General features: G+C 34.3%; 1 protein-coding gene and 1 pseudogene across 1 annotated transcript; both read left to right on the top strand.

Moving 5' to 3' along the window:
- Window positions 1–22,980: 22,980 nt before the first annotated feature.
- On the top strand, window positions 22,981–36,202 carry LOC134234718 (uncharacterized). The gene is made up of 2 exons (XM_062716771.1): window positions 22,981–24,619; window positions 34,718–36,202. The coding sequence occupies exons 1-2, from the start codon at window positions 22,981–22,983 to the stop codon at window positions 36,013–36,015; spliced, it is 2,937 nt and encodes a 978-aa protein (XP_062572755.1). The 3' UTR covers window positions 36,016–36,202.
- Window positions 36,203–45,263: 9,061 nt separating this feature from the next.
- On the top strand, window positions 45,264–46,799 carry LOC134234717 (uncharacterized; annotated as a pseudogene).
- Window positions 46,800–50,929: the final 4,130 nt, after the last annotated feature.

The raw sequence follows: 50,929 nt of genomic DNA, 5'->3' as shown, positions 1-50,929 counted from the left end.
TAATATAAAGTACATGTAGATCCAAATTTAAAAACTTCAAGGCATTGTTACGTCTCATCAATTAGGGAACATTAAAAAATATTAATACAAGTTGTAGTAATTTTTTTCAGAAACATCCAGTCATATTCTATATTATCTTTAATTGAAAAATCAATACTATTTCTGTTTTTACAAAAAATCATCTCCATTTTTACACTTGTTCTATGAAAAAACCCAGGGGGGGGGAGGGGGGGGGGGGGATGCTGTCACTTTAATGAAATTTTCAAAAAGGACTCCTGCAATATAGCATATGTCCAAAAAAAAACATGAAGTCAATATGCTTTTCGATTCTATAAATATAACTCAAGTCTTCATGCTGTTATATACTTAATCATGTGATCAAGTCAGAGAGCTTAGAATAAAAGGTGATATCACCTTTTCGTGCTAAATTGGTGCTATCACCTATTTAATAAGGGGTATACCTATTCAAAAAGGTGATATTACCTTTTTGTTTCTTACAACAGTCATTAATGAATATACCTATAATATATAGATTCCCAGGGAAAATTCGGACTACCCTTTTTCATGCGTTTTTAATATTCTTGTTGTTTACATGATATACAAGTGAAAAAAATTTAAATTTTGAAGCAAAAAAAGAAAACTACAGCTGTTCACGGGAAAAGGTGATATCACCCAATCAATTGGCGATATTACTAATTCGAATAAGTGATATCACCTTTTTGAATTGGTGATATCACAAATTCAAATTAAATAGGTGATATCACTATTGGAACAGGTGATATCACTTATTAAAATGGGGATATTACTTCTTCCAGTAACTACCAAAAGGGGGCCCTCATACCTATGAATTAAGTCACAGTAGTGTAAACCCAATCATAGATATGTGTTTTTATGCTGTTGAATTTTGAACCGGTTTCATGATCAAAATTCCACGACCCGGTTCAGTTTTAACGGATTAGGGTCTAAATTAACACCTTTTGGGCTCAGTATTCAACGTTGAAAAATGACCCCCGGGCAATTTTCAACCTGGGTCAAAATTAACGTTCACCCCCTACCCTCAGGTGTCATATTTTAAGAAACAAAATCTAAACTACCTGAGGATATTTCCCTATAAGTTTCATAATTCTTGGCACAGTTCTTGAGAAGAAGATTTTTAAAAAATCCCACCAAATTTGTCAATAATTCCCAATTATCTCCCCTTGAATGAGGGCGTGGCTCTTCTTGAAAAAAAATTGAATTCCCCCAAAAGGATGCTTTGTGGCAAGTTTGGTTTAAATTTCCCAGTGGTTCCTGGGAAAAAGATGAAAATGTGAAAATTTATGACGACGCTATGACAGAAGATGGACAAATTTTGATCAGAAAAACTCACTCGACCTTTGGCTCAGGGAGCTAAAAAATAAAAAATAAAATAAAATGAGATTCTTTTCTTTTATTTCTTTTTAAACCCTCTGATTCTTTTTAAAAATATGTTCCGTTTAAAAATTTTTTAAGCTGAAAAAACAAAAATTTCTGGAGTATGATAAGCTACCAAAAATGAAGATTCTTGCAAATTCGACGAAATTTTATTCGGTATTAACAAAGTACTGGCCAGGAAAAGATCACGATATTCTCATGCATATTTATAAAGGATTGACGTTTATCCTGGATCTGCGCATGTGCGCGGGAAAAGCATCGCGAGAATCATCAGGTCGAGGAAAATATATTTTGTGACGTCTATTCAGTGAGGGACACAAAAAGACCAATCAGCTCAATGAGTTGCATTTAATGCATTTACGGGTTACTACATAAAATACTACATGTGTTTTTCAAAAAGGCTAGTTTTTTAAATCGCTCTCAGAAAGACTTGTAGTCCGAAAAATCTGACGTTTTTCTGGCTTTTTTACGATTTTGATATTTTACATGCCAGTAAAACGTCAGAACCGGCGCCATTACGAAAACTGAGGAATCGCCGCCTCCAACCGGAGGCGGCATTCAGAGGTTGGTTTTCGATACTTGTAAACCGAATTAAATGCTGAATTCACATATTATCAATAGTACAAAACCTTTAGTACTCACCAACATCGTTTTTATGTTTCGTTTATGAAATAACATAATCCGCTGAACACATTTTATCTGACTGTCGAGATTTGTTTTCATTTCGTGCATTTTAAAATCGTGCAAGTTCTGAATCGGAATGTGGAGTGGTAATTTCTATTCATCGCTATTGGTGATTTCTAGTAGCATTGTGCCGTTGATAAATTGTGATTTCGGCATCTAATTCGGTTCCGAAGTATAGAAAATCAACTTCGGTTGAAGACGGTGAAATTCCCAGTTTTCATAATGGCGCCGGTTCACGTTTTCCTGGCATGTAAAATATAAAAATCGTAAAAAAGCCAGAAAAACGTAGTTTTCGGACTAAAAGACTTGATGTATTATGTACATTATTATCTACTAATCATATGCTCATATTTGCATACAAATGATTAACAATGATGAAAATTAAAGTTTCCCCCACTCCATTGTACAGGTCCGTTTGTTTAGAGTTTCCCGTGCTGCACTGCTAGTGGACATTTTCGGTTGGGTGAACATTTACGGATCTTCACTATGGAGCGCATTATGCGCAAAAAATATTTTATGTCAAGTACAATGTATGGAAAGTAATTTAAACTGCTATGTTTACACCCTGAATGGGATATCGTCAATTATCCCTTTTGGTTTTTTAATATGAACTACATAACATATGTAGATGAAACTTACATACCATACATCTTGCCTTCTTAGAAATATATGCCATTACTACAAGATTTTTTTTTTTTTTTAATTTACCTTATATCTATCATTTTTATTTAATTGTGTTTTCTTTTATCATTCTATGGTTTCTATGCTTTTGACACAGTGTGGTGATGCACTTCTCAATGTCAAACTTAATCACTAGTCATGTTACATTATCCTTAATAATACAATTTATTATGTTATCATTTTTGTATACTTGTTTATGTCCCGCGGGCCTTCTATTGGTGAATAAACATAATATAGTTGGGCTAATCAAATAAAATTGGTCAAGGAATTCCAGGCCTCTAAAAACTATTCCAGTTTGAGGGCACAACCAAGCATTTCGATTAACACCTTTAAAAAAAATAATTCAGGTCGGTAGCATCGGGTTTTTTTAGTGGGTGTGGGAATAGATTGATTGATTGATTGTTTAACGTCCCTCTCGAGAATTTTTTACTCATATTGAGACGCCACCATTTGCCGGTGGAGAGCTGCAAATTTTGTCCTATGCTTGGCACTCGCGGCCATTGAGCAGGGAGGGAGCTTTTTCGTGCCAGCACCTACTGCGACACGGGACCTCGGTTTATACGGTCTCATCCAAGGGGTGGGGGGATAGAACAGTTAGAATAAAAATCAACTAGCTCGAAGAAATCTGACAAGTAAAATAGGTTCCAATATCTTTCACTACTAAACATGACTAAATTTTATTCATTCACTACAATTTACTGCCAAACTTCAAATTTCACTTTCGAATTAGCCCGAACCAATGCTGATAACCTACTTGCAAGATTTTTTTATATTATTTTCATGGGGTCAGAAATACTGTGGTTCATATGTAAAGAATATATTTATATTATTTAGTAGTATTCTGGTTTTTGCATTCGGTATATTGTGCAGATTTTTACATGATATTCTGTGGAATACTTTTTGTTGTTTTGAACCATTAAGAAATGCAGAATCGAATGTATCTAATAACCATTTTGATTGATCAAATTATATCATTTGTTTGTATTAGTTATTTCATTTTGGCACAACATGGTTTCCACACTTCTTTATCCATAGTCGCTGACATCTGTAGAAGTTCACGCAACCGAAAATGTCCATTGAAAAGACAATTGCACGTGATTATTCCTCGGTACAAAAAGTAACCAACTCTGAGGTGCTCAATATTAACAATCCCTAACTCACGTGTTTGTAGTAATATCGTAGTAGACCATCATGCTTTTCGGTTCATTCACGAGATTGGACCATTGTTTGCTGTAAACATGCGAGACAACGTGATCATGAATATTTTAATAAAAGGCGGTTTTTTATCCTACACGGAGAGAAAGTAATTTTTACCAAATAATATTTCATAACTTTTAAAAGTGATAGAAGGGAATTGTCTTAATTATTTGCAAAAAGTATATAACTTATATAACTTGATGAGACACCACATATACGAGGGTCATTCAAAAAATACGTAGACAATGCTTCTCATCGTCATATGATTATTACAAGATTATAAATCAACACATTTTCGTAAACATAAACATTTATTTTGTCGATGTGTGAAGTTTCATTCCATTTGATTAAATAGAGCTCATGTTAGCCAAAATTTAAAGCAATATGTTTTGTTACCACGGAGCACGGTTAACCAATATTGTAACGTCAAAAACAACGCTGAAAAAGTCTGTCAAAAGTATACTCATTTTTTTAAAATTTCGAACACGGTTTGTAGGGTCTTCTCCATTCAAAACACATATCCACAACACTTAACACCTGGTTTGCTAACAATTGTATAAATAAAGCTTGAATTAGAATGTTATTGTTTTTAAATTCTTTGATTTACCATGCAACTTTATTATTTCTGCAACATTGAAGCACACATCACGTTCAATGACGTTCCTAACTCTTTTGCCAATATTTTTAACTTTAACCTGTTTCTTTGCAGACAATCCATCGTCCGATTCAAACTCGCTACCACTCAAAAAATGTATTTTCAACTTAATACAAATACACAGATTCTTTTTTCAGACAGATCCTGATTTATAAGGATTTTTTAAGCTTGTAGAAAAAGTTTCCCGAATATAAAGTCTAATTTTATCGCTACTTGCTGCTCCGTGACGTCCTCAAACGTCATGGTTTTTTGCCTTTTTTTAATCAAGTCCATATGTATTTAGAGGCTGATAATCTTTTATATGGAACAAAATATTACATAACCTGATTTCATTTTAATTAATACAGCAATACTTTATTTAAACATGTAAATTTTATATCGTTTCAGATTCTTTTATTAGAGGTATAGTTGTAAATACTATAAAGTGAAAATTAGAAAATTACTCAATTTTGAAGGTGCTCCGTGACCCCATTTTTGCTGTTCTAAATCCTTGGTAATTTTGATAAATATGAGGATACATTCCAATTTTTTTACAGAAATTATTTGAATCTGTTGTTAAAATATTTGTACCAAATTTGGATATAATATGACGTTTAATAAAAAAGTTAGGACAAAAGTCTACGAACTTTTTGAATGACCCTCGTATTTTTTACTTTTAAAATAAAACACTAGTACGGCATATATAGCTTTAACTTAATGATTACATGTAATTAAACTTTCTTAGAGGTTTCCATATGACTAATTCAAAATGTTATAATATACACTGACCTACTTGAACTAAGTGTGGGTGTAGGACTTGCCCACAGGCTTTTTGTCTTGCCCCGACTCTACGTCCCATATGGACACCTCATTATTTCCCTGGGTGGCCGAAATTAGCCAGGACTGCTCCTGGGGGTGCATGATCAACCTCCTTACTCGGCACCTGTCCATAGCAATATAATTATCAATATAAAACTTACCAATAACGAAGGGCACCTGTCCAGAGCAAAACAGTTATCAATATAAAAACTTACCAATAATGACGGGCAGTTTTTTATTATGAAAGACACATTGATACCTATTTGTAGGATGGACTATGGAGTTGACGGGAAGCTGGAATCTCACGTCCCAGCCCGTACGAAACAGTCCGGGCGGCTTGGACACGGATTCCGTCTCTAGAAACCCGTGCTTTAGCATTCCGTGCTCCTCTGTAAAGTATGTATGGAAAGCCGTGTCTACATGTAAAAGTGGTCGAGGCACGGACACGGCACGGGATATTGGACGAAATATTTAAATGAGATCACACGGTTTTACAAAACCCGTGTCAGAAAGCCGTGCTAGTTTCCATATATGGAGTCAAGGATTCTGTAAACCCGTGTCCGAAACCCGTGTCCTTTTTCATATATGGAGACACGGTTTTTTGGAAACCCGTGTCAAAAAAGCCGTGCCGTATACCATATAAGGAGTCACAGGATTTGTGCATTTGTTTAGATCTAGGTCATGGCCTTTAGAGAATCTCCTGATGTAACTGTGGATGCCAAAATGGTGACTCAGAATTTTAAACCAAACTTAAACTTCACATTGCTATACATTAATGCTTTAAGTTTTAGAATTTCAAACATTAAAAATCTTATATGAATGTGTCTACTTTCTGTTAAAGATCAACTTTATCAGTTACAATCCATGCTAGTTTTTAATTAAGATTTTATTGATAATGTACAATATTCAATTGTATTTAATCTAGTCGATAGCTAAGTTTGCACAATCTGAGATAGAATTAAGTTTAAATAAAACTTTCATTAGCACAGTGATATGTCACATAAAATATATACTATAAATAAAAGGATTAGTGAAAGTCCAACTAAAGTCATTCAAATAAACCTAAACTCTAAAGTCTTTCATCATGTTCATTGTCAACATCGCAATACAGAAAGATCATGAAAATTGAACATATTGACTAATTTATTCTAGATTACACTTACTGCATTTAGTTTAAAAGTGAAGAAATTATCCCAGACTGACATAAATACAATTCCAACTGACATCTATTAGTTAAATATCCTTTAAATAGAGCAAAAAGACACATTGACTTAGCTCATGACCATGAATCCCTCCAATTTAGTATTCAAATAAAGGAAGTTATGATAGAGCATGCTCAGTAAAAAGCCGTGAGATATAAATAAATGGTTTGAAGCAAAACCCGCCTGAGTTAAAAACCGTCTCCCTGGGACACGGATTCTGTGCCACCACACCGGTTTCAGTGAGTTCCTCACTTTCAGACACGGAAGCCGTGTCCGTCTCTTGGACAAGCTGAACCCGTGCGTCTTTTTAAAAACCCGTCCAGTCCGTGTCTTAGCCGTGCCTAAGCCGTGCTTATTCCGCCTCGAACTTTCGTACGGGAGCAGATAGTAGCCACTATCCTGTTAAAAAAAAGAAAATTATTCAATAAAAGAAACAATTCATTAATTTCTAACTCCAATATATAAAACACACTACTGACTTGTAACTGTTGATTGCCCCCCATGTCGGTGAATGTGGCCAGAGAGAAAGCAGATCCAGGAGCTTCACAGAAAACTAAACCGTTCACTTTCTCTCCTTGTCAAACAAAGCAAACAAAGTCTTTAGACTCAGCCGAGTACAACTCTCACTTCTTGTGGACAATGTTCCTCAGGACTATCTTATCGGGATATTTTGCTGTAATTCAAAACATTGGATATTTTTAAGGATTAAATATTTCAAATAGCAGTAATATTTTAGCATTGAAACACACAATACAATACATCTACATGAATATCACATGTTTATCAGCACAGTAAATTAAAATTTTCAAGTAAATAAGATACTTATACATGGAGGTTCTTACTGGTGGGTTTTTGTCGGTGCCTTATTCTCTGTCAGGGATCTAACTGACCCCTCAGATGACCCCTGACACTGTGACTGACCCCTCAGATGACCCCTGACTCTGTGACATCATTACAAAGCTTCCCGATGATGATGATGATGCCTGACTCAGGGTCTGTGTAGTGTTTAGCTTCCTCACCAGACTCTCATCAGTTTTCTGTAAATTGAACATATTTTATTGACAAAGTCAAAAGGATGGGACACAAGTTCAGAAACTTAGATAGTCCTCTCCTAATATAACATTTTGTGAAATTGCCAAAGTAAAACAAACATATATACATATGGTCTACTATATACATTGTATACATTGTAGCAATAGAAAGGAATAAATTCTTTAAATATACGAAAATAATTTAAGATGGTGAGAAAAAACTTATTATGAAAAACGACCACATTCATTTAAGAAACTTTGAATAGTCTTAAAAAGTTCAGCATTTTGTTGGAAAGTTAAAGAATCATCGCCCTATAGCATTAAATGTACATCTTTAATATGTGAATCAGTTTTCTGTATAGGGTCGACGTCCGGGCTTTTGAAGACAAACTATTGGAGGAGGAATCTGATTCAATTGGAACCAAACATACTCATCCACTCAGAGTTCTGAAATATCCATACAATATCATAAAATAATATTAAGTTATCACTAACATTAACATTAACTTTACATTATTTGTTTGGTCAATTAAAATGTAGGCATTTTTTGTTTTTAAATAACTTTATCTGTAACAAAAAATGTAGAGTAACACTATACAGCTACTCACCATGTTTAGCAGGATTGCAGGATTGGTCCTTTGGATTCGTCTTTTTACAAGAACGACTAGAAAACCAAAAAAAAAAAAAAAAATCTCTATTAACATCAATGAATATCAACATTTTCATTTTTTGGAAGCAAAATTTCTCCACGTATTGGGGTAAAAACTTATCTATCAGTAATTTTATGTAAACGTTTCGAATTAAATTGTAACCACCGTGCTTCAAATTTTAATGATCCAGCTGAATTTTGCACTACTATATTACTGTAAACCAACTTTTACTCGCGTAAAGTCTCTTTATCTATTAAAACAGTTCCAAAAAGGCTTGATCGCAAAAATAAATTGTCGCGAACTAGTTTACTCTCGGTTAATCGTGAAATAAAGTCGTTGCTTATAAAAGTTGGTTTACAGTATCTAACAACAGGAAAACCCTGTGTACAGTCAGTAGTATTTACAGTACACAAACCTGGAAGTACTAAGATCCACTCCCGGTTGTTTTGAATCTTTCTGTTTCAGTATTATTCAGCATGTCTCCTGGTAATTGCTTTTCCTGGGCCCACAATACAGAATCTACCATGGGAATACCCAACAGAATCTACCGTGGGAATACCCAACAGAATCTACAGTGGGAATACCCAACAGAATCTACCGTGGGAATACCCAACAGAATCTACCGTGGGAATACACATCAGAATCTACCGTGGAAATAACCAACAGAATCTACAGTGGGAATACCCAACAGAATCTACCGTGGGAATACACAACAGAATCTACCGTGGGAATACCCAACAGAATCTACCGTGGGAATACACAACAGAATCTACCGTGGAAATAACCAACAGAATCTACCGTGGGAATACACAACAGAATCTACCGTGGGAATACCCACAGAATCTACCGTGGGAATTAATACCTCTTGTTGAGTCTCCACAGACCTAATCAGAAAATTGGAAATTATCTATAAAAATCTAAACCAATATTGAAAGCTTCTCTGAATTTAGAATAGAGAAATAAACATGAACTTTGAGTTTATGAACCAATTTTAGTGTCAGAAATGAAGTTGAGAGCTAAATTGCTTACCCTCCAGTTCATTATGTAATCTTTCATGGCCTGAAAACAAATGCAGCTCAGCATCAGAAACTGATGGTGTCACTCTCAAGTCACTGAGATATTTAGAATATGAGCCTTAATATGTCATACATGTATGAAAGACAATAATTATAAATACATTGTACTTACAAGAAGTTTATCTTCATGTGATTCATGCATCCATACCAAAGGAAGACAACTTTTTAAAAACCTACAAAAGGATTTCCCTCCAGTAAAAAACTAAGACACATAAATCTTGATTAGGATGTGAGAGAAAATGTTATGCTTCTTTTATTTAAACCTAATTGTTAATTGACTGAATACTGAATCACCTAGGTCATTGGCTCACCTAGCTCGGGGTTGATGATGCGATGCCCCTGCTGGCTGATGGACCTAATATATACTGCTTCTCCCTCAGGATATCATACACTCGGTCCGGCTGACTGACCCGCAGGATGTAGTCAAAGACGTTCTGAAGGGCTGATTCAGCAGAAAAATCTGAAAGAAGCATAATGTGTAGTTATTTCATACTTGCAATTTTGCTGGTTAAAAAATGAAAAGGAAATATTAACCAGAAGTCTCTGTCGAGACTGTAGCTCTACTGGTTTGTACTCATATCAAAGGATGAGAAAAGAAGCCATTGCCATCAGACCAAAAACTGTAGAAGGAGTAACTTTTAGATGAATTTCACAGAAAATTCTATTTTTAGTAACCATGGCAACACCGTTCATCGAAATCTGAAACTGATGCACTTTTTTATGTATCTTACTGTAGTCTACTAGTGTGCCAAGTAATATTGAAATCAGACCAAAACTGTAGGAGAAGCGTTTTAAAGGATTTCACAGAAAATTCTATTTTTAGTAACCATGGCAACACCGTTCATGGAAATCAAAATCCAATGCACAGAATTATGTATCTTAGTGTAGTCTACTTGTGTGCCAAGTAAAATTGAAATCAGATCAAAACTGTAGGAGGAGTAACTTTTAGATGAATTTCACAGAAAATTCTTTTTTTAGTAACCATGGCAACAACTTTCATTCTAATCAAAAACCGATGCACTAAATCATGTATCTTAGTGTAGTCTACTTGTGTGCCAAGTAATATTGAAATCAGACTTAAACTGTTGAAGGAGTAGCATTTTAAAGCAATTTGACAGAAAATTCTATTTTTACAAATGTAGTAACCATCGAAATACAGTTCATTGAAATCAAAAACTGATGCACTATTTTATGTATCTTAGTGTAGTCTACTTGTGTGCCAAGTAATATTGAAATCAGACCAAAACTGTAGAAGGAGTAGCATTTTAAAGCAATTTCACAGAAAATTCTATTTTTAGTAACAATGGCAACACCGTTCATCGAAATCAAAAACCGATGCACTATTTTATGTATCTTAGTGTAGTTTACTTGTGTGCCAAATTATATTGAAATCAGATCAAAACTGTAGGATGAGTAGGGTTTTGAAAAATTGTTTACAGACAGACGGACAGCTAGACAGACAGACGGACGGACGGACGACGGACACCTTACTATCGCATAAGCTCTTCTGGTCTCTGACCAGTAGAGCTAAAAAATTAACCTTTTGACTTTCCCACCAATAATATCATGAATAATTAATATCTGGCACATTGCCTTGTGTATAATCACTTTCTGTTTCTACTTTACACATCTACTTGACAGATATAAAGACCTATGAGATGTAATGTCTCCTGTTCAAATAAAAAACCGACGTTTCCATTGACATTTCCAATAGTAAAGGTAATGTTGGGAAAAAAAGTGGGGGGGGGGGCCAGGCCTCCCCTGCCCCCGCTGTTGCTACGCCCCTGTGTTGAGAAGACTTAAAAAAATTATTTTTCAAATGTAATAAATGTTGTAAACATGTTAAGAATAAATATTATCATAAAATGGCGAATTCAAAAGGTTTTTTTTAATCACAAAAAGTTATTTCTTTCTTTTTTTTAATTATTTTATTTTCTTGGATTGGAAAAGGAGAGCAAAGAACATTCTTTCGACGGAGTAAAATTAAATAGAGGGAGGAACCTTAAAGGGCATAAAAAACAGGGGAAAGCCAGGAGCGGCCCTGTGAATGTGAATTTCATAGAAAATGGAGAAACTTTGAAAAAACAGGCCCTCTACCAGAGAAAAAAAAAACCCTTTTCAATAAAGTTGGTCGCGAAGCGAAGCGAGCTCAATAGACTAACGTGTATGAACAGAGGAAATTCAGATTGAGATCTGTACATACGTCAGCCAAATTTCTCTGTGCAACATTCCCAGAATTCCTGCACTACCCAATATCCTTTGCGCGAATAAATCAAAAATAGTAAAAAAAATTAAGGGAACATTGTTTCTTACCGAAATCTTAATGAAATGATTTTGCCTTACCTTAATAATTCAAAAAAATACCCCCATGCCACAACACCGGCCTTCACCTTGCCCATCGGAAATGATACAAATGATGTCACCGGAAACTTACGAATTTTGACGAAGTTATGTCGGTTGCTTCCATGAAACTCGGAAAACATGTTGTGGTGCATATATAGCAACATGGTGGCTAAAACATAGCAACAACTTACTTGAAAAGAACGATTTAATGCAATCTCTTTTCCATAAAACTAGCGTTTCATGAACTTTTTATCTGACGTCATACTTTCGTCACGTCAACGGTTCGGGTATTTCCGATTTTATCGGAAACTTCCGAGAAGTTTGAAAATCTCGATCCCGATGCTTGGGAAATGATTTCTTTTTTATTGCTTTGTTTTATTCTTTTTGCTTTCTTTTTCTTGAATGATAAGACAGTACATGTGTAGGTTAATGATATAGTAAATAAACTGCGCTCGCCCCAACGGTCACACCGTAAAACATGTTATATAAAGATTCACGATCAATAACTTTCAAAATCTATCACCTTCACTTTCATCTTCTGTAGTTTGCCTGTTGTCCATGTGTTCAACTATGCTGCGCAAATCTTTGTAAAACTTAATTAATATGGCTTTTTTCTCATTCTTAACCTCCTTCCACAGACGATTTTGTTGCAAACCTAAATAAATGCACAAAATATTTAATTTTAATTTGTATTTTGAAAAGATGTGATTTAAAATTTTGTAATTCAATATGAATTTTATTCATGTACAGTGTATGTTATTTATTCTGGACAGGATAAGTCGATGATTGTCAAACATTTGCACAAATAGACAATAAAGAAATGCTTTCAGATTTATAAATAGAATTAAAAAAGGGTAACTGAGATCGATTCTTCATTGTTTTGGCTTTTACATCTTTTTCTGTCCATCTTTACACAAAATTTTTTTCAAACACTTTGCTATCAAGATAACAAAATACATTATGAATATAGCTTACACTGTACCTACCTTTTTGTGTCACTGCTGTCAGTAGTGTTAGTCGAATGTTATGGGCACTACATTTTGTATCAAACCTCATCGTACAACTCTGAACTCTGTAGTTTTTTGATTTGACGCCATTGTGAAACTAATATTTTTCAATCTTGAACCCGATGCAAATTTGACATAAAAAGTGAATACAGTAGTCAACATATATCTCAATAATTTGATCATTGACCCCATATAATATTAATACCATGAGAATGAGGGTAACAAAAGTAACCAGAGGCTATAAATAATTTAGAGTTCTTCTCAGTCAGATTTTTTGCAATATTTGATTAAAAATGGGGAAAAATATAAATATGACAGAGGAAATTCGGACTATAATTATAATTATCACGCTTATGGCACAAACTCTACTTATTTCTTTATATGGAGAAACTATACCATTGCTATAATATTTCATTATTTAAAGAGTTTTGTTGCTTGTAATATTTTGTGAGTGAAGAAAAAAATGGTCCCCCCCACTTTTTTTCCCAACATATTACCTTAATTTACTATTGAAAATGTCCATTGAAAAGATGGTTCCCCCCCCCTCCCCCAGTTTTTACCACAGTATACATGTAGTTATAGCAAGGAAATACAGGGAAAAATTGGAAGTGAAAGGAAGTTGGCCTTGAAAAAAGTTGGCCACACTTTAGTCATCTGAGTAAAGGTATACCTTAAAACATGATAATGACTTTTAAAATGACACCTCCCCATCCCAGTAAAAGGGTCATTCTACGGATAGAGGTCCAAATGAATTTTCCAAAAGTCAGAATTCATATACCCTATTTTATTCAATTTTTCTGCTTTATTTACTAAATCTAACTTAGAAGAAAACAATTCAACATGCAATAGCAGCGCAAAGCGCTTTCTGTCAGCGTAAATCTACAGACCCTAAACCGTGCTATTACACCTCAGAAACGAACCGTACCGTTCCGTGCAGAAAGCGTACCGTACCGTGTACAAAGCGTACCGTACCGTCCAGAAAGCGAACCGTTCCGTGAACAAAGCGTATCGTTCCGTGCACAAAGCGAACCGTTCCGTGCACAAAGCGTACCGTACCGTTCTCAAAACGAACCGTTCCGTTCACAAAGCGTACCGTACCGTCCACAAAGCGTACCGTTCCGTGCAAGAAACGAACCGTACCGTTCTTTGCAATTGGTTAATTATGCAAACCATGCCCCCAATGATTTGCGAATTGTATAATGGCCAAATAAAGTCATTTTGGTTTATTTCTCGCTACGGCGCCTGTAAAAGGAGGACGGTGGTTGTCTGCCTGTTCGAAACACCATTATCAAGTATCAAACGTCTGGATCTTCAACTGTAAAAATAAGGAAACTACTCGAAGCAAACTACAACTGCAAAACAACTAGACAGAGTGTGAGACGATTCCTTATTTGCTATAAATAAAATCAACTGGTTGTGTTTGTGGTCAAAGGTACAGTACAGGCCACGAGTTTTTCCCAGAAAACACGTACGGGGCACAGTGGACCTCGAACAATGTCGGCGTCTTTGAAGTCTTTCATTTTAATTTCATACTACAAGTTTTAGCAAATTAAATCATTTTCCTTTTGAAATATTAGCTGTATTTAAATATTCGTAATTTAACAATACAGATATTTAAACTAATATTATAAGATGCCCCAAAATTCAATATAATTGTGCTCGTGCCCGGGAAAAAACCGCCTTAAATAGACTATAATACCACTAAGATGGAATACGCTTTCATGAATTAATTCCCTGGTTGTCTGTACTTTTGATTTATAATTCTGCTCATTTAAATTTTTAATTTTAATCTTATCGGATACAAGATCGTTTTTGTCGTAAGTATGCATTTATGTGTAGTACACATCAGATGCCTGATTTTACTAATGTATAAGTTTGTAAGAATTTTAAAACTGTCAAATTTAAAAAAGATCCGTATAAGACTCTCACATTAATTCTGTAAAGATTCTTACAATAGGCGAATCATTGGTGCAGTTATACTAGCACTGAGAATTTGTAATCATGTAAAATATGGATTAAAATATTAGATGCGGTAAACATGAATTCTACTAAACAGACAGAGATAATAATCTTACTAATAAAACTGTGATCAACTTTCACGCTGCATACAAAAATCTCCATCCGAATTTCTTGCAAATAAAAGTTGAAAACTGCAGTATAAATATTACTTCATTCTGAAATACATCTTATGAAAAATGAACTAGAGGTACTGTGAGCGATGAGCTCACTAAATGATACCCCCCGTCTCCCATATGGTTATAACTGGTGAAAAAGTCCATGTTTTTCTGTGGCCGGGAAACTCAAAATATGTGTCGGATGAAAAAGTAAAATAAGAGGTGCACAATGGCAATATGTTATAAAAATTCTGTGAAAGTTGCATTAAATTTCACCCTGTAGTATAAGAGAGTTGCGGATAAGAGATGGGTACCCCAAAGCGTAACAGACGGACGGACGGACGTTCAGACGGACGGAATTAACAATTACTATATACCCTCCCGCTTTTCAAGCGGGGGGTATAAAAAATGAAGATATTATAAGGTTTGTTACACTGGACCTCCATCCCCTTTCTAGAAAGCAATACGAATTAGCTGGTTAAAAGTTCTTTAAAAGTCTGCAAAATGGTAGGTTGTTGTAAATTAAAATTAATAATAATCTACAGGAAACATTTTTATAAGTGTCTGAAAAAAGATAATTTACTAAATAAAATGAAATAAAAAAATATATATATCAATCCTCTTTCAAGCCATATTATGTTTTTTACCCCTCCCCCCCCCCCCTAGAAGGCGATACTTATGCGAATTTATGTGGCTTTAAATTGTGATTTTGTAAAAAAAAAAAAAAAGAAAATTATAATTGAGGGATACATGCTTATTTATTTTTGTCTGGAAAGGGATAATTTAGGAAGTAAATTTGTAACCAGTGTTGTGGTGAAACCTGGAAGATGAGTTTGCTGGATATACATGTATGTTGAGTGATTTAATACACTTGATGTGGTCAGAACTAAATAATTTGAAAGGTGTGTTAAACATACGCTCCCCCCCCCCTCCCCCGTCTCTCCGGTTGTGACCCAATATTTATTTTAGACAGGTGTGAACTATGAACTGACCAAAAGAATGTTTCAATTCACAGGAGAAATTCTTCCTGCGTAAACAGACTTTCAGGGTCACCTAGCGTCATGCCATTTTGATTGACAGGTGATGCACGAGGATTTCATGCAGCAACATGCATGTACAGAGAACGGATTATTCATGGCACAATAGTTGTAAATGGGTTGATTAAATAGAATGATAGACTGATTAATCGTGACTTTGGCGATGTAAATAAAACGAAGAATGAGAATAAATACAATTATTTTTTTTTTACAGATTATGTACATGTATTAAGGCTTTGCATCTCTCTCTATCCTCTCTCTCTCTCACTCACGACATTGTTTTTACCGACTAATAACAAGAATAGAATAACTTAATAAAATAAAGAAAAACTTCTAAAAATAATTACTTAATACACTGAAAGGATTATTGAAAACATAAATACTTGTCTGTGAAAAGAATGTTTTTTGTTAGGAGAAAGCGCTCGGAAGTTATTGTATTAATTTCGTGTGTCTGCTGTTGATTTTTGTATTTACGCCTATTTTGTTTAATGATATTTCTCTTCTGAAGCAAATGTTTAAGCGATAGATCTACAATTAAAAAAAAAAAAACAATTTACATATCTAATTACTAGGAATAAAAATGAAGCAGGAATAGTCATATTTATTTCTATAGATCAATCAATTAAAAAAAAATCATATATGTGCAAAGCGTTATATGTATAGAACAAGTATATACCCGGATTATACTACATGTAATTCCTTTTAATTATGTTACAACTTTATTTTAAAGTGAAAAAATATTTCATTTATTTTTTTTCCTTTCTCAAATGAAGGGTCAGCATACGTAAAAATTAAATACGGAAATATTTACGAATTCTATTATATATATTAATACATATCTATACATTATGCCAAAGACATCGGTGGGATGATGTTTTTTTCTTCCTTTCATTTTTTTTTTTTCATTTTTCCTTCATCGCCGCTGTAGTGTAAAATGTTTAAATTGAAACCGAGAAATTAATTTGTTCATAGCTGAAATATAATTATATACATGCATTAAGTACTTCAAAAGTAATTTAAAATGAATAAATTTTTAGCAGCCAATCAAGAATTAAAGCTAACAGGCTCCGCCCACTTCATTTGCATACCGTTTCTCAAAGCGTACCGTTCTCAAAACGAACCGTTCCGTGCAAGAAACGAAACGTACCGTCCACAAAGCGTACCGTTCCGTTCACAAATCGAACCGTTCCGTGCACAAAGCGTACCGTTCCGTGCACAAAGCGAACCGTTCAGTGCACAAAGCGTACCGTACCGTTCTCAAAACGAACCGTTCCGTTCACAAAGCGTACCGTTCCGTGGTGTATCGAACCGTACCGTTCAAGTGGTGTAGTAGCACGGTTTAGGGTCTGTACATCCGTTCTGGATCCAGCGCCACTATGAGCAAGTTAGATAACTCCACTTATTATTCTAAGATTATGCAACTGGAAATCCCTGACTCTCTTTTTGCTATTAAGGATGTTCCACAGTTAAAAGATAAGAGCAGTTCTTATCATGCTCTTCTCTATACATTGTAGTTCATTTAAGTCATGTCGACACACATTAATTTGGTACCACGTACAAAAAAATAGTAGCTTACAATAATAGCTGCCTCTGTGGCGCAATTACTTAATTATAAAACCAGTATATTATTTATTATGTACATGCAATATAGTGATTAAATATTCAATACGTACCCGGTACATGATTTAAAACTCAGATGGGATTTTGATAATTTTTTAAATCTCAAACTGGAAGTGAGTTATTCAATAAAAAAAAAATCACCTAAAATTGATTAACAATGTACTACCATCTTCGCTAGCCAAGAGTTTCTGATACGCTACTCTCCTCATAAACCCTTGGCCTACGGTGTTCATAAAAATTGAGATTTTTTTCCAGAGTTCTGATTGGATTTCAGAACACACCTGTCGACCAATCATCAATTGTTTTTTGTAAATGACGATATTTGCATTCGGGATACTTCTTGACTCTTTAATCTCGAAATTGAAAAAAAGTAAACAACGATCCGTAAGATAACATGCAATTCGATAAATAGCTATGGTGTCATCCAATATCTTCTAAATATGTGATTAAGAATCTATATTGAAGCTTCCAATTTGTACTATAAATAATAAATAAACAACACTCAATTATTGCTTCTAAATTATTCTTGAAAAAACTTTAATTTAATTTTTTTTAACATGCGTCTTTATTTCTGTCGATGACGCAATCTGTGCGTACCTGATTGATTCAAGATCACGTGACGAAAACGATCCCGTCTTTTGACTGCACCGTATGCCAAGGGTTTATGACGAGAGTAGCGTATCATAAACCCTTGGCTAGCAAAGATGATGTACTACTTACATAATATGGTACGTTCTATATATCCATATAAACTCTAATTATATTTCTTTTTCTAGACAATTATTTCAGGCACTTAAACAAGCCTTTCTTTTAACATCTTGCAACATTCTGAGATTTATCAGTGAAGTTGATTTTCGTATCTAAGTATCAATTAGTAACAGACTGGAATGAATTCAAGGACGGTCTTTTTTAATGTCTATACTTGTGTTGTACATAATTCGAAAGGAAGGGCAGTTTCTGGCTGTATACAGACATGTAGAACATGTGGTTGATGTGTTTTCAACGAATCCACTCAAGTAGTAAAACTTATTTCTCGGAATACACGTGTTGTACTCTATAAATTAAAGTTGGGCGTGTAGTGTGCAGGATATGGCGATAAATGCTAAAACTTTTATTAATCAACGTTCTTAGCAATGGACAAAAATAGGGATGATGAAATGGTAAGCAAACGGTGTAATATTCGAAGTAGGGAACTAGGATTATATAGTTTATGTTAATATTTGTCTCAGGTGTGTTGCCGATTCTTAATGAAGACTGAATAAAAACAGAATAAAAACCTTTTTTTTTCTCTCGGACTCTTGAATTATTAATCATTGAAAAAGCAGAAATATTATGAGCAATTGTTTTCCGTATTCCTTTTTAACTAGCACAACAATGCCGTAGATTTGTTTTTCCTCTCAACATGTTTTGCATGGTAGTGAAGATCATACATACACAGGTAAAGAATGGTGAAAAGCACCAGGCGTCCGCAAAAATTCTGAAGCATTTTAATTTATTTCAACAATAGTCAAAATGCTTTTGAGGGTTTAACGTATGACGGGTTTGACGCATTTTTAATCCAAAGAAGAAAAGTGTAAATTGTTTATTTCAAAAACATATCATTTACTATTGAGTGACATATATTGTATATCAACACATATGTTACTACAAATACATGTACACTATAAATCATATATTTGAAAATCAGAGATTACAGGATAGCATTTATGGAAGATCTGGAGACAACTCTACATGAAAACTTAGCATGTGGCATTCAAATTGACCAAATAAATATCTTTTTACTATTGTTCGCGGACGATCTAGCTATAATAAGCGAAACACTCAATGGGTTACAAAACCACCTTAACAGTCTATACACATATTGTCAAAAGTGGGGTCTTTGTGTTAATGTAGATAAAACAAAAGTAATGATTTTTCAAAAAGGGCAGACAAAAAAAGGATATAGATTTACTTATAGTGGTAATACACTTGAAATTGTAGACAGTTTTGCATATCTTGGATTGTTGTTTTCGTCAAATGGACTTTTTAACAAACATGTAAAAAAAAAACAGCAGAAAAAACACTACAATTAAATAATGCATTCATGAGTAATGTTCAAAAATTGTCTCTAGACTGTAAAACAGTGTGTGAACTTTTTAACGTTGCATGTGTTTCAAAAATGAATTATGGGGCAGAAGTGTGGGGATTCATACCAGCAAAAGAATTAGAAAGAATACATTTAAAATTTGGTAAAAGACTACTGGGAGTTAAAACTTCAATAAGTACCCCGGCGGTTTATGGTGAATTAGGAAGAAAACCGTTAATACTAACTAGAACATTTCACATTATTAAATATTGGTTTAAAATTCTCAGATCAGAAAACTGTCTAATAAGATCAATTTATAATTATGATTTAAAGAATATGGCTACAAATTGGATTATTTTTGTGAGAGAGACACTTTTTGTCTCATGGCTTTGGAGATGTGTGGTATTTCCCTGAATCTGTAAATGAAAATGTTTTTTATAGGTACTCTGGACAAAGACAAACTGATTGTTTTTTCCAAAAACTTAGAGTAGATATAGAAAACGCTCATCCTCTTAAATTGTTTAAATATCTAAACCCGACTATACAACAGGCTAAATATCTTAATTGTATATATTATAAAAAACACAGAGAAGCATTAACTAGACTCAGATTATCTTCTCATGGTCAGCGCATCGTATCTGGTAAATATGATCAAAAATGTACCACAAGTGAACAGAAAATGAACATTTTGTACATCAAACGAAATAGAAGACGAATATCATTTTGTTTTAATATGTAACTTTTATACTGAGTTAAGAGAAAAATATATTAAAAAATATTTTTATGCAAGACCTAGTATGGCATAATTTATTGAATTACTTAATTCCAATTCTGAGAGTATACTTAAAAAACTTGGGAAATTTGTGTATGAATGTTTTAAAAAGAGGGAAAACGCTACCATTCAGTAGCATTGATAATACAAAAGACACATGTATCGCTACTTATTTTTTTCTTTCTGTTTTATATATTTGTAATACCACCTGTGTGACACCTGTTTACCAATGTATATATATAAAGTAATGTTATATGTGGCAAGATATGCAATGTATAAGCCAATAAAGATACTACTACTATCAAAAGATGAATACAATATATACAATTATTGTACGCATGCGTGGGAATAATGGTTGGTACTTTTTCAGTGATGATGAAAATGTGAATATTTGTGAATATTTTATTAATTTCTGAAGTCTAAGCAGTGAGTAATTGTAATTGTCTGAAATTGTGAACAATTAAAGACAATGAGTATGAATATGAGTAATCCATTGAATTGAATTGAAATATATTTATACTAAAATGTATATTTACATATTATCTCTGCGGATTTTAATTTCATTTACATATTACGCAGTTACAAACATGATTTCAATCTTCAATTTGAAAAACTTGTAAACGCAGAATGAATTTGTGATTAAATATTATCACCAGAAGATTTTATCTTTCAGCGTTGCACCAAATTTTCTATTCTAATAAAAATTTGTGGGAAGACAGTATAGCTACATGTACATTTAGAGTTTAAATCTGATCGGGAAACTCGATGACCATCTCGAAAGAAAATAATTCAACACGCAAAAATATTTTCTTGCGATTTCTTGTATAGTACTGTAAGTGAAATTGATTGATCTTTTTGAAATACGAAGATAATGTATAATGCTTGAAAACAAAAGGCATGAGAAAATGTTGAATTTCATATCCCAACGGGGTTCACATATTCAGGACTCACAAACTTTTTGACAACTGTGCTCGACCTAGCGCTATCGCACTGTCAAAATATTGCTTAGAATTCTTTTAAATTAAAATAATTCTGACGAATTCCAAATCAATATGCTTAGCGCTTCCAAGTACTTTCAGTACTGTGATTTAGAATAGGTACATGAATGCTGGGAAGTGCAAAGATGTGACATAATTATGCTGAAAATGGACATGAATGAGAACGATTCTATAGGTTATGTGAAGGAGACACCATTAAAAATTACTAATAAATCCTTGCAAAAATGTTTATGAAAGTTCGTTTCCAATAATTAAAGTAGAATAGAAACAAACAACCAGTCTCTTTATCATTATGAATATTGATTAGATGTTAAGAGAAGTAACTCAAAATTAAAGAATAGTGCTGGTATTTCTGTGTTTTGTTTCAATATTTGTATTTTCAGCCAAAGTATATGCATGTACACGGAAAAAAAGGTTTCAACAATTTATTTTATGTATAAACCTTATGAAATAAAACGGTTTTGGAGAAAACGTATGGTTAAAAATAATATAGGCCCATTTTATCAACATTTTAACCTGTTAAACCTGTTCAAAAAATCTTGAAGAATTCTATTACGAAAGCCAGAAACGTTGCCATTGTCCTTAAACCTCTCTACACAGGTTGATTATAGATAGCTGAGGCATTTAAATCACGTGACATGGTAACAGGTGTTTAGAATGAAGACAAGGAAGTAAATTGTTATGTATAGGTTTACTGGGGGGCCATATTGGATTTAAAGGTGAGAAAGAATCATATTTAGAAAATTTTAACATGTTGCAAGACATTTCCAGATGTCATTAATGGTCTCAAGTCTTGTACATGTATAATGCATTAGCTGAAATTCATGAAAGAGCAACTATAGATCATATTATATATATAGGATCTCCCATGGTTTGTGGTTTGATATGATTTTTATCCAACGATGTTTGTTTTTTCTATCCCCCAGCCTTGGCGGGGGGATAGAAAACACACAACGAGTTGGATAAAAATCATATCAAACCACAAACCATGGGAGATTCTTTTCATCACATATTTTTGCATGTTCACTATAAATGTGTATTTTGTCCTTATTTCTAATTCAAAGTTCCTTTTCGGTTACTTGGACCAAATAACGTAATAAATAATATTACGCTGTATGAAATAGTTCGTACAAAAATAAAAGAAAGAAAATATTTCAGAGCTTAATTTTTTTTAAATTCATGAATGAAAACGTTAAAATATGTCAAATAATGTGAAATTTGACGAATTAAGTCATTATCTCCATCATACACATGTATTTGTTTATTTACATTACATCACGCGGCGTAGGTATACATAGTGTTGATACGAAAACGATATCACATGAGCTATATCAACGGGATAAAGGGGAAAATATGTGATAAAAATTGATTCGACTTTATAGTTTTTAAATTCTCTTCCAATTGAATTTGTAACATAAAAAATGTTTACACGACATTCCAAAACTACAAGTACATGTAGATCCTTCCTGTTTTTTCTAAACTGACTTTGTCTTACAAATTCACTTACAAAACATAACTCTTACCAGGTACATATATAATGTATTTGTTTAAAATTATGTGCAATTTCTGAAGTCATTGACCATGCCTCCACATATTTTATACAGGGTCATCTAAATTGTTTTAACAAAGCCCCAGTGATGGACCCCCTGGACAGAGCTCAAGTACTCCTTCTCTGTGACCTGTGTCAAAGGGCTGCATTGCAGAGTCATTGTGAACTTTGTCAAATTAACCTATGTAAGACTTGTGTAGGGGAGCATCTCTCTGATTTATCTAAAAGACACAATGTTGTACCATACAATCAGAGAAAATCTACTCATAACGTGAACTACCCAAAATGTCCAAACCACACCCAGAAACATTGTGAACTTTACTGTGAGAAATGCGACATTCCTGTCTGTTCTACCTGTATCTCCTCTGATAAACATTCTGGGCATAAATTTACAGATATCTTACAGAAACCCAGCTTCATTAAAGAAATTTTAAACAAGGAATTGAAAGAACTAGAAAAAGCAATATATCCTACCTATGAAGAAATTGCATCAGATTTAAATTCTGAAAAACTTATCTTGGAAAAACATTATGAGAAACTGACAACAGTTGTCATCAAACATGGAGAAGACTGGCATAAAGGAATTAACATCATTGTCAACAAACAGAAATCTGAAATTGATGAGATAAAAACTAAACATCTGGCTGCTCTAAATCATCAGGAAACTGAAATCAAACAAATTACTTCTGAAATAAAACAGAGCATACAAGATCTGAAGAAAAAACTGGACTCCAGTGATGCCTCTATAACCTTGGCATACAAATCCAGGAATGCTGAATTCAGAACTTTACCTCCTAAATTAAATTCTTCATTACCATGTTTCTGTCCTCAACAGATCAACATAGAACAGCTCCATCAAATGTTCGGTTCACTGTCAGCATTATCCATTACAACAGATGAATATGGCTACATAATGAAGACACCAGAAGCTGTATCTTGTCTTTCAGTCAAACCACAGCTTGATGCACCAGAGATCATCACTACCATCAGCACTGGGTATACTCCGCTATATAGTCTTAGCTGTCTCAGTGATGAAGAAATCTGGACACGTGGAGGAGACAAAATCATTAAACTCTACAACCTCCAGGGTAAACTACTGAAGTCAATTCAAACCAAGTCAGGGAACATACCTCGTGACATAGCAGTGACAAGGAGAGGAGATCTAGTTTATACTGACCCTGATACAAGAACTGTAAACATAGTGAAGAATGACCAGATACAGGAAGTGATTAGACCACTGGGTTGGAAACCTCACTATGTCTGTAGTACCTCCTCTGGTGACCTCCTGGTTGTCATGGTCAGTGATGATTATAAACAATCAAAGGTTGTCCGTTACTCTGGATCCACAGAGAAACAAACCATTCAGTTTGATAGTGAAGGTAAACCTCTTTATTCAACTGGCGGCCTTAAATACATCAGTGAAAAAAGGAACCTGGATATTTGTGTGGCTGACTGGGAAGCCCGTGCAATAGTGGTGGTTAATCAGGCAGGAAAACTCCGATTTAGATACATTGGTCGCTCTACTATCAAGGGACCATTAAGACCATACGGCATCACAACAGACAGCCGGAGTCAGATCTTGACAACAGACTTGAACATTCACCGTATCTACATCCTTCATCAAGACGGACAGTTCCTCCGTTACATTGATAACTATGATCTACAGTTTCCATATGGTTTATGTGTAGACATCAGAAACAACCTCTTTGTGGCTGAGTGGCACAGTGGTAAAGTGAAGAAAATCAAGTATATGTAAACAAAGTGTTTTAAATAATGACATGTTTTTCGTAGATTAACAGTAGTCAAAATCACAAGATGTTGATTAATTCAGTTTCATTTCCTAGTGCTCATGTGCTGTGTGAAAATATTTTAGATAATAATATTATCAAAAAGGTATAATATATAATTAAATGTCATAAATAACAATTGTTTCATTATTCTTCCTGACTGCACAATAATGAAAAGTAACATTGGAAGAAACCTTCAATATCTCAAAATGAATGCCATGTTTAATTGCGAGTTTAAATAAAGTAAAGATTTATTATGTACTTTTACATTTTTTTTTTCAAGTTGACGCCCTGTCATGTACTGCACACTAAACAGTTGTGATTATACTGTACTTTTCATGCAGCTAGAATAATATGTCCTTAAATCTTCAATAAATCTAAATCCTTTTGATATACTGTAGTTATATTTAATTTATTTTAATTGTGTTTTAATTGACCAAGGTAATTTAAACACGTCATTAGCATGTTTTTCATGGGCTGATTGGACGCAAGCTTAAATTAACAGGGCGTGACTGTATATGTAGTATGTAATACAAAACAAAACGAGAAAGCTGATTCAGAAAAAAAAATTGTAGTTTTTTCATCTCAATTTAATTTACATTCATCTTTAGATACACAGTCTAAAGTTACTTTAACAGATGTTAATAGATCAAGTCCCTTGCGATATCAGCTAAAATACTAGTAGTCAACTGCCAGTTGAACTAAATATTAAATCCTCTCTAGACGTACAGTGTATTTATCTCCGAATGTGTTTTTGAAAGTCGAATCATCAATCATTTCACTATAGCTAGGGAGCCACTTGTGATATATTGGAGTTTTATGAAGAGACTTACTTTTACATTCGACAGCTTACTTGGACATTTAAACCTGCAAAAATTATTATTGATGGTAAAATACACAAACATTGATCTTAATATTCAACAAAAAGATAATAACGGGCTATTTTAAAGATAATATTACGTTGTCTAGGACGAAAACGGCAATATTCCTACCCTCAACACCCTCCCTTCAAGTCTTAACTAACTTCTGCAGAGTTTTCCCACCGAAATGTGTTTTCTTCTTTATTCAGTTATAATTTCATTTCTTGAATTATTTAGAATAAAAGGATATATTAATTCTCGTGAATAAAGTATCCAATGTCTTTGTCCCAGATAAAATTACATATTGTAAATATACTTTATATCAATGTATTGGCGCGGGACAAACAGCTAGTCATCACAAGTGGCTCCCTAGCTATAGTGAAATGATTGTTTAATAAATTATTTCCAAGCCCCAAATACAATAACTTTCACCTCGTGAGATGCTTTCTATTTTCTTTTTTCAATTCCGTACCTCCGTACCTAACGCAGGGATTGGAGCACGTGGATTGGCGGAATCAAAGTATGTAAATATAAGGAATAACTGTCTTATTTTTAAATTTCATGACGATGATCAATCGATTGAGATGCGTGATAATTTTATGCATAAACTCATTATGCAAATTATCACGCAAGCCAATCGATTGATCACATTATGAAATCGAAAAATTAGACAGTTATTTCTTAATTAACTTATCAGCTCCCCGAGTTGAGCCTCAATAGTCTTCTCACTCTTCTTATGAGGGCCTCCACAAAGCTGTAGTGGGTCCTGGACTTACAATATTCATAAACAAGCAAACAAAGATCAAGGATTAATAAAAATATAATATCACAGTTAAATGATTAAGTATGGTAGGTTTTAAGGGGGATGCAACTTTAGTGCAGTACATGGGAACAAAATGTAAACATTTATTCAAATGGCTGAAATACATTATATTTTGATCAAATTTTAAGTCCTTATGATAAAGATACAATAAATATGCATAACTGAATGCATATTTTGCATATATAATCTATCTTTTTGCAGAAAAATGCTTTTGATATGCTCCTTAGAACTGCGCAGCTACAGAAGTCAGCAGAGCCTTAAAAAAGATAGACATTGCAAATGCAATGAACCTTTCTCTGCAAACATTGTGCTTGCTTCTGCATTTCAAAGAAACAACTCAATATATATTACGGTGTATCAAACTTCGTATCTTCAATGAGTGAGAGCTTAAAGCCGCTTAACCCGAAACAGGCACATACTATCTTGTACAATAAAAGTACGTCATTACATAGATAGTATATGAAAATAAATTATAAAATTGATTTAATAGTTTATTACCTCAATCCTTACATGGAAAACGCAGATCAAAAACCTTATTGACAAACAGTAGTTCCTGACGGAAGTTAAGATCTGTAGTGAAGTCAATTTTGAATAAAATAAGTTTATCAGTTATATCTAATAATGAAGGTAATTCAAACCCGTATTTTTACTCTATTAGCAGAAGCCTTAGTCATAATACATCTTTTCAAAATTAAGAAATTATTTCAATGTAATCCATAGTAATTTTTATATTAATATCCATATATAAAGAATAAAGGAAAATCAGATATCTTAAATGATTTTTTAAAGGAGCTAAATATTGTCGATGTTAAGGTAATATATGTACTTTGTTGTGAAAAAAATGCTCGGGTTTGTTCTTCATGAGATTAACATGTAAACGATAAATTTAATTTTCGAAGGTGATTTCACGCGATATCACCAATGATCAACATTGGATTATTTTTCTGTGTGACCTAACAAAAATTATTTTTTTAACTTTTGAATGTTGATATCTTAGAAAAGAAAAAGACTTTGGGGATATAATTTGATAAAAGTTGAAACAATTTATGGACAATTATTTTTCAAGAAAAAAAAACAAATATATATTTTTAGCGATTAGAATCGGACCAAGCGGCTTTAATATTATAACGTTGTCAACATAATGATACATGATGTGTTTTAATGTCCAAACATTACTCCATACAATGTGTGGGTCATTGTTAACAATCTAGCTATTCAAGTGAGGTGCCTGAAGGAAATCTTATAGCTGCCCATTTTTTCTTTCTAACTGCTTAACAAAATAGACATATGTACCAACTTTTTGAATGTAATACATGTAATTACAATTTGTTTTCATGCACCGCATATAGTTTCATATTTTCAAATTAAATGCTAAGCATCCTCCTTGCTGTGCCCCATTTGAAAATAATTTCTATCGCCACAAAAAAGAGACCCGCCGTAAACACAATGCCAACCACGTGCTCAGTGGAATGATATTAACGTGGAAACTTGAGCTAAAAAAGATCAGTTTTTCCAATTTGCTGGATTGTGGTTAAAATCGCGTTTTTTCAATAATCAGACGATGCGGTGCAACAAAAAAGTAGTAAGTTATATAATCTAATGATTATTACTTAGTAATTTCTTATCTTGATGTTATTATGGTCGCATAAATTTATTCTGAAATCAATGTCATTCGAACTCTGTGTGACAGAGGAATGGCGGACGAAATAAATACATGGCCTCAGGAAGACCCCCATTTGAAAAAGTCAATATTCAAGAATTATGGATAATGACAAGAAAAAAAGCGAAACAAATGGTTGTAGTCATATCATCAATGAATCGAACTGACATCATTTTAAATGCATTTTTCATCTCGTGAATGCTGTAGCTGCGCAGTTTTAACGTGATTAATTTCCTCCTAATTAAAACAAAATAAACTTAATTAAGTACTAATTTTGATCTCTAACAGTAGGTAAACTAACTTTGCGCTTGTTTAGTAAAGCATTCTTGGTATATCTTATTTTACACCAGACTTGATCCAATATGGTTTGTACATCCCCCTCAACCCCGCTTGAAAAACATGGGCGGGAGGCGTGTTGAGGTTATAGTTATGGGTGTGTCTATCTTCCCGCCTCTCTGATTCTTTGCGAATCAGTTTTTGGAGTTCTAATCTCTTATCCACAACTCCAAGAACCATTGCATGATGTGAGCCTCTTATTTTAATTTTTGATCAGGTCTCCTCTCAAAGCATAACATGGAATTGACCATTACATTCAAATGGGAAGCAGGGGGTTATTATCATCGGAGTAAATATAAGGACACAACGTTTTCTGTTCATAACTACTACAGTGGAGTCGCCAATTCCGGGTCGTCTCCAATTCCGGGTCACTCATTGTATTTTATGTCATATTGTTAAAATTTATGCATAAAAAATATATGAATACGCTGGTCATGAAGAACTGGTCTTTCTGTATGTGATTAATTACAAAATTTTAAATATTAACTATGAGAGAGCATCCGACAATCGAAATTTTGAAACGCACGCATTTTCAGACTTGGATATTTCTGCTGCGGTGACGGGCTACTTTCGTTTTTGATCGCTGCAGAAAGGCTGATATAAAAGTTCTAGATAAATAATAAGAGCTCGAAAGTATGACAAATGCATTTAGTTTTAACTCAGAAATCAATCATAATGATCGCTGCCCAAATAAAATTATAATGATTATTAAATCAGTAGTAGTTTCTCCAATTGCGGGTCAATCTCGTGGCATGAACATATCAAAATTCTGTGTACAAAACCACTCGACAACCATGATATACCTTGATTATCAAATGTATTCTAACTATTAAATGTTTTTCCTAAAGATTAAAATCGAGTTAACCCTTCAAATGCATTTTTTAATAAATTAAGTTAATTGATCCTAATACATTTTTCTAAAGTCTGCATACTGCAATTTGTTTTGTTCTAACTGTTTTAAAAATAATTGAAACATATTTCTGTGGTTGTTTTACATTTTTTCCAAGCTGCATGAATTGTTTTTTGTTTCAACATTATAAAAATCGTGTTTTGAAACGTTCCGTGAATTTTACAAATAAAGTCACGTGACCCGGAAATGGAGATAATGATTCGTAACTGGGGAAGCTAGGCTTTGCTGAAATATCCCCTGTTAATATTGTTCCCGTGTATCTACTTTGAAAACGAAAAAATATTTGGATGACTCACTTTTTGTTCTCTCAATACATATATTGCATAAAATATAAATTAAACAGTTTTGCAAAATATCAACGAAACACCGTGACGTGACCCGGAATTGGCGACTCCACTGTAGTACAAAAATGAATTTCATTGTAGCTGCTTTGCGGGATGGCGAACCTATGTAAGATACTCTTAGTTGTTAACAAATTACATGTAAATTTTCTCAGTATTTGCTACTTCACATGTTGTTTTTTTTTCAGCTCAAAAACCTTTTATTCCATTTTGGTCTTAAATTCAAAATACAGAGTGTAGCTGACTTAATCATGTAAATTCATACAACATATTAAGCTACAGATTTAAGAATTGTAAATCCCAAATTCTATTCATGTCATGTGGAAAATATTAATTTTGAGGTCGTTGTTTGTAGTCAAAACTACCAGCTGGACCTGGTGGGAACTTTGCGTTAAGATTACCGGAGATTTGTTTTGAGATTGTCGTTTTCTGCTGGATTCTTTGTGTTGAGATTATCGTTTTCTGCTGAACTCTTTGTGTTGAGATTGTCGTTATCTGCTGGACTCTTTGTGTTGAGATTGTCGTTATTTGTTAGACTCTTTGTATTGAGATTGTCGTTACCTGCTGGACTCTTTGTGCTAAAATTGTCGTTATCTGCTGGACTCTTTGTATTGAGATCGTTGTTATCTGCTGGACTCTTTGTGTAAACGTTGAGATTGTTGTTTTCTGCTGGACTCTTTGTGTTGAGATTGTCATTATCTCCTTGACTCTTTGTGTTGAGATTGTCGTTTTCTGCTGGACTCTTTGTGTTGAGATTGTCGTTATCTGTTAGACTTTTTATGTTGAGATTGTCGTTATCTGTTGGACTCTTTGTGCTGAGATTGTCGTTATCTGCTGGACTCTTTGTTTTGAGATTGTCATTATCTGCTGGACTCTTTGTATTAAAATTGTTGTTATCTGCTGGACTCTTTGTGTTGAGATTGTCGTCATGCTGGACTCTTTGTGTTGAGATTGTCGTTATCTGCTTGACTCTTTGTGTTGAGATTGTCGTTATCTGCTTGACTCTTTGTGTTGAGATTGTCATTATTTGCTGGACTCTTTCTATTGAGATTGTTGTTATCTGCTGGACTCTTTGTGTTGAGATTGTTGTTTTCTGCTGGACTCTTTGTGTTGTGATTGTAATTATCTGATGGACTCTTTGTGTTGAGATTGTCGTCATGCTGGACTCTTTGTGTTGAGATTGTCGTTACAGCTGCTGGACTCTTTGTGATGAGATTGTCGTTATGTGCTGGACTCTTTGTGATGTGATTGTTGTTATCTGCTGGACTCTTTGTTTTGAGATTGTTGTTATCTGCTGGACTCTTTGTGTTGAGATTGTTGTTTTCTGCTGGACTCTTTGTGTTGTGATTGTAATTATCTGATGGACTCTTTGTGTTGAGATTGTCGTCATGCTGGACTCTTTGTGTTGAGATTGTCGTTACAGCTGCTGGACTCTTTGTGATGAGATTGTCGTTATGTGCTGGACTCTTTGTGATGTGATTGTTGTTATCTGCTGGACTCTTTGTTTTGAGATTGTCGTTATCTGCTGGACTCTTTGTGTTGAGATTGTCGTTATCTGATGGACTCTTTATGTTGAGATTGTCGTTATCTGTTTGACTCTTTGTGTTGAGATTGTCGTTATCTGTTGGACTCTTTGTATTTAGATTGATGTTATCTCCTGGACTATTTGTAATGTAATAATTGTCTTTAGAGGCCACAAAACATGCAGTTTGAGTTTATGCACAGTTAATGAATTCGAATTTAACTAATTAGCATCAAATTTGTCATGTTAACACAGTTTAAATTACTTAAATTAAATTGTCTGAATGAAAAGATTAGAGCAATTTGATCAGGTCTCAGAGCGCATTATACCCCCGTTTGAAGTGCAAGGGGGGGGGGTTATAGATTTATCAGGATGTCCGTCCGTCCGTCTGTAATGCTTTGGGGTATCCATCTCTTATCCGCAACTCCTTTTATACCACTGAATGAAATTTTATAGCACTTTCACAGAATTTTTATTCCGTCTTTGAAAAAGATTTGTACTTCGTAAATTAACATATCTACTTTAATTAAATGCTAAATAACAGCATAAAGTTATAGATAATATGTTGACAATTATATTGCAATTAAAAGAAAATATCTGTTTTGCTTTATTTTGAGTTAATTTTTGCTTAAAGTCCCCTATCCTTAAAACTTAGAGAAAGTGATCTCAAAATACCCGGTACACTATTTCATATGATAATAAACTTATACGTATGTTTTCTACAAAATTTAAAGGAACAAGAGGCCCATCACATGAGCCATATCACTCTATTGAGTAGATTTGGCTATTGTAGATGGGCTCTTCAACAGCAAATCGCGAGAATAAGAATTCGCAAATGGGCGGTTGATCAATAGTTATAACATAGATTTTAGCCCTTTAAACATAAAGACGAGTTATTTAATTGCGCATGTTGTGCTTCTCGTGAAATTACGCGATTATTAATTCAACATGCATATTTAGGAATCTACAGTATTCTGTCCCCCCCTTGTGTCCCACCCGCTACCCCATGGGTCAAAACTTAAGTTAGGACAAAACACCCGAGGATTCTATTTTAACCAATTTCTTAACAAATACCGAAGAAATAAAGAATAATATTACTATATTGACAACGATGAATGATCCCAGTAAGAAAAATAATATTTTTTGCATGTTTGCGTCATATTTTGTGACAAATCAGAGAATCCTATATATTGATCACTTGGAGGCTTACATTTTGCGGTGAGTTTATGCTATCCAAGTGCTATAAACAAGCATGTAACAGATGTTATAAAATGCAGTGTAACATTTCTTCCATAAATAGTAGAGGACTGATATTTGGACACATATATAAGGAGTATCCATTTTTTATGCACCACAACGGTCAAGGTCATATTAAAAGTTCAAAGGTCAACGTCATCTACTGAATCTTTTAGTTTTTATACCATTGAATTTTTTTTATCGCTAAAATATCTGAAATCACTGGATCAATTTTCTTTATTTTTACACATTTTATTCTAGGATCCATTTGGATCATTATGTTGATTTTTTGTAAAAAAAATAAATAAATAAATAAAAAAATGAATGTATTGTAAAGCGCTTTGAGTAGCATTTATGCTAGAAAAGTACTATATAAAAACAATCATTTTTATTATTTTCTCATTAATCATACATTTTCTCTTAAGAAAACTTAAACTGTCGGATATTTACATGTGAATTTTCAATTCCGATGCTAGCTATGTATGTTCTATTTATACTTTTATAATATTTTGCTAAAATTTTCCAATATCAATTTGATCGGCTGATTTAAAGTAACAAAAAAAGTTTCCTTTATTAAAAGTATAACACAAATTTGCAATAGATGAATTGATAACTTAAAATACTCTAGTAATGCTTATTCTCAGGTCGAATGTCTGATCTTCTTACAGGGTTCTGATCCATATTTCAGACTATGTGGGCAAAAAAAAAAATGTGTGGTTGAATTTCTTTCATATCATATATAAAGAGAGATTTGTATCCTCGAACAATGTATCAAAGATTCAGAAAAAATGAATTTGAGGAAAAATTTAGCGTTTCTATTGTGTCCTACCTTAAACAATTTAAAATAAAACCTGAGTGCCGAGTATTAAACAAAACTGTAGCTCTCTACCGGCAAGTGGTAGTGTCTCCATATGGGTGAAATATTTTCTTGGAAAGATTTTAAAATATTTTTCAATTTATATTTCGATGTCAGACTTGCATTCCCTAGTGTGGCCTCTCCCTACCCAAGGGGGGGGGGGGTCATGATTTGAACAATTCAGAAGGTACAAATTACCCTTTGATACTTTCTCATATGTTTCAGCATTTCTGGCCCAGTTGTTCTTGAGAAGAAGATTTTTTTTAATGAACCCCACCTTATTTTTGTCTTTTCTTGATTATCTCCTTTTGTCCCTTTATCTTAGCAATTTCATCTTCCCTTCAACAAAAGATGCCTGACCCGGCCAGTGGTTCTTGAGAAGAAGTTGAAAATGAGAAAAGTTTACAGACGGACGAAGGCGGATAAAATTTGTTCGAAAAGCTCACTTAAGTTTCGGGTCAGGTGAGCTAAAATATTTTTCCTAAGACAAACCCCCCCCCCCCCAAAAAAAAAAAAAAAAACTGATGGACAACAGTTAGAGAGATGGATACATGTAGAATGATTCTCATTTTCAATAACCATATCCAAAAGCAAGGTATATACAGTCAGTAACCTTGTTTTATGTCATACTTCTGTACAAAGACGAATATAGATTTCTCAGGTATTAAAATCAATGACCAGGTAACCAGGTAAATATTTAGAACGAAGACAAGGAAGTAAAATATACTATACGGGATTATCGGGGGACATGTTGGATTTAGAGGTTAGACTAGATTATGTATAGTAAATTTAACATGTTGCAAGATCTTTCTAGATGTCAATTATGGTCTCAAATTTAGTGCAATACATTTATATAAGCAGAGATGCATGAGAGTGCCATTTTAGATCTAATTGATTATATCAAGATTGCTTTGACTGTTATAAATTGTTGACATTAATTTTCTTCGTAATATATTTGTTTAAACAGAAAGAAAATGTTAACAATAAAACTACAAACATATCCTTTCTGTTCTTCTAAACCGACAAAACTAAACCCTTACATTGTAAAGATGTAAAATTGCGTTATATTTCAGTGACCTATACCTCCATTTACTTTATACAGGGTCATCTGAATTCTCGACCAAATTCTTGTGATGGACCCCCTGGATAGAGTTCAAGTTCTCTGTGACCTTTGTCAACGAGTTGCATTACAGAGTCACTGTGAACGTTGTCAGATTAACCTGTGTAAGGTCTGTGTAGGGGAGCATCTCTCTGATTCATCCATAAGACACAAAGTTGTGTCATACAAACACAGAACTTCTACTCCTAGCGTTAATTACCCAAAATGTTCAAATCACGACCAGAGACATTGTGAACTTTATTGTGAGAAATGTGATATTTTTGTCTGTTCCACCTGCATCTCCTCTGATGAACATCATGGACATAAATTAACAGACATCCTACAGAATCCCAGCTTCATGAAAGAAATTTTAAACAAGGATTTGAAAGAACTAGTGCAAAGAATATGTCCTACCTATGAAGGAATTGCATTAGATTTAAACTCTGAAAAACGTAACTTGGAAAAACATTATGATAAACTGACAACAGCTGTCACCAAACAAGGAGAAGACTGGCACAGAGAAATTAACATCATTGTCAACAAACAGAAATCTGAAATTGATGAGATGAAAACTAGACACCTGGCTGCTCTGAATAAACAGGAAAATGGAATCAAACAGATTACTTCTGATGTTAAACAGAGCATTTTTGATTTGAAGAAAATATTAGATTCCGATGACGTTTCCTTAGCCTCTACCTATAAATCAAAGAATGCTGAATTCAGAAGATTACCTCCTAAAGTCAGTGTTTCATTACCAAGTTTCTTTCTTCATCAAATCAACACAGAACTGCTCCATCAAATGTTTGGTTCTCTGTCAGCATTATCCGTTACAACAGATGAACATGGCTACACAATGAAGACACCAGAAGCTGTATCCTGTCCTTTTGTCAAACCACTACTTGATGAACCAGAGCTCATCACCACCATAGACACTAGGTATAGACTATACAGTGTTACGTGTCTCAGTGATGAAGAAATCTGGACATGTGGATTAGACGCAATCATGAAACTCTACAACCTCCAGGGCAAACTACTGAAGTCAATCCAAACCAAGTCGGGGAACATACCACGTGACATAGCGGTGACAAGGAGTGGAGATCTAGTTTATACTGACCCTGTTACAAGAATTGTAAACATAGTGAAGGATGAACAGATACAAGAAGTGATCACACTACAGGGATGGAGACCTTACCATGTCTGTAGTACCTCCTCTGGTGACCTATTGGTTACCATGGACAGTGATGATTATAAACAATCAAAAGTTGTCCGTTACTCTGGCTCCACAGAGAAACAAACCACCCAGTTTGACAGTGAAGGTAAACTTCTGTATTCATTTGGTGAACTTAAATGCATCAGTGAGAACAGGAACCTGGATATCTGTGTGGCTGACAATGGAGCATGTGCAGTAGTGGTGATTAATCAGGCAGGAAAACTCCGATTTAGATACACTGGTCATCCATCTACTAACAAGGAATCATTTGATCCATATGGCATCACAACGGACAGCCAGAGTCAGATCCTGACATCAGACCGTATCAACCGCTGTATCCACATCCTAGATCAGGACGGACAGTTCCTCCGTTACATTGATAACTGTAACCTACTACCATGGGGTTTATGTGTTGACACCAGAGACAACCTCTTTGTGGCTGATTATGACAGTGGTAAATTGAAGAAAATCAAATACATGTAATCAATGTGTTTTAAATAATGACATGTTTGTGATAGAATTGTTCCAGTAGCCAAAATCACAAGAGGTAGTTTAATTCACTTTCTAGTGTTGATGTGTGCGTGTGTGTGAAAATATTTTCAGTACTATCAATAAGGTATCACATATAAATAAAAAATCAATTATTTATAATAATCGTTTCAGAATTCTACCCAAGATTGAAATGACTTCTCAGTAATACATGTATAACGTTACACTGGAAGAAAACTTCAAAAGTTCAAAATGACAAAATGAATACCATGTTTAATTGCAAGCATGAAGAAAGAAGAATTATATACATTTTTCAAGTTGATCCTGTTTCATGCACTGCACACTGAAGGGTTGTGATTATACTGCACTTTTGATGCAGCTAGAATAAAATGCCATTAGATCTAAATTAAATGTACATCCTTTTAATCTAGTTATATGTAATTTATTTAAGAATTTTAAAATCACCAAAATAAATATTAACCACTTTTTTCCATGTTTTTCATGGATTTTTTGGGGCACATAGGGTGCAAGATAATAATGTTTGCCTGTATATGTAACCCAAAACAAAGATGAGGAAACTGATTCAGTTTCAACCTTTTATTGTAAATGTTTTAATTTTAATTCACATACATCTTTAATACATGGTCAAAAATGATTTCGACAAATATTAACGCGTCAAATTCCATGGGATATCAACTAAATCAACCCACTGTCAGTAGAACTAAATATTAAAAAGCCCTATCAAATTCTATAGACAACATCAACCATTTCACTATAGGGAGTCACCTGTGTCAGTTTATATAACTCATCAGCTCCCCGTGTTGAGCCTCAATAGTCTTCTTACTCTCCTTATGAGGGCCTCCACAAAGCTGTAGTGGGTCTTGGATTTAAAGTATTCCTAAACAAACAATGGTTTATATACATGTAAATCCAAAGACATTTTTTTTATAGTTAGGGATGAATTAAGCAAAGCTCATTTTAAAGTTCTTTGTATTTCTCATTTTAAAGTACTAGTATTCAGTGTTATATAATGCAATCTGGATCAAGTTGTACCCTATTATGGAAAAATATGCTAATTCAAATGTTCCATACGATAGGCAAATTTCCATTAGGTATTTAATCTCGCAAAACATTGAACCAATTTTAAGGCAGGCTGGAGGAAAAGGATGGACGAAACACTTTTTCAATTATGGCTGTGGGAGAAAGTTAAATGTGAACCATGGAAGGAGAGATGAACCACTTTTAAGGTGGAGATTGGGAAGGGGTAACATGTATTTGAACTATATCTTAAGATGGGCCAGGGGAAAGGTTTGGCCGCAACACTTGGCTGTGGGTAGAAGGTGTACGTAGAACTACGGTGGTGGTTGTGCTGGAAAGGGGGGTTATGAACCATTTTTTTAAAATGTTGACTGTGGGAGACGTATGAACTAATTTTTTTTCTTTCATTTTTGTACATTTTTTTTCTCATGGCGTCTGCCTATATTTGGAATCATTAGCTATCATTTCACTACCTGGTCAATCTTTTGTATTTTTTTAAGGAATGAGTCATGTATGGCAGAGTTTGCCGTCTGCTTCAGTGTCTATATCTTCAACGGTCACCCCCATCATAAGCTGTCTGTCTATGTCTGGTAAAGGATCTGCATCAGATTCGCCAAATGATGCGTGAGATATCTTGATCAAATCTGTAAACATTTTAAAAAGATTAACTTATCTGGGGTGCGTTCAACAGCGTAGCTGCTACGTAGCCGCTACGTAAAGCTACGATCTTGAACGGAAAGCTAACCTAGCTGCTACGTATGGAGAACTAGTATAAATATTTAATGCAACGTCCCAATGGTTTCTTTGGTTACAAATTTGCAGCATTCAAGATTTTTACAAAAAAGGAGGGTTATTTCCTCCTCCTCATAACTATATAGGTAGATCATCTGCTTAATACCCAGGGCAGAGAAAAAAAATTTCAAAGATTTAATGTATTTTCACTACATAATCAATAGAGCCCTGCCCTATCACCAGAACCCTGACCCTGGGGCCATAAAATTCACAAGTTTGGAAGAGACATTCTTGCTCATCAAAACTATGCACTCAGTTAGTTTATTTAATACCCAGGAGCAGAGAAGAAGATTTTTAAAGATTATAGTATTTTCACTATAGAATCAATAGAGCCCCGCCCTAACACCAGAACCCCTGACTCTGGGGCCATAAAATTCACAATTTCCAAAGAAGCATTCTTGCTCATCATAACTATATACTTAGTTAATTAATTGAATACCTAGCAGCAGAGAAGAAGATTTTCAAAGAAATAATGCATTTTTACTATATACTCGTTTTAGCCTCGCCCTAGCACTATCTTCAAATGTTAACGCACAACGCACGATGAAAACGGATAGCAATAGGTCACACGAGATCACTCAGGTGACCTTAAAATTGCTTTAACTTCAAACAAAAAACTTTTATGCCTATTTTATAATATCACTGTCCATTCATTAAGGATACAAGGATAGTATTGCAGTTGTTCTCCCTTGTAGTGCACGATTTTGGTGAGGGGAGTTTTAGCGAGTTTCGGTCTCTGATGAGATGTGAGCTTCTCTTCTACTCCAGAAAACTAAATAAACAGATTAGAACATCATGATATAAAAATAAATATACATAAAAGACATATAATCTAAATGACTTAAAATTACAACCTTCTCCAATTTCATATCTTTTGTAGTACGTTATGCTTCGATTTTATTATTTTCTCTGTACCTGTTTCAGGTCGTCTGTACTTAAAGATCAGCCAGACTCTGTAGTTTACGGAGGTGTTGTTTGTGTCTTTACCTGTTTGAGGTCGTCTGTACCAAGGTCAGTCAGACTCTGTAGTTTACGGAGGTGTTGTTTGTGTCTTTACCTGTTTGAGATCGTCTGTACTAAGGTCAGACTGACTCTGTAGTTTACGGAGATGTTGTTTGTGTCTTTACCTGTTTGAGGTCGTCTGTACTAAGGTCAGTCAGACTCTGTAGTTTACGGAGATGTTGTTTGTGTCTTTACCTGTTTGAGGTCGTCTGTACTAAGATCAGTCAGACTCTGTAGTTTACGGAGGTGTTGTTTGTGTCTTTACCTGTTTGAGGTCGTCTGTACTAAGGTCAGTCAGACTCTGTAGTTTACGGAGGTGTTGTTTGTGTCTTTACCTGTTTGAGATCGTCTGTACTAAGGTCAGACTGACTCTGTAGTTTACGGAGATGTTGTTTGTGTCTTTACCTGTTTGAGGTCGTTTGTACTAAGATCAGCCAGACTCTGTAGTTTTTGGGGGTGTTGTTTTGAGAAAACGGAGAGGTTAGCACTAAAAATTTTAACAAAAAAAAGAGATCCAGGGGACATAGCGCTCACCTTAATTAGCACATCGGCTAGTAAAAAGGACATATCTGGGGAGGGGGGGGTGAATTTTAACCACCCAGGGGATCATCATTTGAACGAACTAGAATAAACATTAGCTGAAGATGATTCCATATAAATATAACTAATCATGGCTTTGAAGTCATTAAAAAGATTTTTAATGATTTCCCTATATATTCCTATGTAAAACTTCGGCCATTTTGCCCTCCCCCCCCCCTACCCCCGGGGGTCATATTTTGAAAAAAAAAAATGACTTAACACTATCTAAGGATAATTTCACATGAGTTCCATCTTTCCTGGCCCAGTGGTTTTTAAGAAGAAGATTTTTCTAATATTTCTTCTATATTCCTATGTTAATCTTTTATAAGCCATTTTTGCCCCACTCTACCACCGGTGGCTCATGATTTGAGCAAACTTGAATCTACACTACCTGAGGATGATTCCACATGAGTTTCAACTTTCCTGGTCCAGTGATTCTTGAGAAGATATTTAAAAAATTTCCTATATATTCCCATGTAAAATTTTGATCGCCCATTTTGGCTCAACCTACCCCCGGGGGTCATTATTTGAACAAACTTGAATGTATACTACATGAGGATGATTCCACATGAGTTTCATCTTCCCTGGCCCAGTGGCTCTTGAGAAGAAGATATTTAAATATTTTTCCTATATAATCCTATGTACACATGTAAAACTTTGATCAGCCATTTTTGCCCCACCCTTACCCCGGGGGTCATGATTTGAGCAAACTTGAATCTAAACTACCTCAGGATGAATTCACATGAGTTTCATCTTTCTGGCCCAGTGCTTCTTGAGAAGATTTTTAAAGATTTTTCCTATATATTCCTAGGCCTTCGTAAAATTTTGATTTGCCATTGTGGCCCCACCCTAACCTCACGGGTCATGATTTGAACAAATTTGAATCTACACTAGCTGAGGATGCTTGCAAATGAGTTCCATCTTTTCAGTCCCAGTGTTTCTTGAAAAGAAGATTTTTTTTTAAATGCCATTAATTTTTCACTATTTCATTACTATTGTGGCCCTTCATTTAAATTTAATTCCCCATCCCCTTCACCTAAGTCTGCTTTGTTCCAAGTTTGGTCGAAATTGGCCCAGTGGTTCTTGAGAAGAAGACAAAAATGTTAAAAGTTTACGTCGACGCCGATGACAACGACGTCAGACAACGGACGAATTTTGATCAGACAAGCTCAGGTGAGCTAAAAATACAAAAGGATATGAATCTTAGGCTGCATACTACAACTTGCTTTGGATGCTGAATCTGACCTACATTTTCCGGATGAGTGAACAGGTTTACCTTTTTTTGGTGAAGGTTTCATTTCCAAGTTACAACGTACATGACAATTATAGTAATGTTTAGATTGATGAGCCCTAAAATGACCAAACCTGTATGGATAATATATCTTAGGATGCATGTTATATATTTTTGGATGAGTGAACAGGTTAAAGTTTTTATCTCCCGCTTGAAAAGTGGGGGATATTAATTTGGGTCTGTCCGTCCGTCCGTCTTTCAGTCTGTCTGTAACGTTTTCATTTCTACACGATATCTCGAGAACTCTTTGAGCTTTTGCAATGGAATTTTGCATAGCAACTTCCCATGGAGTAAAGAAGACCCCTATTGATTTTGAGGTCAAAACGTCAAGGTCAAAGGTCATAAATTCGCAAATTCTCTCAGTTATAACACTCTCGTTTCCGCGCGATATCTCGAGAACTCTTTGAGCTTTTGCAATGAAATTTTACATAACAACTCCCGTGGCTTATGGAAGACCCCTATTGATTTTGCGGTCAAAAGGTCAAACTTCAAGGTCATAAATGTATACATTCTGTTTGTGTGTAACAATCGTTTTCGGGCGATATTTCAAGAGGATTTTGAGCTTTTGCAATTTAATTTATACCAAAAGTCTCAAGGACCTCTCTTACCCCTCTTAAAATGTCCCACCCCGTTTGGTTTTTAGTATTTATTGTATTAAATATCGCTATTTTTAGCACAGGGGCATGAAGGGGAGTTATTACGTATAAAACAAGTTCTCGACGGACTTTATATACTTATTACATTTATTAAAACTGTTTAAAAAAGGTTAAATAAGATACCATGCATTGTGTAAAATTTTGAAAATATATCGAACGTGAACATGACTTAATTTTGGTATATAATTCTCGCCATGTTAAAGCGGCGTCGTGGTCTAGTGGTATGTCACTGGCTCCACATTTGAGAGGGCCAGGGTTCGCATCCCGATAAAACAATTTTTTTTCGAAATACTTTTTTTTTACTAAATGATAGTATTCAGCATGTGAAATGAAAAATTCATGAGGTCTGGCTTGTACAAATTCATAAAATCCTCATTACAGTGTGATAAATATTCCATATAAAAAAATCTTCTACACACATAATAAAGAATAATCAATCAACCATTTATATCCATATTGGCATATTTTATTTGCTTCAGTATACATTTAATAATTCTACATTTTCAATCAAGGGGATCCGAACCCCCCCACCCCGAACTGCGCATGGTTTACTTTTTCCCTAATATAAGCAGGGGACACAAATTCTCTGAATTAGCTTTTTTGTGCAGGATTCATTTCCAAATTCTCTGAATTAGCTTTTTTGTGCAGGATTCATTTCCAGATAACTATATTTGACCTCTTTAATGACCAAACTTGCATGGATGATGGATGATGCATCTAAGGAGACATACTAAAGACTGGTTTGGATGCTGTATCTGACCTTAATTTTCTGGATGAGTGAAGAGGTTACATTTTAATGCAGGTTTCATTTCTAAGTAACTAATGAGCCCTATGTTGCACAAAACTGCATGGACATCTTAGGATGGACACTAACTTCGATAGCTGAATACGACATACATGTTGCAGATAATGGATCTGGTAAAAGTTATGCATGCAGGTCTATTAGCAAGAAACCATGAGGCTTTTATAAACCAAACAACTTGAACAAATGATGTATCAAGGGATGAAAAACTGTCATACTTACTTCAGATGCTGAATTTTCATTACATTTAACATGCATACAATTTCATATGATGCTTTTACTTGTTGGTCACCATATGCCAATCGCAGTTAACATCAGATAGTCTGCACTTGTTCATCCAAAATGTGAGAAAATCACTAAAAACTACATTTTCCCGATATTTTGCAGTACGTCTACTTTTTAACATGTGTTTTATACATAGAAATGGGACGCTCTGCTTATCATGCTGCATTCCATTGCATGTTCTTTTGTTCTTGTCAGTCACGTTTTGTCAATTACCAAGGTTACAGTTAATGACAGTAAGTCGGTAAATTGTCCATCTCTAGTTTGAGAATTAGCGGAAAATCAACATTAAACAGTTAATTTTATATGTGTCTGTTTTTAGACATTTGCACTATTTATAGATATGAGAGCCTGTCCTCAACAAATTTTGAGTTATTTGATTATTCCTTGTTCTTATTGATGAAGTAGTGGAGAGATCCATATGGTTATTATTTATGATTCAGTAGAGCTTCAAAATGATGGAAAATTGATATTTTTCAGCATTTTATGAGACATGTCTACTTTAGGGCATTTGAAGCTATAAATAGAAAACGGAAATCCCTGAAATTAATATGAATGGTAGTTATTGGTGTCTAGCCTCTGCCATTAGCAAGAAAACTTTTACAATATATTTCATAATTAGCTAGCAATGGCATCGTAAACTCTGCCCAAATTTCATTTTTGGATTTTTCTGAAATATGGTTATTTTTAGATACATGTTACTAGAAATAGCATTGAGACCCCACTCCGGTTTTTTCTTGAGGGGACACTACTATTACTGACGTTTGACGACACACATAAGAAAACTTTCCGTAGACAATTTTTTATTTAACCTTAAATGTCTCAAAAAATGCCATATTTTCCATTTTTCACATTTCCCAAAAATATAATGCCATATTGCAGGAACATTTTCTAAGAGTGGGGTTAATTCTGGAATAACTTATTATATGCGCTGTATTTATTAACAGTTGATGTTTTTTTATGATACAAATATTTAAATTGAGTTTACTAAATAAAGATAAAAATGCATTTATACTTCTTCAATTTTTATGGTTTTGTTTGGCCGAAAATGGCCAAATTCAATGAATCCGTCTCCATGGCAACCGGGTGCGCGTGGGAAACTTCAAACACCATATTTGCTGGTTTTGTACCAAGGTTCACCTGTGGTGCAAATTTCATCAAAATCAGAGATGCCGTATTCCAAGCCGTATAGTAAATTTTTTGGTGCTTACAGAGAATGCATGTTGAGTGATGAAGATTGATGAACTAGTTTGAAGTTCTTATATATGTCTATACCGAAGTATCAAATCAATTTTTTTGGATGTACACTCTTTGCTGTGTGATTAGGTGACTTTGGCTTACTTAAAGACAACATTCGTTGAGGTGAGCTCTGTAATCTCTGATTACCTATGTTTATTTAGTACTTTAATATTTTATACTGCATTTAGTTGAAGGTAATATTTAAAATCCCGCCTCCGTTGACTATAGATGGTTGACGTTCATGCTGTATTTATCATAATTGTAAACCAACTTTTATTTGCGATGACTTTATTTCGCGATTTACCGAGAGTTAACCAGTTTGTGACAATTGATTTTCGTGATCCAGCCTCTTTTGGATCTGATGTTAATAGACAAAAACGCTTAAATGAATATTAAAGGGAGAAAAAAGTTGCGTTGACAATAAAGGCTTTCTCAAACAACACGAAAATTTTTAGCATGCGAATAAATTTGTTTTACGGTATATTATACTAAATAATTTCAACAATAAAACTCGTTTGATACGAACTATTAGACTGCGCTAAGATATATGATTTTGCGCACGCTTTTTTTATTTTAATGAACGATGTTGCAATGGTTAATAAAGATAGAATTTAAAAAAAAAATCTTTTAGTATGCTTCTCCTATTAAATTTTCCTCTGATTACAATATAATTTGGCAAACAGGATCACTACATTGAGAAGCATAAATCATTTTATTTTTTGATGCCTGTTGCGAAGTTGCAAATGATAGTACATGCTACTTTTCTTTTGTTATACGTACAGACCAGTAGAGCTACAGTCTCGTCAGAGACTTCTGGTTGCTTTTTATTATTCATTTTAAAACAACAAGGATTTTCCCAAAGAAAAGATAAAAAAAAATTAAACCAATATTGAAATGAGGAATTGTGTCAACATCGGAAGTGCTATTGATAAAGTATCTACCGTAGGTAAAGAAAATTAAGGTCTATGTATAGGTAGTAACAGGAACCTTTAACGGTAAGTATATTGATATATTTATCTCATACGTGTGAAGGATGCTACCAGGGACCTATGTCTACACAAGTCCCTGCATTGTAGTATATTTAATCTAATTATAACTTTATCTCTACATTGACAGATAAAGATATGTCGGGTATTAAAATCACCTGATGAGGTAACAGATAAATCACTAAGATAAATAATGGGAAGAAATTTGTAGAATATGTAGGATTATCAGGGCGGGCCGTTTTTGATTTTAAGGTGAGACAAGATAATAATTTAGTTTTAACACATTAACAAAGCATTATTCATATTTGGAGGATCAAAAATGAAGAAGAATACATTAATTGTTGCAAGACGAGGAGCAGTCATACTGATTATATCAATACGAGGCGTAAAGTCGATTTCCTTTTATATTAAAAAAATCCTATGGACACGCAATTAATTAACGCAGCATCTCTGTCAATTCTAAACTGATTTGTCATATTTTAACATACAGAGATTTTCCTAAGGTTAAAAATATATATATGTCAGTGATACAATTTCAGTCGTTACTAAGAATCATTTTTACTTAAGCCCAAGTGATGGACCCCCTGGACAGAGCTCAAGTTCTCCTCCTCTGTGACCTGTGTCAAAAAGCTGCATTACAGAGTCATTGTGAACTTTGTAAGATTAACCTGTGTAAGGCCTGTGTAGGGGAACATCTCTCTGATTCATCTTTAAGACACAAAGTTGTACCATACAAACACAGAACTTCTACTCCTAATGTTAACTACCCAAGCTTCATTAAAGACATTATAAACAAGGACTTGAAAGAACTGGAAAAAAGAATACTTCCAACATATGAAGAAATTACATTAGAATTTACACTCTGAAAAATTCAACTTGCAAAAGCTTTATGAGAAACTGACAACAGCTGTCACCAAACAAGGAGAAGACTGGCACAGAGAAATTAACATCATTGTCAACAAACAGAAATCTGAAATTAATGAGATGCAAGAAAAACACCTGGCTGCTCTAAATAAACAGAGAAATGAAATCAAGCAGATTACCTCTGATGTAAAACAGAGTATTTTTGATCTGAAGAAAATACTGGACTCCAATGATTCCTCCCTAACCTCTGCATACAAACCCAGGAATGCTGAATTCAGAAGGTTACCTCCTAAAATCATTGTTTCAATACCAAGATTTTCTCTTCATCAGACCAACACAGAACAGCTCCATCAAATGTTTGGTTCACTGTCTGCATTATCCATTTCAACAGAAGAACATGGCTACACAATGAAGACACCAGAAGCTGTATCCTGTCCTCCAGTCAAACCACTGCTAGATCAACCAGAGCTCATCACCACCATAGACACTGGGTACGAAAATCTTTACAGCGTTACCTGCCTCAGTGATGAAGAAATCTGGACACATGTTAATTACAAAAACATAAACTCTACAACCTCCAGGGCAAATTACTGAAGTCAATCCAAACCGAGTCAGGAAACATACAAGGTGATATAACAGTGACAGAGAGTGGAGATGTTTTTTATACTGATCCTGATACAAGAACTGTAAACATAGAGAAGAATGACCAGATACAGGAAGTGGTCAGACTACAGGGGTGGATACCTTACAAGGTCAGTAGTGCCTCCTCTGGTGACCTCCTGATTACCATGGTCAGTGATGATAAACAATCGAAAGTTGTCCGTTACTCTGGTTCCACAGAAAAACAAGCCATTCAGTTTGATAGTGAAAGTAAACCCCTGTATTCATCTGGTGACCTTAAATACATAAGTGAGAACAGGAACCATGATATCTGTGTGGCTGAGTATGGAGCCTGTGCAGTAGTGGTTGTTAATGAGGCAGGAAAATTCCGATTTAGATACACTGGTCGTCCCTCTACTACCAAGGGATCTTTTAATCCAGTCGGCATCACAACAGACAGCCCGAGTCGGATCCTGACATCAGACATTAACAAACACCGTATCCACATCCTCGATCAGGATGGACTGCTCCTCCGTTACATTGATAACTGTTATCTACACAACCCATGGGGTTTATGTGTAGACACTCGAGACAACCTCTTTGTAGCTGAGTTATTCGGTGGTGTAAAGAAAATAAAATACATGTAAACAAATGTGTTGTGATAGATTTTTGTCCAAAGAACCAAGAACTTAATGTTTGATTCAGGTTCACTTTCACATGTGTGTGAGGGAGGGTGTGTGTGTACGTGAAAATATGTGAAAATATTTCAAAAATAAACATAAAGTTATAAAGGAAAATATGAATAGAAGATTATTATTTGATAATAATTAATCCTATCAATATCCTACGCAAGGTTGAAATGACTGCTTAATTAAGATGTAACATTGGAAGACACTTTCTATATCTCATTACGAATACCATGTATATTTGCAAGCATGACAAAGGACAAAATGTTGTTGTGTACATGTTTCCAAGTTGACCCTGAGTATCACAAACTGCACACTGTAGTTCCGATTCTATTGTATTTTTGATGCATTTACAGTGACATGCCTCAAGAATTAATTGATATCTACATCCTTTTAATTTAGCTAGATATATTTGTATTTCATCTAAGGAATTTTTTATTAACCAAAATAATTAAGTTAATGAAATACTTTTTTATGTTTTTGATGGATTTATTGGTGCCAGATGACAAGGATAGACTGTATATATAACAAATATAAGAAATCTGATACTCATCAAACTTTATTGTAATTGTTTTCTTCTGGATTAAATTCACATATATATATATATAACATAGTCAAAAATTATTTCAACAGATAGTAATAGGTCAAGTTCCATGTGATATGGACTTAATATTAGAATCCTTCCTAGATGTACAGTATATTTTCTCTGAATGTCTTTATTTCAAGTCATATTCATACACAACATCAACCACATCACTATACACGATTCTTTTTCACAAGTTTTTCAGAGGTATCGCGATTTGTCACCGTTGTCGTCGGCCGCCATTACGGTGCTGACAGTGTGATAAGAGTGACAGTAAGCACTACGAATAAACAGGTGATGAATACATTGTTATACCCCCGCTTGAAAAGCGGGAGGGTATATAGTAATCGTTAATTCCGTCCGTCCGTCTGTACGTCCGTCCGTCCGTCTGTTACGCTTTGGGGTACCCATCTCTTATCCGCAACTCCTCTCATACCACTGAATGAAATTTGATGAAACTTTCACAGAATGTTTATAACATATTGCCATTGTGCACCTCCTATTTTACTTTTTGATCCGACACATATTTTGGGTTTCCCGGGTACAGGAAAACATGGACTTTTTCATCAGTTACAACCATATGGGAGGCAAGGGGTATCATTTATGAGCTCATCGCTCACAGTACCTCTAGTTTTCTTTGTTTTCTAAAGTCGGACATGCTGAGATACGACTGGAAAAGTATGTTTGTATAATAAATAAATCTAACGAAGAGATATAAACGTGTGTGTGTTTTTAAATCAAGTTTTCAATTTCATTTTATTAGTTAAAAGCCCATATATAGTTATCCGAAACCTTTTTTTTATACCCCCCGCTTGAAAAGCGGTAGTTATACCCCCCGCTTGAAAAGCGGTAGGGTATATAGTAATCGTTAATTCCGTCTGTCCGTCCGTCCGTCCGTCTGTACGTCCGTCCGTCCGTCCGTCTGTTACGCTTTACGGTACTCATCTCTTATCCGCAACTCCTCTTATACCACTGAGTGAAATTTAATGAAACTTTCACAGAATCTTTATTACATATTGCCATTGTGCACCTCCTATTTTCCTTTTTGATCTGACACATATTTTGAGTTTCCCGGCCATGGCAAAACATGGACTTTGTCATCATTTATAACCATATGGGAGGCGGGGGGTATCATTTTGTGAGCTCATTGCTCACAGTACCTCTATTTTATTTTACGTTTTGTATATAATTTTATTCACCATGTGCTGGTTTACTAAATAAAAATAATTAGCAATGACACGTATTTAATTAAAATTATTTCGTGTTTAACATTTAAAAAAAAATGCCAGTCGAGAAAATCTAGACGGCAAGCGTGTTTTTAATCCAATTTTACTTCAGTCATGGATATTAATTTATTTAATAATCTATATAGTGTTATACTAAAAATAATAATTGAATACGCTCTATTGTAATTCTTCATATGATTTTAATTACAATTCACATTGGCCTATATACATGTATATGAACAACCGCCTGCCGAGAAAATTATTTTACGCATTTGAAAAAAAAAAACATGACTTACTTTTATGTATTATGTTTGTAACAATTGAAAAGGGAAAAAAATGAAATTCTTTTACAGTGTGCTGCAATATTAAACACGATTATTGTTTTCATGAAATGATTCCATGCATGTGAAATCACTTAGGAAAAATAAAACTTAAAAAAAAGGGGGGGGGTAGCCTTGCGTGAGCATTATTAAACTGTATTGATGCATGCTTTTTCAAAATCAGTCCTTACTTTATGAAAAACATCTTCAACCTTTTTTTAAATAAAAAAATGAATTAATTATAAGTTTTATCGCACAGGAATAACTTTTAAACAGGTCGAGGAAACTACCTTATATGAATATTGTTGCGATTACGCACAGAGGTTCTCACAGCAAACAATAGTCCAATCCAGTGAATGAGCCGAAAAGCATGATGGTCCACTACATGTTTATTTTTACTACAAACACGTGGGTCAGGGAAATTTAGGACGCGATTTCAAATGACTGCAGGAAAAAACACACGTGTGGTATTTTTGTAGTAGCCCATAATGCAACTCATTGAGCTGATTGGTCGATTTGTCAGTCACGTTGGTTCCCCACTTAACATGTAAATTTATTCCGACGTCACAGAAAATAGTTTCCTCGACCTGTTAAAGTATATACTAGTATATGCAGATGTACATAAGTAACTTAAAACTTCAACCGCGTTTCCCCCAAGTCCTGTACAAGAATCGAGAAAAAACGGCGTAATTTAAATTAAAGTTTCTTTTTTAATTCTTTAGTTCTGGATTTATCGTAATATCGGTATAATATAGGCGTCGGGAGCAACCTAAAATAGAAAAGGCAGAGGAGAGCGACACTAAATGTTCATTTATCCGTCTAGCAATATATTCGTCCTTTATACATGTGGGGTACCCGTCTCTTACCCACAACCCCTATCTCAGTGAACTTCAGTGAACTTCAAACTTCAGACATACCCTCATTATCACACATATTAATTTTCATATATAAATATCGAATAAAGTCGGTGTTAGGGAGTTATTTTGAATTCATAGGCAAATTATAATCAATTAGATATTTTAAACTTTTCATATCTCACTTTATTTTCAAAGTGCATTCAAAACATGAAAGATTAAAGGTCTTATATGTCTAACATATTTTTGATCCAGGATTTCATGTACAATGTATTTCTAAGTAGGTCTTATGTCTAATGTGATAAATATATATTAATGAACATTTCGATAAGATCCGTAGGGATGGTAAATGATATAAGTGCATCTATTACGCCTTTTCTTTGAGAATAAAAAATTGAGGATGTTCCGTCCCTTTTTTAAAATTCATTTTTTGCTTCAAATTTTTCCTGTAACACCCGCCAACTTTTTCGTTGTGTGTAGTGCTTGTTAACGTAAATATACTGATTCCTATACATTACGACAATAAGATGCATTATTTTATTAGAATATTCTGTCAATTTAATTCTGCTTGCAGTTGTCTCAAAATGCATAATTATTTAAAACTAGCCAGAGATTGAGAAATACGTTAGCATGTTGTCCGGAGTAGAGAATATAGTATCAAACAATAAAAATGAAAATGTTTGTTAAATATTGCATCAGAAAGATCATACATGTATTTTTTTCATGATTCAAGTTAAATTTGGGCATAAATTGTCTTTAATCGATGAAGCAATATACAAAGTTCTTCGATGACAACGCGAATCTTAGTAAGGTTGAATTTCAGTTTCATGAATCATTGACATTGTCAAATTCAAGAATATATTTTTGCATAATTTAATACATCTCGAGTATCAATTTAAAACCGATGCAATATTCATTACAAACTACTGCGTAGTTTAAGCAGACCGTAACAAATCACAAGTCATTAGGACGGGTTTTACCTTCAATGTAGTGTACGTAGAAAGAGATTAGATAATAATCAAGTTTATAGTAATATGTTTTTTTTTCTCAATAAAATGAGAACAAGTGCACTGCGAAGTTGGGAATCCCTCTGCTAAAAAGCATATCT

The sequence above is a fragment of the Saccostrea cucullata genome, unplaced genomic scaffold (genome assembly GCF_032062105.1).
Source record: "Saccostrea cucullata isolate Sc308-1 unplaced genomic scaffold, CSIRO_AGI_Scuc_v1 ctg3749, whole genome shotgun sequence".
Classification (NCBI taxonomy): Eukaryota; Metazoa; Mollusca; class Bivalvia; order Ostreida; family Ostreidae; genus Saccostrea; species Saccostrea cuccullata.
Note: the sequence above shows the minus strand (reverse complement) of the source record. Positions and strands in the feature narration are given on the sequence as shown.

What these genes read in the sequence shown, in the direction of transcription:
- LOC134234718 (XM_062716771.1), top strand. Translation starts at nt 22,981, where the DNA reads ATGGACCCCCTGGACAGAGCTCAAGTACTCCTTCTCTGTGACCTGTGT. An exon ending in TGTGGCTGAGTGGCACAGTG is followed by an intron (nt 24,620 to 34,717) that starts GTAAAGTGAAGA and finishes TGAAAGAACTAG; the next exon opens with TGCAAAGAATATGTCCTACC.